Source organism: Arachis stenosperma, chromosome 7 (assembly GCF_014773155.1).
Source record: "Arachis stenosperma cultivar V10309 chromosome 7, arast.V10309.gnm1.PFL2, whole genome shotgun sequence".
Classification (NCBI taxonomy): domain Eukaryota; kingdom Viridiplantae; phylum Streptophyta; class Magnoliopsida; order Fabales; family Fabaceae; genus Arachis; species Arachis stenosperma.
Window position 1 is genome coordinate 8836870 of NC_080383.1, and position 72089 is coordinate 8908958.

The window sequence follows — 72089 nt, forward strand, 5'->3', positions numbered from 1 at the left end:
ATTTCTCGCAAGGAGAGGCCTCTAACCAGTATAGAGGAAAGCGAGGGGAAGAATTTTCATCCAGGAAAAAAGGGTGGTGACCCTCTACAGCTTGCACTTTGAAAAAGAAGTTTTTAAAAGTCATGAAAGGATTCATCAAAAAGGTTAAAGACTCTCCGGCCTTGTATAGCCTAGAAAGAAACCCATTGTTGTTTGTTATTTTGCCCACTAAAGGGCTTAGTCATGTGAAAAAGAAAAAAGAAAATCCTTAAAGAAGTCGGAAAATCTAAGGCATGGCTAATGAATTGATAAATTTTCAAAAAATCCCAAGAGTTGGGGTGGAGCTGTGTAGGAGCAACACGGCAGTGGCCTAAAACATCCATCTCAAAGTCGGAAAAAGGGAGAAAAACGCCCAGGCGGGTAATCATACTCTCATACATATAGAAAAAATGAGGGGCTGCCTCAGAGGCCCTCACAAAGCAAACCCGGTTTTCGGGACCTGGGACAACCAGTTCATATTTTGGCTCGTCCTCATCAGAGGTACAAAGCCTATGATGAGTGCGGAGGTTGGTGATGAAGTCTGTGTCAACAAGGGGTTCTTCTCCCAAAACCATGACATCCACCCATTGAGCAAGAATTTCAACAGAAGACATTTTTATTTTTCTAGAAAAACCTACAAAGAAAAAGAAAAAAAAAAGGGATAAAAAATAGGGTCTCTAAAAGGGCCTGAAGTCAAATCCCTGACAAAACAAAGTCTATAACCGACTCTCCTCTCAAATAAAAAACATGCAACTCTACAAAGAAAGAACAAGAAAAGAAACTGACATTTTTCTTGCGAGAAAATGGAAGCAACGGCACTCGAAAAGGAAGGAGCTTTCTTCTTTCGATCAAAGGGTGCAGATGGAAAAGTTTTCAGAAACGAAACAAGCAAGGAGAAGGAAAAGTATTTATACACACGTTTGGGGCATAAAGGTAAAACGACGCAGGCCATTCAAAAGTTGCACCGTTACCGATGTAACCACCCCCGCGTATAAATGCTCAAACCCTTAAGCGACGCGACGTTTGATTTGACGTGACTGTTGAAAACTTTTGAAACACGTCGGTTCCGAAAAATCACGTCGGATCCTTATCAGGTCGACTATGGACCCGAGTTATAATACTCGACTCCAATCCTTAAAAGGAATTGGGCTCGAATAGGGGCACTGTTCATACCCTGGCCCAACGCTAAGGCGCAAGTCCAAACTACAGATCCAACCACAAGGTTGGGCTCCTCAGAATACCGACCTTCTCTTTAGAAGTCGGTTCTCCCCACGACTTGCTCTAAAGAAGTCGGGAGCAAAGATTAGCTGGCAGATAATAACTGCCCCTAAAATCTCTCAACCCACTTCCAGGAGTCATATCGTAACCTCCCTAAGATAAAGAGACGGTTATCCACCCTAAAAGGTGGAACTACTCCAACGGTGGTTATTGGTTCACCACTATAAATATACTGATACCCCTCAGGTATCTCTAAGTCTCAATACTCTCTAGACCTGCTCACACCCTTGCTAATTTAGGCATCGGAGTATCTTTGTAGGTACCACCCCCCATTCTCTTACACTCACAAGTCGGAAGGAGTCTCTAAAGGCGCAAACTCGCTCAAAGGCTTCCTCCCTCATACGATTGGACCAACCCAACGAGTCCAGTTTAACCTCCAGTTACCCAACATAATAAATACTATATTTGATTTTACAACAAATTAAAACTCAATGAATGGGATAATTTATTTGTACTTTTGGAACAAAAGTACTTTTTTAAAAAATATACTTATTTTATTTTTTAGTTGTTTTTTTTTTCTTAAATGATAGAAGTAAAATAATTTTGTATTTTTGGAGAATCAACTAGAGGCTTATTCCTATTTGAAGTAAAAGGAGTTAAAGAGAAAAAATATATCATTAATTTTAAAAATATTAGTTCAAACCTCAGAACTAAAAAAATAATTTCACTTCTTTTTTAAAATTAAATTGTGTTAGCTTGTGTACAAACAAGTATGCGGGTATAAAAAAAAAACACATACATTTTTTTATATACAAATAACTCTAGATAATGTGAGAAAATAAAATATTAGTCACTATTAAATTTATAGTTTTTATTATATGAGATTTATTATGTTGATTCAAAAATAATTATATATTTACTTACATGCTTTGTTATAATTCTTTATATTCGAAGAATTTATGAGATAATATGTTAATATAAAAACGGTGAACTTTTAGGATTATAAATTTTTTATTTTATTTTATGTGTAATTTATTTTTTATTTATTTATATGAACAATAATGTATTATTGTATTAACATTGTCATCATTATTTTGCATATTTTGTAATTACAAAATTTAAGTAGAAATAAAACAAAGATTTTATCGTACTCTATAATAAATTATTCATATTTTGGTCTGTTTTTTTTCCGCAGCAAACGAAAATTATGGCCCATCAATACAAAAAAGGAAAAAAAATGCAAATACATGTCAATTTGCGGATTATTATTTTTTTATCAATAATAGACTTATTGTTGTAATTATTGTTTTAGTGAGAATACATAAAGAATACATAGTATATAAGGTGTAATAATTGAACATGTTACCTAAATTATTTCTTTATCAACTTTTATGTGGTTGATTAGGAAAATCCAATTTCCTTTCCATCTATCTATACGAGATACAATTTATTTAATCTGTTTCACTACATCTACATTATTTTAATGTTTTTAAAGCATATGCACACTATTTTCATCGATAAAATTAATATTTGAATAAAAAAGTAGCTAGTATATAAATTTTTTGTACAAATAAAATTCTAAGTTAAAGCTAATTGAGATATAAAAAATAACGAGGGTGAAAATGAAATGAAAAAAAAAACACGGCTCCCCATTAGCAGAGTGCATACTGCATAGTACATGAAGCATTCTCACATTTCATTTTCTATAAAACACGGCTGCAGAGTCTCTTCTTCAGTTGCTCATTTTTTCTTCTTCTCGTTCTCTTATTTTTTTACAAAGATACGGTTGCATTGGCTCAACTTTTAGCCTCTTCATTTTCTTCTTCTCCTATTCTTTTATAAAGACACAGCAGAATTTGGCTCAACCTTGAGAAAGATGTTTCATCGGAAGAAAAGAACGAATGGTGCTAGAAAAATAAAGATCCTTTCTAATGTAGAGAATCAAGGGAAAAAAGGTAACTTTAATTATTTATTTTTTTATTAATTATTTCATAATTTTTTTAATTAAAATCTTATTATTCTAATTTATTTTGAAACAGAGACTTGTACTGCCCATGCCTTTAGGTATCCTGCGAGAGCAGAATCAGGAAGAAAGTCTCAAATGATGAAGACAGAGATCTCCTTTAACTTAACATTAAAGATTTAATATCAGGAATGGGGCTAAAACCTATAAGGTTCACTTTGCTGCTAGGTACGTGAAGCGAGAAGGGCGTTAAAGCTAGAAAGTTGACTCAAGATGGACGATGAGTCCTTAGGACACCGTGGTTCAAACGGTTTAAAATCTAAGGTGTCCGTGATTTATCCAGTGTCGCTGATGAAGGAATTGAAGAAGTCAAAGAATACATCCTGAAATGTGGAGCAGTGTTTGGGACCATTTGGATAAATAGGGACTTCTATTCGCGAAGGCTGGAAATATCGTATGTATGTGTTATTTATGTACTCTTTACGTACTCTCACTAAAAAAATAATTATAATAATAAGCCTATTATTGATAGAAAAATAATTTTGGTAACACCCTCCCGCAAGTTAGAATTGTGTAAATCTAAAAATGCTAGCTTAGAAACATTTGCAAGAAAAAGACCCGATGGCAGAATTTTGGTAAGAAAATCAGCAAGTTGATCATTGAAAAAAACTGGGCATAAAATGAATGAGACCAGACAAATGTTTGTTGAATTATTACACCTTCTATATTATGTACTCTCATTATAAAATAATTACAATGATAAGCCTATTATTGATAAAGAAATAATATAGGTAACAAAAAAATTCCCTTGTGACAAAAGAATTCGACCTGATGGTCCTCATGCCATAGCATTAATTGGATATTGTTCGGTTGGTTGGTTACTGGACGATTCGGGTGGAGGTTTGAGATGGTTGGATGCCTTGTTCTGATCGGTTGAGATCGGATCGGGCCAACCGGGCTGCCGAGCTCTTGTTGTGGAGAGGGGGTGTCACGTACCTCGGGGAGGGACTGGACCCCCTCATATATACCGTGTCAGGGATGGCCCCGCAAGGGCAGAGTTCACCTTCCTCGAAGCTTCCTTAGACAGCTGTGTGACGAGGAGCTGTCCTGAACGCGTGTTCGGGTCGGAGGACCCATAGTCGGGTTGGCCCATGCTGTTTTGGATCAGGCCGTAACAGATATGATGCTAATGGGAATTGGATATTTCAGAATAGCTTTCGCACAAGATGGAAGGATGAAGGTTTCTGCACTATTCCTTATAGTGAGATTGTTAATTATATCGTCCCTGTTTTTCTTGAGGAAGAGATCCTGGATCACTATGAAGGCCTTTAATTCTGAAGTGATCCTTCTTCACCTCCGACTACGACATCGTCATCCTCGTCGGTGAGCTCAGATGAATAGGAGAATTCTGACTATTTAGACAGAATTGCGCGTATCATTCTAATAGTTTAGTTATGTTAGTTGTTACTTGAATTTAATTCAACTTTATGTGGTCAATTAGGAGAACCCAATTTCCTTTCCATCTATCTATAAGAGATACTATTTATTTAATTGATTTCACTACATCTACGTTATTTTAATGTTTTTGAAACATATATAGATTATTTTCATCGATAACATGTTGAATTATTACACCTTATATACTATGTATTCTTTATGTACTCTCACTAAAAAAATTATTACAACAGTAAACCTATTATTGATAAAGAAATAATATAGGTAACAAAGCTGGTCAAGTTGTGATGTTGATGGTTTGATGAACTAGAAGGAATTAAGAGAGTGAGAGAAATAAGTTCTTCTCATTGTTAAAGAGAATGAAAAATCCCCTTAGAAAATATTTATTGAATTATTACACTTTAATATACTATGTACTCTTTGTACTCTCACTAAAAAAAATTACAATGGTAAACCTATTATTAATAAAGAAATAACCTAGGTAACAGTACGTGTACGTAAATGCATTCGACCTAATGGTCCTCATGCCATAGCATTAATTGGATATGATGCTAATGGGAATTGGATATTTCAGAATAGTTTTGGCACAAGGTAGGGGATGAAGGTTTCTACACCATTTCCTACAGTGAGATTGTTAATTATATCGTCCTTGTTTTTCTTGAGGAAGAGATCCTGGATCACTATGAAGACCTTCAATTCCCAAGTGATCCTTCTCCACCTCCGACTACAATATCGTCATCGTGATCCTCGTCGGTGAGCTCAGATGATTAGGAGAATTTTAAATATGTATACATAACCGCGCGTACCCTTCTAACAGTTAAATTATTTTAGTTGTTACTTGAAATTAATTCAACTTTTATGTGGTCAATTAGGAGAACGCAATTTCCTTTTCATCTATCTATTTGAGATACGATTTATTTAATTTGTTTCACTACATCTACGTTATTTTAATGTTTTTGAAACACATACACACTATTTTCATCGATAAAATTAATATTTGAATTAAAAAGTTATTAGTATATAAATTTCTTGTACAAATAAAATTTTAAATTAAAGCTAATTGAGATATGAGAAAATAATGAGGATGGAAATGAAATGGAAAAAAAGATGTGGCTTAACCACTTTCCTCCCTCCCCATTAGTAGAGTGCATAGTACATAAAACATTCCCTCCCTCCCCATTAGCAGAGTGCATAATATGAAGCATTCCCACATTTCATTTTCTACAAGACACGGCTGCAGAGTCTCCTCTTCATTTGTACATTTTTTTTCTCCTCATTCTCCTATTCTTCTACAAAGATACGGTTGTATTGGCTCAACCTTTGGAAGGATGTTTCATTGGAAGAAAAGAACGAATGGTGCTAGAGAAGTAAAGATCCTTCCTAACGTAGAGAATCAAGGGAAGAAAGGTAACTTTAATTATTTATTTTTTATTAATTATTTCATAATTTTTTTAATTAAAATCTTATTATTCTAATTTATTTTAAAACAGAGACTTGCACTGTCCATGCCTTTAGGATATCCTGCCAGAGCAAAATTAGGCTGGAAGCCTCAAATGATGAAGACAGAGATCTCCTTGAACTTAACGTTCAAGATTTCATATCAGGAATGGGGTTAAAACCTATAAGGTTCACTTTGTGGCTAGGTACGTGATGCGAGAAGGCGTTAAAGCTAGAAAGTTGACTCAAGATGAACGATGAGTCCATAGGAGACTGTGGTCCAAACGGTTTAAAATCTAAGCTGTCCGTGATTTACCCGGTGTCACTGATGAAGGAATTGAAGAAGTCAAAGAATACATCCGGGAATGTGGAGAAGTGTTTGCGGCTATTTGGATAAACGGAGACTTCTATGCGCGAAGGGTGGAAATACCGTATGTACGTGACAACAGCATTCGACGTGATGGTCCTCATGCCATAACATTAATTGGATATGATGCTAATGGGAATTAGACAGAATAGTTTCGGCACAAGGTGGGGGATGAAAGTTTCTGCACCATTCCCTACCGTGAGATTGTTAATTATATCGTCCCTGTTTTTCTTGAGGAAGAGATCCTGGATCACTATGAAGGCCTTCAATTCCCAAGTGATCCTTCTCCGACATCGTCATTGTCATCCTCGTCGAAGAGCTCAGATGATTAGGAGAATTCTGACTATGTAGACAGAACCGCGCGTACCCTTCTAATTATTTAGTTATTTTAGTTGTTACTTGAATTTAATTCAACTTTTATATGATCAATTAGGAGAATTTTAACTATGAAGACAGAACCAATTTACGCTTTTAATAGTTTTAGTTATTTTAGTTGTTACTTGAATTTAATTCAACGTTTTTAATAGTTTGTTTATTTTATTTGTTACTTGAATTTAATTTAATGTGTAGCTTGAGTTGTTATGATGTGATTTGGTTTATTTTAACTTTATTTATAAAATTATTATCACATTATTTTCATTTGTGACTAAAAATGACTCAGTCTTTTGTGAATTTAATCTACAGTAAAAAATAACAACTAAATCTTGATGTCTCAAAGATATTCAGATTTTAGGCAATTACATAATTAATCATATTACGTGTACACTGAAAATTATTTATCAAATCAACTGCTTATAAAATACATGGTAAAATACAAAATACACATTAAAATTAAATAAATAATATGTATATTTATATCCAAATATATAATAACTTCTTTATTGACTCATGACATATGAAATATATGTATGGAAAACAATGTACATCACGAATATAACCTTCATTGTACATAAAAATTTATGGTGTAAGTACATATGTATCAATGTTTAATTTTCCCCCTTTTCTTTTTCTATCGAGAGTTGCACTGTTGACTATCCTAACAAATGAATGAAAATTGTACAAGCAGATAACAATTCAGATTTCTAAACCGAGCTATTTACATGCATCAACAAACACTATCTCTAGTGAATGAATTTGAAGAGAAGCTTGTTTGAATCGGAAAACGACACGTCGCTGCAAACCGTGATTCTTGAATCTGACAATATTATCTCTGCTTCTTGTAAGGTGAAGCCATGAATGATGGGTAAAGGGAACCCTTTGCTGAGATGTAAATTTGCATATGGCAAGAACACAGTTTCAATGAGAGTCCACACAACTGGCTGCATTGGGAAAAAAAAGTATAACGTAAACTTGAATCAATAAAAATGAGATTTTGAAGTGTTATGCACTTGTAGAAAACAGAATACAAAAGCACCTGAACAAGGTACATCCTCAGATTGCCAATGGTGCTCCATTTCAATGACATTGAAAAGTCATCCAATTTCACGGCACCTATGAGGTTGTTTCCGTTGACTTTTACCAAGCCTGAGGCTCTAATCACCTGTGCAATCGCGATGAGATGGAGCAATAAAGGATCAAAATTACGACCACAAACAAGAAAGGACAATTCATAGCAAGGTGCTAAGCTGTATATACATTACAAGTTAGATTCCGAATTATCTATATTCTGATGACATTGTGTGTTATGTGATGCAAAGCCCAATATTTATCCTATAACAATTAGTGGCACAATAAGTACAAGCCTGACCTAGTGGCTAATGAGACTATTGAACATTATAATGACCTGTTTGGTTTTCGGCTGTATTTCTTGTTTTCACATTCTTTTTTCACAAAAACTTGAAAGCAGAAAACACAAAAAATGAAAATAGGAAATAAAACAAAACCAAACAGGTCCTAAAAGGTGAGAACTCCTTGACCTCTAGGTATAGACCACACTTCATCTATTCTACTCTCCTAATTGGAACTCTCTATATATGATCTGAAACCATATATGGTGAGATTCTACTACCAACTTTTGCAATTAGGTGCAACGCCCAATTTCTCTGTAGTACTAATTCCCAAACCCATAACAACAGATAGACCCAATAAATATAGCAAATTGAACATTGAAGATTATACCAATGAGATGCATGCCACTGGTATTACTTCATGTTCTTCCAAAACATCAATTGTTAGGTCTGCAAACACGTTGGCACCTGCTTTCTGATTTGATATCTCCACAACCGGAGGAGAAGATAAAGATATATTCAAGTTCATGTCATGATTTGGGTATTTCCTGTATAGTTGGGGAACAATAAATCTCCATCCTGCAGTGTTCAATAGAGATTGATCTGGTATCTTGTCCACTATCCAGTGCATAAATTTTGCCTGAACCCGAAAACAATTTCTCAATTGACATTAACCCAAATGCAAAAGTAGTATTTAATAAATCTATGATTAAAGACGAGCTAAAACATCCGTACTTACATCATAATACAATCCTGATGCGGAGTTAAAGACAGCCTCATCCATGTTTATGCCTAGCATTTTTGAAGAATATGCACAGGAAACTGGAAATTCTGATTTCTTATGGCATAACTTAGGAATATGGACAGAATTATTTCTTTCTATGAATAACCCATTAGTTTCAAATCCGATGGATGAATTGCTTAATAAGACATTATTAACAAAAGTTACATTCAAAGATGCATGATCATCAACTGGAACCTCCTTTGGAAGACTTCCCAAATACAAGTCCAGTTGTGAAATCCCTTCTTTAAGTTTCTTCGTAATTGCATTTTCTACTGCTGACCCGATTTCCTCTTCAAAAGCATCAACTATCCTGTTAGTAAAACGGGAAAATTACAATCATAAGGTATGCATAGACAAGACCAACTACACTGAAAAAAGGAAGAAGCTTTATTGGCTTCTAACACAAGTTCTATAAAGCAAAGAAACACAACACCCAGCAACAAGGAAGGAGGAAATATGAACCCTGAGATAATCAAATACGGATAGTTCAATACCCTTGATAAAGCCAGGATGCACCTCCATCCAATTTTATTGAAATATCTTTAACATAAGAACCACAGTCCTCAAGTTTCAGCTTCAAAGATCCTTCTTGATTCTCCAAACCAAGCGTAAGGCCAACTTGCATGCCTTCAACCTTTTCAAGCAATAGAATTGATTAAATTCCCTTTTCTATAGTAGTTGTGACTTGCAAAGAAGAAAACTGAGAGATAAATACACATACTAGTAAGAAATAAAAAATAGGGATCATATGGAGCTTATGATACATGACAATAGTCACTGATATAGGGTGGTTTACTGCAAACATCTAGTCAATTACAATAACCAAGTCTTATCCCACTAATTAAGGTCGGCTACATGAATCAAATGACATCATAGTGCCGTATCATAGATTGTATATGTATGTTAAGCCCATTTATACCTAAATATCTTTTCTTTGAATAATTTACTAATGCAAGGAATCTACTTACCAAAAAATTGTAAAACGACAATACCAGGTATCACAACAGAAAAGGACACAGCATTCTTTACATCACAAAGCAAACTAAAAAAGGAAAGCTACAAAGGCATCCAATTTGCAGCAACAACTCTTCCAATTTCAAAGAAAATAACAAAGTTAACTAAACAATCTAACTCTTGTCCATAAAAGGAAATGCTCCAATTAACAACACAAAAGTGCTTAACAGTGAGCATACAAAAAAAAAAGGTTTTAAACATTCAAATCACCATTATATGAAATACAGAATCAATTTCTATTAACAGCATACATTGCTACTTAACAGTTATCATACAAAAAACAGGTTCTAAGTTCAAAAATCTCAAAACACCATTATATGAACTAAAAACAAAGAATCGCTTCAATACCTGAACTTCTGCTCTACCTCTATCAGAAATCCTCACAGGAACAAGCCAAGTGCTGTAAGAGTAATACCAATTCATGCTCAAATTACAAGTAACCCCAGAAGCCACAATTGAAACCCCTGCTTCCCCTGGCTTCACAATTGATGAAGCAACATCGATTTCGTATATTGTGATGTTGGAAAGTGACATATACACATTACCAACAACTGGAAAATTGGCTCCTTTCTCAATATCCCGCAACCGGAGTGAGATTATTGAAGAAATCGCCTTTTTCACCAGCAATCCCTTCACGAAATCAAGGCCGTTTTGGGTCACCAGAAGGGATATGAAAGCTTCGTTTTTTGGTTCAATTTGAGCATGCCCATGAATCAGAGAGGAGAATAGCAGAAGAAGAATAACGAAAGGTGCCATTTTGGTTTATGGGTAGGTGAGGAAAAAGATTGGAGTTTCTCATAGGGAAAGAAGAAACAGAGTAATGGAGGCAGGGTTGGATGAAACTTTCTGAAGACTCAAAACACTTGTAAATGGAGTGAAATGTCAAAATTGCCCATCCTTGTTGTGCCTGCATGTGATTGTTGGAACTTGGAAGTGGGAGACGGGTGAAAAAATGGGGATCGAAGAGAGAAGAGAGGGAAGAGGGTGAAGTTGAGTTCCCAAATCCCAATCCCCCCCTTCACCGAGATGAGTTGGTGCTTGGTAATTTTCTATTTTTATTGGTAGGGTTTTGGTTACTTTTAACTTTTTGTTATCAATAATTGAGCTATTTAGATTCTACTATATACCTAAAGATGGTAATTTTACTAAGAAATAAAAATAAAATATATGCTTATAAATTTCCCTTTTTATTTTTTTGTGTTGAAGTGCAACTGGTGTTTTTTTAATAAGTCTAATAATACGGAGAAAGTATGGAGCCAATGAAATATTTGTACAATGCGTATAATAGATGTTTACGGAGTATTAGAGATAAAGTTTCGCAGGGAGACAACTATTTGTACAATGTGTATGGGCTATTGAGTTACAAAATAAACATCCCCCATACTATCTAGAATAATAATTCGAGTATTAGGCATAATAAACATCTTCCCAAAAGCTTAAATTGATTTTAGGATTGAGCAAGGATCAAATTCTTGACCTTTTGGATCTAACACTCTAATACTATATCATAATACCACTCATTCCAAAAGTTTCAGCTGATAGGGAAAGGTAACACTAATGGTTATATCTCTAATACTCCCTAAACCTCCATTCATTGGCTCCTCATATTTTCCCTTAGAGATATAACCATTAGTATTACCTTTTTCTATCAGTGTAAACTTCTGGGATGAATAGTATCATAACATAGTATCAGAGCTATAAATTCAAAAGATTAAGAGTTCGATCTTTGGTGAACCCAAAATTAGCTTAAACTTACCATTGGCTCCCTAGCCAAGACTCAATAATATGAATAGTTAGTATATCTTCTAATCCTCACATTTGTAGTTTTTATTTTTTTTTTAAATTTACAAATTTGACATTTAGATTTGTATTTTAATGTTAAAAAATTTTTGAAATATGAGTTTTTTATCTGACTTTTAATTTTCTATTTTCACCCAAATTTAAACCTCTGATTTATAGTTTTTAATTTAAAAAAATATCTCCATATCGATAAAAATACACTAATTATCCATAACTATACAAAACACACTTCTTCAATCCATTACCAAAAAAATTAGTCGATATGAGGAGAAGGACAGGAACCAAAAATGTATTCAACTTTTTCTAAAAATACATATACGTATATATTTTCTCACTAACTTGAGCGTCGAAAGACCTTTACAGGTATCCACCACCTCGATTCTTCATCGCTGGCGTGTTTCTTGTTCTACTTGAAAGTTTATCGACCTTTGTTGGAGAATGAACTATATCTCGGCACCAACAACAGGCAAGAACACCTATAAAATTTGGAAATTTGAATATGGATTTACAATTTCCATATTCTAAATGGACATACACGGTATATTGTGACATGTTTTTATGCGAAATTTTGTCTGATATAAAAGACATTTTATATGTTGCGAAAAATAATTCGTTACACCTTTCGTCGACTTAATCATCTATTTTGATGTATTATATCGATGACAAAATTTTAAGTCACCAAAAATATCGATGAAAAAATTATTTTAAAAAATACAAATTATTTTTGTTGTACATTACTAATATAAAAAAAGGTTTGTTCTTGAAAATTTAATAGTTATCACTTTTAAACTAATCATCGGCATGACAAGTTAAACTATTATTTACATCTTATTCTATTGTAATTAATATTTATCCTAAATTTTGAATTTTAAACTTTAAACTCTAATTTTTTAAAAAAAAATTTGAGAGTTAAAAAAAATAATAATTTTAAGCTCTTATTTGTATATTTCAACTGAGTTAAAGTTAATATACAAAATTACAAATAACATAAAAGACAACCATGCCAGATGTTCTATTTATTTATTCATAGTTTTATGCTTATTGTCATGCTAATTAGTTACTATGCTTCACTTTAAGATTACATTTGATGCCATCAAAATTTTGGGGGCTCGGCAAAACCTTTCCATTCATCCACATACTTCTTATTTGAGTCCTCTGAAATCAAAGGATACTTGATGATAATGCCATAATAACTTTTATAGAGAAAGAAATAATGTTATTTTTTATAAGAAGAGAAAATTTACTAACTGCCATAACCATAATTGAAAGGCAATGCTTCCTCTTCTGGCATCTGATTGAATTCTATTGAACTTCCACTCTGAGGGATACAACTTTTCCTTAATCCTTATATTTTCCGGGCGATAACTGACTTGATCGTCAAGTTTTTTGCAGGTACCAACCCCGTTTTACTGGATCAACCTCTTTTGGATCCAAGTTAGTTACTGCTGAACAATATATATGCACATTCTGCTCAAACTCTTGAGTACTTTGAATTGAAACATAATAATTTACAATGCAGTTACCTGTTTTTCCAATAACAGAAAAATTATTGTTATGATTTATTATATGATATGAAAATAGTCCACCTCATTGGATTTAAATGTTCTGCTTTTGTGTGACATTGTATGCAAAGTAGGATCTTTAATATTTAGCATTCTTCTTTCTTGGTAGCAAACTTATTTGTGTGTAATGTGTCCTACCAAGAAAGGAAAAACTATATTATGCAAGCAATTTTCTTTATATATATTGCTTTTATTGCTTAAGAATGGATATAATATAACTTCCTAAGTCATTGGAAGTTGTAACAAACATCTCTTTCCATGCATTTGAGGCACTATACTGAAGAGAAATTGTACACACAAGACACAAGATGAATCAACAAAATCTACACAGAGAATCCAACCATTTATGCAGAGCTTACACCAAATCTTAAGTACTAGACACATGACTTTATTTAGCAGATTAATGTTAGAAGTTACTCATTGGGATTTTGAAGTTTTTAGGAAGGCCTAGTTTCAGTTTCAGTTTCATCTTCCTTCCTACATGCTTTTGGTTTTTGCTTAACATCCTTGCTTGCATTGTTTGAGCCTTCTTTCTTGCATACCTGCAAAACGATAAAAGTATATTTAGACGATTGAAGAAATCAACGAACAAGCAACATATCGATGCAATTCTGATAAACTATATAAGAAAATCAAGTTGAACATTCAAAAGAAGCCATAGCTTTTAGTGTTAGTGATTGATCTAAGAATTTATAAGTCAACGAGGAAGGAAAATCATGAATCATGGATATACTAAAGATTCCAAAACTTTAAACCTTTGGCTGCTCTTCAAGGAACTGATAGCTTGGCACTGTTTTTCGCCTTGACACAGTTCTCCTAGCTTTGAAGTTGGTCTTTGATCTTGGTGATTTGATGCTACAATTTTCTTCTCTTGAATTTACTGAATAGCTATCGAAATGAGGCAGCACTTCGTTCGAACCACAGCTCTCTTTTTCTTCCCCAGAAGCAGCATCCAAGAATCTAGTCTTGATTGTGAAATTACTATTAAGAGGATCATGCTGCTTCAAAGCATGGCTTTCAACAGATAATGCAGCAGTGTCTGGAACACGTGTAGCCATCCATCGTTCGAGCCAGCTCCAGCTCATATTCGATTCTATGCTGTTGTATTTTGTTGGTCTTCTCTTTGAACAGATTCTTAGCTGCATTAACCAGAACCACTGTTTTGAATTCTGCACTATCCATTCCTTCTATGCAAATAGTTTTAAGATGTTTACCTGTTGAGAGAAAGCATAAGCTAGTGCTCTTTCTCTTCTGGTTGATGCCTCCATTCTGTTCTGCATTCGCATTTTCGATACATAGCTACTCACAGTGCTATCATCCCATTCTTCCTGAAAATCTCATGAACTATGCTAGTTAACAGAATTCGATTGATGGCGAATTATAGCTAAATTGATAAGCTTAGCACCTTCAATCACTCTTTTAACACTTTTTTATTAGTGCAAGAATAAGATGAGTTTTGGTGAATTATTTTAAGCTTAATCTGAATTCAAGTCTTTAAATTTATGACATCATTTCAAGTGAACTAAAGTTAGTTGTTTTTCTTCTAACAAAATCATGAGCTGCTACTTGCTAGTTTCATGAATTTAACATTGTCTTCTGTTATACCTTCTGCTTTGTTATATGACTCCTTGTCCTGCGATGAATATGCTGGTAAATGCTCAATTTTTCGCCTTCAACCGAGAAAATTTCAGCCGAATTTGCAGTTTGAACTTCAATTGATGTCCCCATGGACTTTCTATCCGGACTTTCAGTTACTAAATTGAGCTGAACTTCACCATTATTGGTTCCAATTTCATCGTTTCGACGCCTTAACTGAAATTTACAGCACACTAATCATAAGAAGAAGAAAAAAACACTATGCATCATATAAATAGTGAATTTATTGATGTAACTGATGTGAATATATGCAAATTGATGTAATGGAAGTTTGTTGAGCTAACCAGAAAGCTTCTATATGCTGATTGAATCCGAATTGCTGCTGCTTCTTCACTCAAGAATGTAGAACTACTTGAATTTGGCATTTCTTCTTGTTCTATTACATTCTCCACAGTTTCTTCACTTTTGGCATCTTCTCTATCATTCAAGTTCTCTTGTATTATTGGTTGTGTAACTGTAACTTCAGAACTCTTAAGTGAAGCTGAATCCTCCTCTGCCACAACTGAATTGAATTCATTTCCACACAAGTATGATCTAACAGAACCCCATCTTCGATTTTCTGTAGAATTTCGCCTACCCTGAGAAAAAGTAACAAAATTTGTGATGTGATCAAGAATTCTTGCAGCATATATATATATAAATAGATAGCAATTTTGAGAGACTCACTTTGCTTTCATATGATGCAGCAGAACGGTTTCTGGAGAAGACACTTCTTACCAATTCTCCAGTAAAACCCATATCTTAACTAGCTTTATGAATTTGAGAAGAGATCAGAAGAAATAAGAATGAGATTTATATTAATATGGACAATGCAAAGATATAGCATATAGAGGATGATGCTACTAACTTTAGCATTTCTACATTATTAGATAGTAAAGTGATAAAGGCCAAGCTACATTCTCACTTGTCCTCACAATATTAGACAAAAATAAATAAAGTTGTATTTATAGCTTACAACAATCTGCTATCTCATTTACTCTCTCCTTCATAAATATTTATGATTAAGAATTTCGGTCCTTCACTTTAATAATTATTTTACGATTTACAAAGTAAGTCGCATTATTTAAAATAACGTAATTTTTTCTTTCTAGTAAACACTTAATTCGGTCCCTATCCATTATCACAAAGGAAGAATGGCGTAATCTTAGTCTTAATATTTTCTTAATATGTGCATCAAAACTTGAAAGACACTTATTATTGTTACTAACTTTATCATATAATATGGTGAAATCACATGTTAGCTAGAATTGAATATGATCGTGATCTATATGCAGGGATTTGCAGAGCTGGAATGCTGGCTCTAAATCAAGGAAAAAATAATAGAAGCTGGAAAGTTAAAAAGAAAAAAAAAAAAGAAAGAAGGGTATATGGATTTAAGTGCAATGTTTTTATTGCTTTTTTTTGCATATATACTTTTTGCACATGGCTTGTAGAGGATAGGCTTCTAAAAAAGCTTTGCTTGATGCTGGGGTTATGTACTCTCTTTTATTCCTTCCTGGTAACTAGTACTACTGTTACTCTTTCTTTTTTCTTCTTCTTCTTCTGTCCTTCAAGGATAGCTGCTTTTTTTTTAGGTTACTTTAGGTGATGCCAGTTATTTTGGGGACAGGTTTAGTATATATACAATTTTATTTTATTTTATTTTATTCTCCCCTAAGGATTCTTCTTCAATGTCAAAATTTTCCAATGCTTTTGCATATATATGTTTTTGTGCTTAGATTGTTTCATGATTTTGGAATGAAACTAATTTAGTGGCAAAAGTTCAAATATGTGAAATGCTTATACTTCATATGGCAAGTTTCTTATGTGGTGTGCTTTTTATGAGGAATTTTAGAATTAAAAAAAAAAGTTGGAACCATAAAAAATTACTATAATTTTTTGAGTCGAATTAATCAAATAATAATAATAGAGTAGTCTGAAATTTTTCACATATAGTTCAGGTTTTACAAAGTTGCAAAAAAGTATTAAACATGTGGTGTAATAGTTATTTAAAGCAACATTGATATAACTTGATCTTAAAATGCTATGATTTTTTTTCCTTTTTGGTATTATTAAAATGTTATGATTGATTATTGCTTGTCTTTAGCTAAGCACAGGAACATGGTACGGATCAAATAATCTGCATGCTAATTTGAGGATTAGGGTTGCTTATTACTTAATGCACATACACTCTTGATTAGTAGGTCTCTCTTTCTATGCAACAAAATAAAGGATTTAACTTATCTTCTAAATTAAAGCTTTGGTAAACATTAATAGCCTTTATAATAATAATAATAATAATAATAATAATAATAATAATAATAATAACAGCATCACTATCATGAAACCAAGTTTATTTCTGATTTTTTGCTTTGAAGAAAGTTCTCAAGTGCCAGAATTTTCAGGCTAAGAAATTAAATGATACCTGAGGGATGAAAAGAAAAGAAAAAAAAACAAAGGCATTAATTAATAGGCCTGGAATAAAGGTGTCACATAATCCATCATTGGTGGTCCAAATCAGTTTTAAAGTTAAAATTGATCCCAAAAAAAAAAAAAAAAAAAAACTCTGCATCTCTTGGGATTGTCACACTCACACTCTACCCCCTCAGGAAGAAAAGTCCACATGTCTCTATAGCTATGTTTAACCATACATTTGTACAAGTGTTCATAATTATGTCAATACCCAAAAAAACAAAATGTTAATAATTATGTGAAATTGTGAACCAATAATTTATATTGAAAATGTTAATTTTACATTCAAGAGGCTCTCACTGCAATGGAATATACTTACTAGAGATTTTCATATCCAAATCAGTAATAAATAAATAATCTAAGAGATATAAAAATTACAAATACATATTAAATTTTTTTTAGTGTTTAAAAGAAAATTTATAAAAAAATCAAGATAGATTTATACAAGATGTATACAAAATCTGCGTGAATTTGACATAAATTATGTCTTTTATGGGTTGAAAATTTTGAAATGCCTAAAAAGACGTTTTTGGACAGTTGTTTTTGGTTCCAATTCAGAAGCTGAATTGCAATAATACTATAATAGTATTCATATAAATTTGTACCAGATTATGAGAAATAATTTAAAATTTTCATTAGATATAAATCTTTAAAAAAATCTTACAAATTAAATATAATGATTCCTGTGCAAAATAGGACTAAATCTTTGTTTTGGTTTCTGAAATTTACACGATTATTTATTTTGGTTCTCGAAATTTAAAATTATCTATACCGGTTCTTCATATTTAAGTTTGAGCATCAATGTGGTCCCTCGACTGTTTCCAGCAATAACTAGATAAACAGAATGCTAAGATGGTACCCTCCTTGCCACGCTGGATGATGAGTAAACGACATTATTTATCCTTGGCACCCAAACAAGCCAGAAATGTCGTCGCTTTGTATATGAACTATGAAGGGAGAAGAAACGATGGAAACCCAAAATAAAGTATTCTTCTTCTCTATCTCTACTATTCTTTATTTTTGACTTTTTTGGGCGCCAAGGACAAACGACGTCGTTTACTCATCATTCAACATGACAAAAAAGGTGTCATCTCATATTGGTACCGAACTTAAATTCGAAGGACTAATATAAAACTTTTAAATTTTGAAGACCAAATTGAATAATCACGTGAATCTTAGGACCAAAATAAAAATTTAGTCACAAAATAATATCAATCCTGTCAAAACTTTTGAAAATTTACTAATCTACACAACCTTTACAGGTTTTATATACTAATTAATTATCTCTTATTCTTGATGAACCACGTTATTCAAAATGATTATTTCTGAATATTGCATGTGGAAAACAAGAGATTGGTTATTTATGTTCTGCAATGCCATGCCCTCTTTTAATTAAGCATATGGTGTGGAATTAGCATGAATATCATCGAATTGTGAAAATAATAATAGTTAATATAAAAGTTTAATTAGCATGTGCATCATACTAAAGAAGGTGGATTTTTTTAGCTTAGAGTAGTAGAATAGGGACCGTAGAACTATATATAGCATGATGTACATTATTAACTTTTAAAGTACATCAAAATTATTGGAGAACATGCTATTTTTTTCCTCGTTATTATGTACTTCTTGATATATATATATATATATATATATATATATATATCAATAACCTAAATTATTTTTAGGTGAAAACTCAGGTGCAGTCGACTTCACATAAAGTTGATATCTGAGAGCCGTTAGATGATTTGATTGATTTAACTAAATTTTTATCTAACGACTCTCAAATATCAACTTCATGTAAAGTCGACTTTACCTGAGTTCTCACCTTATTTTTATCATTCAAAATTTAAAAATTTGTCATCTAACGACTCTCAAATATCAACTTCACGTAAGGTCGACTTTACCTGAGTTTTCACCTTATTTTTATCATTCAAAATTTAAAAATTTGTCTTACTTAAATTTATTATTTTTTCTTTTTAACTAATATTGCCTATATATTGTATACACATAGTATGATCAATTGTCAAATTACTCTCTTAAATTATTATTAGTAGTTATTTCTCCTTTAACTTATATATCATAGTTTTATATGCTTGAACTCAATCTATGACTCACAATCAAGAAAATCGGAAGAGAGGTGTAGGTGTTGCTCATGCTGAATCACCATAACAAAAATCTTGTAGATTGGAAGAAGAGGATGAAGAGTAGGAGTTGAGATTGAATACTGAAAGGTATTTGTCGAGTCTTTTTAAAAATCGGATGATGAAATCTTGGATTCGGTGATTCTTTGCTAGACATGTGTATATTAGGAGGGCTTTGAATTTTCCAGACCCGTTCCTTCCATAAAATCTTCAGATAAATAAATTTTTTTGTGACAGAATAAATACCTTGTTTTAGTACGAACACTTCTTTTTGTAATTCAGTTATACGAAGAAGATTAAACTGAAAAAAATTTCTTACAAAAGTCTATTTAGACCAAGAAAGCACTTGTGAGATAAATGACCCTTTGAATGATAGAAAAAAAAAATTATAAGAAGATCAAGTTATTACTTCTCTCTCAAACTGAAAAAAAATGGTCATAAGACCATCTCCAATAAGTAACTCATTTCAGTCCCTATTTATAACTGATGTGTCATAAAAAGTAACTTCATATCAACTTTTACGTCATAAATAGTAAATAAGTGAAAGTTGTAGTAGACTTAGAGAAGGGGGGTTGAATCTATGCCTATTTTTTCAGTTGCTGTTATGACCCTTTTTAAACAAACTCTCAATTCTGCTTTTGTTAGTACTCAGCAGCAGAAATTTATGAGATAATTTATTTTTGTCTCATGAATATCAGAAAACAGAACATAGCAGAAAAGGAAAAAACTAACACCAGCATGTATCCTGGTTCGGTTGCCTTGTACTATGCAACCTACGTCCAGTCTCCTCCACAATAATGAAGAAATTTTCACTATAGTTAAAAGTATTACATACACCAATTCCACAGAATTGACCTAATCCTTTCACACTCAAGTTCTAACCTAACTTGACATTGGCTATGCTAATACCTAACTCTTCACTCTTAATGCTAACCCAACTAAGAAAAGGATACCTTACAGGTACAAGATACAAGACATAGACATACATACCTAAAGAAATCAGAAAATAACTCTAGGTTTTTCTTTCAGGCGTATTACTCAACCTTTTTTCACTCATGGCTTTTACTTGAGCTCTCTCACTATGCTTTTTTTCACAAGAAATTATAGAAAGATAAACATAGAAAAGTACATCACAATCTGTAAAACATGAAGGAGATTGACTTCATCAACAGCCTCTTCGCTTTGTGCAAAACTAGATTTGCAAATCTCAGATACAGTTCTTTAGTATTGGTCGAATGCTTCTTTGAAAGAAAGCATTATCCAAGTAGAGGAACCTCTTTTCAGAACACAACTCGCCAAACTCTGGTTTTCTCTACTTGGCTTCTGAATGAACAGCAAACCTCTTTTATCTCCTTGCATGTTGTTGGGTTCTTCTTCCTATGTCAACTTCTTGAGCAATGTACTTCACCAACCCAGCCGTTCACTTTCTCCCATTTTTACTCAAATTAGGGACTTTGCTTCTGACCATCTTTTTGACCGAAAGCCTTAATACAGTAACCACAACAAGTCTTCCAATGGTAAACCAGATCTCAGCCCTTGAAAACTAACTTGGTCCCCAAGATTCGTTTGAGACCGTAGATACACAGTAAATTAGAGCAGAAATCAACTTTTCCTTGTAATCCATTTTTGGAATGGCAGAGTATTGGAAAGAAGAGAAGAAAATGAGATGCATGTAGAAGGAAATGAAAATCACCTTTAGCTTCTGACCTCTTCTTGATATATATTGATGATGGGTGATTAGACTTCTATCATTTGCTTAATCTTCTCTTTCTTGCTTCTTTGGTGAATAGTTTAGAAAAGAAGCTCTCTCTTTCTTTTTCTGAGTTCTGACCAAGAGGGGACAAGTTAATGTTGCTTTTGGGTGAGAGCAAGATGGAAGAGTTTGAATGAGAGAGGCAACCGGACTTGGATCGGATCTTTTTCATTCTGCCCGTTGCCTTGTATTCTTTGTTTCTTTTGGACTTTGTTTGCATTTTAGCCCACCAACCTTGTTTATATGTTTCTCTCATTCACTTGGACTGCTGCTGCATTATATTTATTTTTGGCATGCAACATATCATCATAAATGATCACCAGCATATAATTATAAATAATTAATATTTAATTATTTATTTTGTCAAATAAAATAATGTTTGTCATCACTAATTAATTTAGTTAATTTCTTAACTCAACAATAAGAACTCAAAACATCTCTCTCTTCTCCATTAGAAGGAATTAACTTTAGTCTCTATTGTGGTCCTACTTAATTAATTAATTAAAGTAATTAAAATTAATATAACACTACAACATTTTTTATCTATTGCAACATATACTGTAAGTAACACTTAAAAAGTGTTGTTTAAAATGATAAAAAACAATACTTAATATTTGTTGCAATGAAATATTGCTATTGCAACACTTTTTTAACTAACATTACATAAGTGTTCCCTTTGATTAGATAGAGACCACATGAAAGGCGTTGCTTCAGCAAAATACACATGCAACACTTATCATGTACATAAATTACACTTTTCTAAAATTGCTTTAAAATTTTTAATAAGCTTCTCATTATAAGTGTTGTCTAAAATATATAAATGTATTTTTTTCTTTTAAATTTCAATTTTTCCTCTAAATATATCAATAGGAAACCAATTGATTCAAACACAGAAACTTTCATTCATTTATCATCTTCACATTCCTAACAAAATGTTGAAACAAAATGCTACCGGTAACCTAACCCCTAAATTGATGAAATTCGTGGTTCCTTTTCTACTCGCGAAGAAGCATTCCCTCTCTCTTTGCGTTCCTCCCTACTCGCCTTGTTATGCTCTCTTCGTGTTACCTCGTGTTCCTCTCTTTCTCTATTCTTTGCACTGTGTCGGTTACTTCTTTCTGCATTTTGCCGAAAAATTGCATAATACAAGATCTGGTTTCATTCTGCGTTTGATCTGCTGCCAAACTTGTTTCTTTTCATTAGGTGCGCACTTCAATTCTTCCCTTTGCTACTCTAATTGCTCAATTGTGTGTGTGTGTGATTTTTTCAAGAAAAAGGAAATTGTGTGTGTCTATTTGCTATTTTTCTAAGCTATTTGCTGTTTCGAGCTTCTCTAGGTTTTGCTTGCCGTTCATCTCTGGTCTCTTCCAATTTGCCGGTGTTCTTCTGCTAGGGTTCATCACCGCTGATCATTGTTCAGGTACTCATGATTTTGCCTCTGTTTTTCTTTTCTATTTTTGTGTTTTGAATCCTAATTTTTTAGATTAGCAATTATTCTGGAAAATTTTAGTTATGAAAAGTTCTTCTCCTTTTAATCTTCTTCGCCAGTTTTTGCTTCATCGGCACCTTCGCTTCACTCTTGCGCCACCTCAGCATCGAGCGTGGTGCACTGCCGCCACACCGGCTACAAACCCGTACCACCTGTGGAAGGAGAAGGAAGAGGAGATTTTGAGGGACATTGAGCCTGTGGTTACACTAACCAAAGATATTCTTCACTCTCGAAGGTAACTAAGTAACTAACTAAGCTTGTTATTCAGCTTTGCGCTCTTTCTGTTTGTTATATTGTCCCAGTCATTGGTTACTCTTTCTTCTATCTTTTGTTTTTCTCCAAGTACAAATAAGTAGTTTTGTTGTGATTAAGTTCCTTTAGAGTGTGTTGCAAGCTGCATTTTAGAGGGTAAAATGCATCATTTGGGTGCTGTGTTATATCACTTTAATATTATAAAATATATAATTAACTTCCTGATAAGTAAAGTAACAAGTCTTCTAAAGGAACTGTACAAATTTGTGTTCTCCCGTTTCAAACACTAATCAGACTTATAAATGGATTAAATAAGCTGAACCTTTCTAAATGACGATATGATACACAACTCAACTCAACTCAACTCAAATGCTTACACTAACTATGAAAAACAGAGACGTCTTCAGCATCGTCGGCTATGTCTCCGTCTTCGTGTCTGTGTCTTACTTCAAGACATTGCTCGTTATTGTTAGTTGGAGAGATGAGAGTGATTAGATAGCTTGCTATTATACTGATAATGTGAAAGAAAGTAAAGGAAGGAGGAACAGATTCAGATGGGTGTGTGTCTGGCCAATTATATTATTAAGTGTGGCTTGTGGGGTATCACATATATAGTTTCTACTTTCTGCACCAACAATTTAAAATAAAAATATCTAGGGATCTAATGTGACTCTATATATTATTCATTTTCACATTACTTTTTTTTAAATCTTCAAATCTGTGTTGAAAGTTTCTACTTTATTGTTAGTTTCATTATAAATGCAATCTAAGAAACATGTACACTATACTCATCTATGAAGCTTTAATTATCCAAAGAAAAAGTAAGATTCAAACTCCCTTTTCCATATTCCTCTTCATTTCTCTTTCTCTTCCCTAGTTAGATTTTTGTTTTATTTGAAAAACTATGAAATTTCTAAAACCTATCTTGTCTAGCAATCTTGCATAATTAACTTCCTTAATAATTTTTTTTCATTCTTTTTTTCTGGACCAGTTCCTTAATAAATTGATGGAGTTGAATGATTGCATTTATGATTTATCAATCAGATTCAATACTATATATATAGAAATTCAAAGATATGCTATTTTGATTAGGTAGTACAGTAGATATATGCTTGTGCCACGCTTGCAAAAGAGTTCATGTTGAAAAATCTTAAAAGGAAAGAGGTTAAATTATTCAATATAATTATTTTGAATGTGAATCGTTGGGGTATAGGAGCATGCCTTTATATAATAGTCTATTTTAAATATTCGAGAGAAATTCAAGCATAAATCTAAATGCTAAGTAGACTAAGAAATTCAGATTTCTACATATTGTTCATTCCAGATCCAAATCTTTTTATATCCCTCTGGTTCATACTGATGAATGGTTTCGGATTCCTTCTTAGGCGTATTTCAAATAATAATATAATTGACTCCATTCCTTCTTCCCTCGGTAACTTGGAACATCTTCTAAAGCTGTGAGTACTGTGGCAAGTTTCTTGTTATTTATTTGTTTTTCGAATCTGGCAGTTTCTCTTTTACTTACGGCTATTATTTGATTTTTGTAGGAACCTGAGCAGAAATCATATAACAGGATTTATTCCAGCAGAATTTACTAATCTTAGAAGTGTTATGGACATGCAAGTCATTTGTATTTTTTTTTCCTTATGAAATCTGTTTGTTAATTGGTTTTTGTCATTCTATGTTGCAGTGATTTGTCAAATAATCAACTCTCTGGCTTGATTCCTCAAGAACTTAGTCAGCTTCAGAATATGGTGTCATTGTAAGTTCAGATGCTGGAAATTAATAACTTGTTATCTGTATTAGAACACAAATTTTCGTTGATGATGTTAGACTCTTGGAGTGTTAAATGGTAAAATTTCAATCTGGAAATCTTCATTCCAGATCCAATTACAAGATATTGTACTGGCTACTAGTAATTTCTATTAAGTTCCTTGTTAATTCTGTTTCTATTTCTACAGAAATTTTCTGCTCTATTAATTCTTCGGCTTGCATATTAGAGTCTTGGTGTGGTTTATGGAGATTTAGGAACTTCCGCTTTGTATGTTTTCTAAAATACGTTTCCTCATGAATTGCCTCCTTATGAATAATAATCAAGCGGTGCTTTGATGCCATTATCATGAATCTTTGATTGATAGATGTATAAGGTTGTAGTGGGGATTATATTGAAGTGAGTAGCTAAAGTCTCCTTAAAAAGAAGTCTCATCTTTGTTAATCCCAAGATGCATAGGCATAAGGCATGTGCCTTTGACATTATTGGACTCATCATCATATAGTCAAGGATTTACAGCGCACCTCCTAAGTTAAAGTGCATTGAATTCATCGTTTAATTAACATACACTAATAATTTTTTATCATCTGGAATTTTCCAATTTCATATGGCTTAGCTGCAGTTTTGTGAAAATATATAGCTGCTGTTTCCAATTTTTTAACCTTTTTATTGAAGTTTTTAATGGAAGTTGAGACATGTTTTATACTTTTAACTAACTGTGATCTTTTTATTATAGTTTTTCTTTCCGAAGAGAATCAAGACTAAGAGACAAGCTTTGTTTGTTGAAATATTTGATCAAATTTATTATGTGGTTTCAATTAAATATTTCCCTTTTCTTTTGTCTCATATAGAGTGTGTGTCAACTTTTCAAGTATGGCCCTCAAAGGGAACAGAATGTTGTAGCGCTTTTCAAGTATGGCCTGGGATTAAATTTGCTTTCATGAGAAGTTTTCATTGCATTACATAGTCATAATAAATAGGCTCTGAAAGTCACAAATAATAGAGAAGGTGATGTGAGTGTGACTTCTTACCAGTGAACTTTGTTTTGCAGAAACACACAACACAGCAGAAGATGGAAGCAAAAGTGAACTTTGTTTTGCAGAAACACACAACACAGCAGAAGATGGAAGCAAAAGTGAACTTGTGAAGTAAAAATTTTATTTTTATTTTTATTTTTGTTTGGGTATCAAAAGATGGCAGCCTGAATAAACAACGAGGGATGGAGAAATATTATATTAAGGTAACAATCGATGTTATAATGACTTGAATAACCTTCGCATAACATTTTCTTTTTCTTTTGATGGCACCTTTGCATCAAAATTGTTATACTTTTTTGCATTGATTGTGTCTCTAAATATATCTCTTTTGTTTCAATGGAATCCTATCGTACTATACCTTAGCCACATTAGAAGGAGTTTTTTAGACCTATTTATTGCTTTTGTATCTATAATATTTAATATCATAAAGAAATTTTTATTATTATAATTTTTCATTTTTAATAATAAGTTGCTTATTTTTTGTTGTATATTATTTGCAGATTTAGCATATGGGACAAGTTAAGCATGGATATAAAATATGCAAGTAGATTGGTATTTTTTTAATAAATATTAATTACTATTTTGTTATGACAATTATTGTTAGACAAGAATTTTATTATTTTGTTGAGAATTATTGATGAAAATGTATTTGAAATACTAATTGAACCTTTTAGTATCTATTTTAATTAGAATTTTATTATTAGTTATTTTGTCTCTTTTATAATTTTTTCTTATTGTGCACAAATTTATTTATTAATTAAAATAATTACACATGTATGAACAAAAAAATTTATTATAAATTTTAATTTTGTTGTATTTTTATTACGAAAGTAATTTTTTTTTAATAAAAAAGGCAACCTTTTTATTAGTTGCATATTTTGAATATTAGACAACACTTGTATGGTTGCATATCCAAAAGAAAAAGCAACACTTGTATAGGTTGCATATCCAAAAGAAAAGGTAACATTTGTATAGGTTGCATATTCAAAAGAAAAGGCAATGCTTTAAAAGGTTGCATATTCAAAACTAATAGGCAACACTTTAAAGTATTGCAAATTCCAACTTATAAGCAACACGTAAAAGAGTTGCATTTTATTGCAAATAGGCAACACTTTTTAGTAGTGGCCAAAGTACGAGAGAAGAGACAACACTGCAAAAGTGTTGTCTCAAACACACCTTTGAAGTGTTGTTGTTTTTCAACCAAAAGCAACACTTACCAAGTGTTGCTCTCAAAAGCGTTGCTTTTGAAACACAAAAGTGTTGCCTTGATCTAAGGCAACGGCTGCATATGCAACGTTGACCAAAATCGTTGCCTTAGGCCCAAAAGTGTTGCCATTGATCAAAAGCAACTTTTTGTCAGCCTTTAGGCAACACTTTTTAAATGTTGCCTTAACCTGAAAATGTTGTAGTGTAATTACTATTTTTTATAATAATATTATTTAAATTTATAAATTCAAAATAATTCAGTATTATAAAATATTAAAATAAATAACTTAAATTTAGTTAGTATTTTAAATTTTACAAATAAAAATAAATAATCCAATTAAAAATTATTTTGTAATAAATAAAAATTAAATTTATTTTTTATGTAAATAAATTTAATTAATTATGATTCAATATAACAATATAAATAATATTTGATATTGATTTAATATAATTATTTATATTAATTATGATTTAATATAACTAATTATTAAATAATAAATATAAATAATTATTAATAAATTAATTATAATTTAATTATTTAATATATATATATATATATATATATATATATATCTAATATATTTTTTATTTTTTTTATTAACTCACCACATGGCATGATCTTATTGGCTGTTACAAGTTCCTCTTTAAAGGGATTCTCAGTCTTGATTCACTTGGGGCCTAAATGTCAGAAGAGAGATTCTATTTTTTAGCATTGGAGTTGGTCTAAGAGAAAAAAGAAAAGATAATAGTGTGCTAGTGAAAAATCCAAATTTATTTTTTAAAATTAATATAAAAAAAATGACTTCAAAAATTATAATTATTTTTTTGAGGATATGAATGACAAAGACAGAAGTAAAACTCTCACTCTAAAGTAATGTTTGTTTTTAGAAATTAGAATTGAGACTAAAACTAAAATTGCAGTTTTGAAATACAAAATTTCAATTTCTTTAATATTTTCAGAAAATAGAGTAGGAGAGAATTAAAATTTTTTAGATTGGTGACTGAAACTTTAATAACATCTCTTTCTAAAAATATTCTCATTTAACTTTTTAAAATTTAAAACTACCTTTTAATATTTATATTTATCTTAAACCATATAATTCAGTCTAATATATTTTATATCAAATACAATATAAAGACTTAATTTAGTCTCAATCTTTTAGATAGCATTTATTTTGAGGTACTGAGATAGAGATTGAGAGACTGAAATTCAGTATCATGTTTGTTGGTTCAGAGACTAGTACTAAATTTTCTGTCTGTGTCTCCAAAATTTTAATATTTTAGTACCTCCAAAAAGTAGAAACACAGGGGACTAAAATTTTTAGAGATGGAGACTGAAACTTTAATAACATTTTATACCTAAAATATCTTCATTTCAATTAATTAATTCCAATTTTACTTTTTGTACAAATTAAATTAAAATTTCATTCTTGTTTCAATTTTTGTCTCCCACTTTACACCAAATAGAATACTGAGATTTATTTCAATATTTGTCTCTCAGTCTCAATATTTTCGTCTCGGTCTTTCTACTAAACACTATCTTAATATCAGTCATTTAATCTCTATCTCTCGATCTCATTCTTCATATTAATATATGTAAAAAAAATTAGGAAATTAATTATAATCTAAGCCAACTTAAATCAATTTTTTATATTTTTAGTTTTGAAATTTAAAAAATTAGGATAGTGGAAACTTATTTTTTCGCTTTTATAACATGCATTTTATTTTTTAATTAATTGACTCTAATTAACTATATCCTCTTAGTTGGTTCTCTAGTAAAACTGACGTAAAGACTGACAGACTCTTGAAAAATATTATGGTTGGGTTGATTCTTCTATTGTAGGTGAGACAGAAAAAAACAGAAGAAGATTGGTTATTTGAATGGAAGGTTTTGATTATGGTATCAGCAGAATTCTATGAACTCTGATACTATAACAGATTTATAGACAATAGCGAATAAATTATATTATATGTATTTTTTTTCTAATATTCGATGATTGGGTTTACATTATATATACATGAAGAATTTTATACAGTTATCATATCTCTACTAAATCTATCAAATCTATATACAAGATTATTCTTAATATTAACAGAACGATGATATTTGTTGATGAGTCATTGTTTCTACAACATGTAGCAATACGAAAAAGAAGAAGATTGTTTGTTCAATTTGGGTATGTTCGTTCATTATTTTGATCTTTTTGGTCTTGGCCAAATGAAAGTGGCTGATCCAATAGCAACCACATCATAAATTAAAAAAAAAAAAATTGAAAAGATGAAACACGGAATTAAAAAAAAGTGCATCCTTTAATTTGTATTAACACTTACTGATTCAGTTGATAGAGAATAAAAATATTAAATAATGTGAATAATGGATATATGAAATGTTTAATTTAATTTACTATTTAAAATTTTTTTTCACGGTATCTCCTAACTCGGCAGGTTAAGGAGCAATCCGTTGTGGTACTAAATTCTATTTAAAGGTTTGTCGCACAAGACGGAATTCGAACTCCCGACACTTACTTAATAAATGGACTAGTGAGCTAATCACTAGACCAACCCAACTTAGTTGTTTTTCCTTTAATTTATTAAACCAATTTTAGAGTTTATTATTCACCTTATTTATAAAAACTATTGTCTACCTAACAAAATTCGCTAAGTCACATGTAGATATATATTTAACACAAATTAATAAAGTACATCTATTTCATTACATTTCTCACACTAGCTATAACTATAGCTAGATGGTAAAAGGATTACAAAGAAAAGGGAGAATATTACACCACAAACACCATGTATAACACATGATATTATTGTACTATATATGAAAATTGTTTATACATACACACAAGTTATATATGTGTGTATAGTATAGTATAGTATAGATGCATGGATTCACCCCCTTTGATGTATAGAAATGAAGTCTTTGACAGTTGAGAATGACAATAATAATAAGCTAATTGATCATTATTAATTAGAAGAAGGAACTGTTGGGGTATGAATCATAGACGTAGCATGAGGGATAATATGGTGGTGGACGATAGTAATCATAATGATGATGATAAGTAGTAAAAGATGGTTCTTCAGTTTGTGGTTCTTCATTTTGTGGTGGTTGTTCTCTTTTCACATCTTCAACACTTATCATGGAAGCACCCGGGAACTTCTTCCTAATCTGATTAGTCAAACAAACTGAGTCAACTCCATCTCCAGTTACCACTAATTGGTCTTTGCTTTCGCCTTCTACTGCCACTGATTCTACACCTGTAACAATTTATTATTAGAAATTTTATCATTGTTTATTATTTTATGAATGTAAATTGGCTACATTTACATATAATTATATCAAATTTGTCATACATAGTCATTCATCTGTATCTACTTAATTATCGGTATAAATTTTTAGCATGACTAAAAAATTAAGAGTTTATTGATCTTTCTTAATCATAACAAAAAATCAATATAAAAAAAAAAAGAATGACATAGAAAAAAATACAAAAAACTATTGTAATTTCACCGCATTCCTTTTATTCTTAAGGAGGATGTCATGTTGATGTTAGAAATAAGAGACTAAATTGGAGAAAAGATTTGTGTATTATTGAGTGTATTTAAGTTGTTTATTCAAGTTGTCTATTCACGTTGTATATTCAAGTTGTCTAGAATGATACAATATAGAAGGGTATTTATAAGTACTAAAAGAATCGTAATAATAAAAACGTAATCTCCTATAATAAATATTCAGATATACTAAATAATACTAATTGATCCTAATTGATCTTAATTATATTCTAACAAATCCATTATTTTCATTAGATACATAGACACACACACGTACCTTGGCACACTGCAGCAATTTTCATGGCTTTACTTCTGGATTTGTCACTTCCCATATTGTGCACCTGGATAACTATTTTCTGCATATATGTAGCATAGGATATATAGAAACTATTATTGTTAGAAACAAAATTGCATGCACATATATATAGCCAGCTAGCATATGTAATTTAATTTAGTAATTAATCATTGCAAAGTGATCTTACCTTCGTCATGCTGATGATTATCGATATATATAATTTGAAGCACAAGAAACTTTAGCTACTACTTAGCTATGGATGTGTTTGTGGAATTGTGTGTTGATTATGTATGTAGGGAGATTTGTGCGCTGTATATATATGAATCAACAATGAGTCAAGTGAATTTTAGTATTATTTTTTTGTTGACTATATATATTATTGGTAATTTCATGGGGAATTTCGTTAGGCGTGGAAACTATAGTTTATTTCTTGATTTTTCAGATTTTAATTACTTTATTCTCCGTTTTACACTTGTGGTGGGAGATTAGGTGTGGTGTGCCGTTGAAATTAAAGGTGTTTGTTAGGAAATATATATTGGTATAGCTAATCAACACTCGTAAAAGTAGCACCAACAAAAACTATTATTATATTATTACTAAAAGGTCGAGGAAGCTAAGAAAATGGTTAGAATAAAAGGCATGTAATAGTCTATGTGGACTCTTTCAAAAGATCTGTTAGGAATTACTTTGATTTTATTTAATTTATTATTTTAAGTTTACTTCATTCTCATTGGATGTGAATAGGATTTTATGAAAAGGCCAAAGTCCTTTTAGTTAGATCATTATTAGTTAGATATATTTTTTTATTTGTGTTATGATATTTTTTTGTCACTATATTACATGTATATTAAAAATTAATTATTAAATTAGTCATTTAATTTAAATATAATATAATATATATTAAAATATAAAATATAATTAAAAATAGTTTAAATAATACATATATTTATATATAAACAAATGATAATTGATCTTTTATGTGCATTAATATTTATATTTTTTAATAATTATCAAATTCTAAATTTTTTAATCATAAAAATTTTAATATTATATTATAAAATTATTTATTTTAAAAGTTTAAATTAATAAAAAATATGTGAATAAATATATTTTCAATTATCTAATTAGTTATATAATAATAATGAGTCCAAACTTTAATATTTTTATGGTAAATAGTTAATATTTTCATTTTGACCCTCTTATTTTTTTTCACTTTGGCCCCTTCTTAATTATTTTTCGCATATTTGCTAGTCCCATTTTTCTTTTTTACAAGTTTCTTTGTGTTGCCGCCTCTCTTCCCCTTTTGTTTTTAGTTAATATATATTTGAATGATCTCACATGTATAAGGTTTAGGTAAAGCTTTTATTTTTTAAAATTAGTTTATAAAAATTAATTTTTAAAAGATGACTTTTAAAAATTATAATATTTATGTTTAATAAATTAAATTAAAAATAGTTTTTAATAGGAAAAAGTATGATTTTGGTCCCAGCGTAGGGGCTGAAAATTTATTTCGTCCCTTGCCTTTTTTTCGTTTTAAAATGGTCTCCAAGATTTCAATTTGTTTTAAAATCGTCCTTCGAACGAAAATATCCCTCCCTCCCTCCCTTCTTCTTCCTCAATACCCATCTTCTTCCTCAACATTAACCAACAGCACTAGAAGCAGATCCACAAATACAGAAACAAAAACATGCAACAATGGATAACAACAAGCTCAACCAGAAGCGGAAGAACAACAACAACAACAACTAGATGCAGAAGAACAACAACAACAACCATGAATCTTGTATACAATTAACCATTAACAGAATCTAAGCTAATTCTATCAAATCTAAGCTAATTCAACAACAACAATAACAATTCAGCATCAACTTTCAGCAATTTAATAACCTAAAATCAACTAACAGAAATTTAAAATCAATAAAATGATAACCTAAATTATGAAAATAGAAAACAGAAAAGAGGAGATAGGGGAGGCAGTGGTGGAGCGCTGACGGTCTGGGCATGACAGGAAGGGCTGGAGGGAGGGGAACAGGCGGCGGTGAGCTCTGATTCCTTCTATGACAGGGATTGGGGGAGGGAAAGTAGGGATGCTCGCTGGCGGTGGTGAAGCAGGGGAGGCTGCAGCGGGTGGTAGTGCGGCGGGTATGGCAGAAGAAGAAGGCTGCGGCAGGCGGTGGTGCGGCGGGTATGACAAGAAGAAGAAGAAGAAGAAGAAGAAGAAGAAGAGTCGGCGGCGGACGGTGGTGCGGTGGGTATGGCGGAAGAAGAAGAAGAAGAAGAGGCGGCGGCGGCGGGTGGACAGTGGCGGTGCGGCGGTGAGCTCGTCCCTCTTCTCTCCCCCCTCCACCCTCCCTCCCACCTTTCTCGACCCCCCTTTCTTTCTTTCTCGCCCCCCTCTCCCATCCCGCTTCTGTATCCCCCTTTCTTTCTTTTTTTTCTTTTTTTTTTATTATTTTATATTTATTTTATTTTATAATTTTTTAATAAAGGGTAATTTGGTAATAAAAAGAATATAATTGGTAAAAAGAACGATTTTAAAACAAACTGAAACTTTGGAACTATTTTGGAGCGAAAAAAAGGTAAGGGACGAAATAAATTTTCAGCCCCTATGTTGGAGACCAAAATCATACTTATCCCTTTTTAATAAATACAAGTAATAACAATTGTGTTTGATAAAATAATTTTTAAAATTTAAAAATATTATAATATATATAAATGTAAGTATTAAATTTAAAAATACTTAACATATAAAGTTATAATAAACTTTTAAATTTTGAAAAGCACAAACCAACTTTAAAAAGTTCTATCTTAAGTATTTTCAAAAGTACTCAATCTTTTAAAAACCGTAAATATAAATACATAGTCTTTTTGATTTATCAAATACAAAATAAAGAACTTGAGTTTTTAAAAAATACAAACACCCCTTTAAAAATTTTTACCAAACTAAGCCTAAATATTTTTGTAATTAAATTTAATCAAGCTAGTGTAAACCCAGTAAAAAAATATAGACATACGTCGGACATATGCACTATTTAATTTCTCCTCTTCTGTGTTTTCTATAACACATAACTTACAAAAATTTATTAATATAATATACACATTTTTAAAATATAGTACACAATTTTTTTATTTTTCTACAACTTTAATATTTCTTTTTACATTGAATGTCCGATGCGTCCTCACTAACTGTGGTAAATTATACGTATACGTATTACTTTATAGATATATATTTAGGTGAAAACTCAACTACAGTTAACTTTACGTAAAGTTGATAACTGAGAGTCGTTAGATAAAAATTTAGTCAAATTATTCAAATTATTTAACGACTCTCAACTATCAATTTCACGTGAAGTTAACTACACCTGATTTTTTACCATATATTTAAGAGACTAATATTTAAAAATAGATATCTAAATATTTTAATTTGACCCCTTTCAATAAGGCCTAACTCCGCCCCGATTGTACAACTAATATTCTTCCATTATTTGTATTTTTCCCAAACTCCAGAATTTGATTCAAACAGAGAAGAGTTTTCAACATGCATGCTCTTTCTTTTGCCATACGCCATAAACTACAATGTATAAATAGTTAAATTTACTATTACTATTACTAGCAGTATATTATTCAACTCTCATCTCTTCGATAATAATTAACCAAAAAGACAATAAATCCCTTTAATAATAAGGATCTAACTAAAAAAAGAATTAGTATTATGTAATTTTTTTAACACGGAAAGTAAAAAAAATAAAATGGAACCATTGTTTTTTCTAATCAGAAATAATAGGAAAAGTATAGAATAGACCATAAATTATTATTATTATCATTATTATTGGGGGGTGTTCAATCACGAATTTTTTATTTTTAATATTGGAGTGGTAGTGGTGTTTTTTTAAAATGTGAATTGTTGGGGTGTTATACTCAAATGTGGAATCGTTTAATAAGAAAAGCAGAAATTGGACGGTCCGATTTATTAGAAGTACAGAATTCAGACCGTCCAATTTCTAGAGGTACAGAAATTGGACTATCCGATTTGTAGAGGTACAGAAATCGGACCGTCCGATTTGTGACAGGTACACAAATTGGAAAAAAAATTGAGGTACAGAAATCGGACCCTCCGATTTGTGTACTTCCACAGTTTTAAAAAACACCAAAAATTACAATGTTAAAGTATATCACCATTTCTATTTTCATAACAAAAAAAATTAGCCGTTCAATCACAATAGATTATTTCGCTGGTATTTTCTCCGTCAGGTCAACGCGAAGTCAAAATGGGCCTTTCAGTGTATATAGTCTTCGTCAACAAAAGTGTAAATAAAGTTTGTGCTCCATGTCCCATATGGCCATATCTATTGACTCGTCAACAGACAACAAGTATATTTTGTTAAAAAATCTACAAGTTATTAAAAGACCTGTATGTCTTGTGGAAAAAAAAAAACTTGTATGTAATTTTCAATTGAAGAATTTATCTCCAATTGAATTTGTTGATAATGAAAAAAATTAACTTTCCGCATAAACATACTAATTAAATTGATACATAATACCAAAAATTCAATAGGGGACCTAACATATCGGTAGCAAGTAGTAACTATGATGGGTTTAATTTTAACAAACACACATTATTACCCTTATCAAAAGCTTAGCGTATTCAAGATGACAAAATCTGATAAAATAATTGTTGAAATTCAATTAAACGGTGACCACCTTTGTGTATTAATGTTTTAATTGTAGGATAACTTAGGCCTTATACTTTGAGCCTCATTGCTTTAGCTTTTTTCTAGGTCAGAAAACCGTATATATGATACCGGGCCTTTGGAGAATTATCAATCTTTATTTTTTGCTTTTTGAGCCATTAGTCCGTAGACCCACCAAACAAAATAAGAACTAATCAAATAAAAGACGATTTTTCTTATTAAATCTGCCACAGATTAGTTCTTAACCTATCGGGTTTAAAAATACTATAGAAAACCAAAAAAAAAAAAGATAAGTCGATTTTTGGTGACTTAAATAAACTAAATAAAGAAAAAGCAAAATATAAAACAAAAGAACTGCTTAAATAGAAGGACAGTTTGATTTAAGACTATTCTTAAACTCCTCCCAAAATGAAAAAAGCTCCACGTAAAAAAGTTTAACTCTATCAACATCTTTACCATAGTGTCTGCTACCGCATTTGTATTTAAGCTAAGTTAGATTGGTTTAATAATTAAATTATTAATCCATTTAAGCTAAGTGTTAGAAGTTTAAATTCATCTTGTACATACCTCAAACTAAAAATACCATAAAAAAACCAAAAATAAAAAAATATAAGACGATTTAACCATAAATAAATTCAAATAAATATAATTATGTATGTATGTTTGTAACATTATAGGAGTAGTCACGTGCACTATTAGAAGCACGAAAATTGAACAAGAATAATAATGAAATCACAGTTCACAAAAACACCTAATAGAAGAACAAGACACTAAGCTAAATTAATAATGAAGAATAACAATAAAAACAAGTGTTTTAATTAATTAAACTAAGCAGCATTAGCAAGAAGATTATTATTAGCAGAAGCAGCAGCACAGGAATATTCACGTTTGACAGCCTTCAAGAGAAGACTATCATGTTCAAGTGCCATCTGAACCGGCAATGATCCAAGCCCATTCGCCATGGCCAGAAGCATCTTCTTTGTTTCCTTCTTGAACTCATTCTTATCTACCTTCCCATTCATGTCGTGGTCAAACTGCACGAACAGCGACTCGTACACATGCGCCACCTCCTCGGGATCGCGCTTCACGTCCACGCCGAAGTGCGTCTCCATCACCCTCAGCCTCTGGAGCTCCTTCATCATCTCCGTGTAAGACAGGAGGCCGTCTTTGTCTGCGTCCAGTTCAGCGAAGAGGTCGCTCACTGATGCGGAGAAAGCCTCTTCGTCTTCCACGAAGCTGGTGATGGTGGTGCCGTCTATGATTTCTACGCTCATGGCTGGTCGTTGATATTCAAAATTCAAAATCAGCTTAATTAGGGTTTTTGTAACTAAGAATAATTAGAAGAGAGACTAGTGAGCCTTTTTGGTTTTGTTTGATGAAAGGTGGGTCTAATCTTATTTATAGGAATAAGGAGAAGGCGGTTATACGGTAAGCAAACGCAATATCTTTAATCTTTAATAATAGAATTCAATTAAAGAATGTATCTTTTTCTTTTTAGTCAATATCTATTAATCTTTTTAAATTTTGATCCAAATCACAATGCTCTCAGTCAAATTAAATTCAAAATAAATTCAAAAATTAATACAATATACATTGCAATCTTTTGAAATAAAATTAGATTAGATTAAAAAATAAATATTAAATTGATATCACAAAAATCATAACAAACTATATAAATTTTATCTTTTAAATTGATATAAATCATACTACAGATATAATCTTATCTTGTTAACAGTAACAATAAATTAAAATATATGTATTAATATCTAGTTATTATTACTAAGATAAATAATAAAAAAGAAAATATAAATATTTAAATATACATAGTTCGGTAAATAATTAATTTATTTTATTCAGTTATAAAAACAACGTTCCCTTTTTGCGACCGTTGTTCTACTTTAAGTCTTGGGTTTTGAGATACTCTAGAAAGTTCGCCGACCAGGATATGCGCGTTTTTCTAGCAAGCTAATGCAACATTAAGCCTTAACAATTATTTAATGGTTATATTTTTAATACATACACCATACAAGCATCTATAGTGGGCATTCTCAAAAACAATTGGCCAAAGCCATATAGTAACAGTAGTTTTGTTAAGAATTGGATGTGTGTGTTTTCATCACAAATATGCTTGTTTGAAATAGTATTTTATAAATTAATAAAACAAGTGATAAATAAAATATTACTTCTTAATTGATGAACTTAATTAGATGTTAATTAAAATTTGTTTTATTGCTAATCAAATTATATGACTTTAGCATGAAATAATAGAAAAAGTATAGAAAACAACGTTTATATTTTTAAGGTAAAAAACAGATTAAAAAATGGTTGATTAATTTTAAAAATCAGATTTTAGAAAAGAAATGTTTAATTAATTTTAAACAACAAATTTTTAATAATCATAATTAAAATTTAACCTAATTCTATTTTTACTCTCATTCACCCCACAAATCCACTCCATACTCAAAGAGAATGAGAGAACGAGAGAGGCGGGATGAGCGGTTGAAGGTGAAGAGATAAGAGAAAGAGCGTGGGAGGGTATGTATCCGGTGTTAAGTGTTAAGGAGGGTTCTTCTTGAGAGGGTTTAGAAAAGTCATTTAAGGTCTCTTTTAGAGATAAAGTCATTGGTGTAGAAAAGTCTTACACCTTTGCATTAGTAGGGCCTTTATCTGGAGATGGTATAGCGACAATGACAGGTAAGCAGGGTGATTATCGAACACCAAGCGTTAGTTTTACTAAGGATGCAAAGAGCTGTCTAGTTGAACCTTATAAGGAAGCCATCGTGATCAAGGTGTTGGATAAGCATTATGGCTACACGGCTTATGCATAAGCTTCAGATAGTACGGCGCATCAAAGGAGGGTTTCATTTGTTGGATGTGGGGTTTGGGTATTTTTTGGTTAAATTTGATATGGCTGCGGATCGTGAGAAAGTCATTCTTGGTGGTCCGTGTTTAATAGACGGTCACTATGTTGCAGTAAAGTCATGGAACGTGGATTTTAAGCCATGCGAAAAATTCTTCGGATCAACGCTAGTATGGATTCGAGTCTTGGGACTTCCAATCTGGTATTACCAGGAACAAGCAATGTTGCGAATTGCTTCTGCAATAGAGGTTCCGGTGAAAGTGGACTTGGCCACTAAGAGGAAAATATATGCCCGAACTTGTGTTCAAATTAATCTTGGGTTACCTGTAATCAAACATATTATAGTGGATGGTATGACTCATGAAGTGGAATACGAGAGTTTACATCTGATTTGTTCTACTTGTGCACGGTATGGGCATGATAAATCATTGTGCAGGGAGAAGGAGTCCTTGGAAGGAAACAGTGATTCTTTTGGTGATGATGGAAAAAATAATGAAGTCCCGACACTAGTGTCACACAACATTCATGAGATTCAAAAAGAGGCTGAATTGGAAGCTCGCGATTTGGGTGAGAATTCTCGTAATTTGGGTGAGAAATTAGGAGTTATTAAAGGAAAGGATGCGGTTATGAAATCATTGGCTCCTCACGTACCTGATGGTCATGTTAATTAGGCATGCATGAATGATGAAGAGGGTTGGAAACAAGTGCTGCGTAAGAAAAAATTCACAATGGGTCAGCTATCAGATTTGAAGGACCAAGATGGAAAGCTACACAAGTATAGTTCGAGAAGGGTTCCAAGACCCAATTTGCATGGTAATGGAGGCAAATCAATTGGCATTAGGATGAGAAAGCGAGAAAAAACATGAAATTGCGCCATCTCCATCGCGTAGAACTCCTGCACGTCGTGGAATTTCTCTACGGAAGCATCCGCGGCCTTCCTCCCTGCAGAACTTGCCAGTTGATAAAAATGGTGGCGCAACGGAGGAAACCTTAGTAGATGGAAGCATGGCAGGTGCAGCATTAAGGGGTTCGAAGGTTGCAATTATATTATTGAGGATCAAAGTGTGCCAGTACCGCAGGATAAACCACCTATTGAGGTTGGTGATTCTATTTAGAGTTTATGTTCTTATTTATTCTGTCCCTATTATTTATGGATAGTTTAAATATGATTGTTTGGAATATTAGAGGTGCTTCTAATAAGTTAGCCCGGGTGCATTGTAAGGAACTTGTTAGGAAATTTAGACATATTTTCTTTATTGTGGTTGAAACTCACTCCCCTTTTCATTATTTAAAATTATTTTGGGAAAGGTTGGGGTATCACTCTGTTGGTATAATAGAAGCAGAGGGGCATAAGGGGGGTATTTAGTTTCTATCCTCTATGAAGGGTGTTTATTGTAAGTTCATTGATGCTTTTGATCAGGGTGTTACTGTTGAGGTTCAGTCTGATAATTTAGTTTGGAGGTGTAGTGATATTTATGGTAGTCCTCAATTTAATAAAAGGGTTCTTCTTTAGGATTATCTTATTGCACAATTCATGGTATTTCAAGGACCTTGGATTGTTCTTAGTGATTTTAATGAAGTCAAATTTTCTCATGAATCTAAAGGCTGTCAATTTTCTCATCAAAGAGCAGACATGTTTGCTACTTCATTAGGAGATAGTGGTTTGTTTGATCTGAAGACTATTGGGAGGCGATTTTCTTGGTATAGGAGGGTGAAAAATTATGTTGATGTGGAAAAAAAAGCTTGACCGAGTCTGTATAAATAGTAGTTGGTTATCTATCTTTCCAGAGGCTTATACAGAAGTTTTAAATAGGCTTAAGTCTTATCATTGTCCTATTCTGGTGCGTTGTAAAGGTCGTCCTCAGCCTAAAGGAAATCGACCTCTCCGTTTTGTTGCTGCTTGGGCTACTCATCCGGGGTATAGGGATATTGTGAATCAGTCATGGTGGTCTGGTAATAGAGGGATTCATGGCAAGCTTTTAGAAGTACAGAAGAATTCACTAGAGTTTAACTCGAAGGTATTTGGTAACATTTTTGTTAAGAAATGTGAATTAGAGCAGCAGATTAATTATTTACAAAAGCATTTGAAAGTGGTGGATAGCATTTATTTGCGTCAGAAAGAGCAACAGTTGCTTGATGATTATAATAATACTCTAGTGCAAGAAGAGCTCCTATGGTTCCAAAAGTCCAGAGAGTAGTGGGTAAGGTTCGGGGATAGGAATACAAGATTCTTTCATATTCAAACTCTTGTGCGAAGGAAGCATAACGAAATTCATGGCCTTTTTCTCATGGATGGAGTGTGGAAAACTGATCCAGAGGTTCTGAGTCAAGAAGCAGAGTCTTTCTATAAAAGCTTATTCTGTCATTTGGATGATGTTGATTTGGGTTGCCTTGGTGATGTGCCTCTTCCTTCTCTGAATGAGGAAGCTTGCAATAATCTTACGGCACCATTTATTATGGAGGAAGTTAGAACATCTGTTTTTCACATGAACTCCTTTAAAGCTTCGGGTCCTGATGGCGAGCAACGAATAATGATATCTTTAATCCTCATGAAACTTGGCCTTTGGAAAAAGTGATTTGTCTTACATTAACTTCAGAAAAAAAGTTTAGGAATATTTTTGAATTACAACATATGTCCCTTCTCTCTACTCTAAATGGTTTTTGGAATCCCCCATCCATTGGTACTTTCAAGATTAATTGTGATGCTAGTTATCTTGGTTTGGGTGATAGTGTTGGTTTTGCTTGTGTTATTAGAGATTGTAATGGGAATTGGCAAATGGGGTGTTTGGGAATGATTGAGAGTAATAGTATTTTTCAAGAGAAATTGTTTGCTATTTGGAAAGGATATCTCTTAGCTTGTGATGTGGGTCAACGAAATGTTATTTGTGAGACGGATTGTGTGGAAGCATTTAATCTTGTTACTAATCACCAAGATGGTTTTGGGTTTATTGATCCATTGGTGCTCAAAATAAGAGATATCATGCATTGAAATTGGCGTGTTGACTTTCGTTTGATTATAAGAGATGCAAACACGGTGGCAGATACTATGGCAAAGATGGCGATAAAGTTACAACTTTCTCATGTAGAGCTTCCGTCACCTTGGGAGGAGTTTAAGAGTAGTCTTAAAAAGGACCGTCCCTCTATTTAAGCAGATTCTTTGTTTTGTTTTTTTTTTGTTTAGTTTATTTCAGTCACAAAAAAAAATTCACCCTACAAATCCTAATCTATCTCAACACTGTTCGTTATGCCTCCACTCTAATCTTCTTCTTCCTTCTTCATCGCCGGCGTCACGTCTTCCTCCATTGTAGGGGTGACAACATGTACCCTACCCGCGGGTATCCAATCCGACCGTAGCGGGTAGGGTAGGGTGCGGATAGGGTTCTCGTGGGGATCGAGTAGGGTGCGGGTTGAGCCTCAACCCTATCCGACCAACCCGCACCCTATATATGTATATGTTATATACTTATATAAAAATATGTTTTAAGTGGATGTTGAACTAAAGACCTCTTATTAAATACAAAAGATCCTTAATCATTAAAAGAATATCATTAATTGATAATTTAATACTTTTTTTACATAAAATTTAGTTCTATTTTAATTTATTATCAAGTTATATAATAATGTTGTATCTTTTTTGTAACCCGTGGGTAGAAAAGAAGAAGGCGCGTAGCGACAACATCACTTTTAGGGAGAACAGGGAGGATGCGACGCATTGGAGAAGAAGGTGCAGCGGCGACATTGAGAGCAGGGGGCATGACGTAGGAAAGAAAAAGGTGCAGCAGCGATGGCGGTTGCAGGGAGCGCAGGGGCGGAACGACGTATGGGAGAAGAAGGTGCAACAATGACGCGGCACGTTGCTTCTTCTGACGGTAACGGCAGTGGTGAGGTGCGTTGGCCACAGGGAAGGGAGAGTGAAGTGAATGTGGTAAAAAGAGACAAAAAAAAGTAGAAGGTGAAAGACTATGGTTGTGATGGAATATTTTTTTGTTTTAGTGGGATTGGAGTGCAACCTATTGTTCACGTTGTTCGCATTCTTTGTTGTCTATCTAGCAGAACTCAAACAATATTGCTCTATTTCATTTGAGATTCTATCCCTTAGAAATTTTTTACTGCACTTTTGGGAATAAAAAAATGAGGTAACATACATTTATTTTTTGTAGAACGAATTACTAATGTTCCGTCAAGGATATTCTTTCTGAGGCATAGCTTGTTGCTGTTGTTTGATGATGGCTTCCTCGTCTCCTTAGCAATAATGGTGAGAATTTCTTAGAATTTTGGCTTGAACATGAAACCTGCAGAAAGAATTACGATACTCAAGTCAAATAAAATTTTTTTCAAGAGTGAAACGAATAAAACTAAGAATGTTGGAATTATAGTTTTTTTCTAATCTGTCTCACTTTGCTTATGCTTGTATTTATCGTTGTTTAGTGTAACCCACCTCTCGTCACCTTCTCTGAGATTTTGTGCGAGTTCTAGAGAGATGGAGGCAATTTCGTTTGGTCGAATTTCATTTAAATTACTTTAAATAATTTTTCGAGGTATAATCATTATCTTCAGATTGACGAAGGTTAAAGAATAACTAATATATACAATTATTTTTTTTTGAAAATAATTGTTATTAATTAGTTTAATATATTTATAAATTAAGATGTTGCAATTAAAAATTTATATAAATAAATAGTATAATCTTCTCGTACTTACTTACCGTGATAAATTTGAGTTTCTCTATTTTTCGTTAAAAAAAAAAATTCTTAAGATATATAAAGGAAAGAACACAATTTAATTTGTTAAAGCGGAGGCAACGAAAGTGATGGAAGTCAAAATCTGCATGACCCACTGAATATAGTTTTACACTTTTACTTACTCTTATAACTATAAATATAAATCTATTACATTGACTGCAATAGTGTTTGTTCTTTTCCCAACACTTTCGGTGCACAAGGGCTGAAAATGCTCAAGAAAGGAATATGCTGCAGTGATTCCTTTTTGAGTTTTTGTTACTTAATTGATACTAGTACTACTTAGGAAAGCACAACAGGTGTTTCAATTTCATCATGTGGTTTTCAATTATTAGTTCCGCTATATTTTATCAGTGGGTAGTAATAACTAGTTAGTTGAATTCTATTGGCTGAATCTGCACATGTGCATGTTTGCCAAAATATTAGTACTATCTTAATATTAGGTACACCGGTAGACCTTAATTTAAAAAAATAAAAGCATTTTTATTAATTAAAGAAAATCCGTTTATTAACCCAAATACTACATGAACAATTAATTTGTATATAATTACTATTAATCACAGAATCCAGCTAACTTGGTTATATAAATAATAGTTTTATAAATAATTAACGGTTCATGTAAGTTTTTTTTTAATAATAATACACATTCAAATTTGATTGGCAATCAAGGGAGTAAATTAAATTAAGTTTGCACACATTCTTCAGAATGACAATGCGATCCCTCACCAATCACCAAATAATCTACTTTGGTCCCTGTCCTCTACTTTTGTGACCCAATAATGTGGTCTCTGTAAGCGTTTTTTCGTCAACCAAAAAATGCTGACGTGTCAGGTTCAAAAATGGATAGGAACATAATTGCCACTAAATTCAAATTGGTTAAGGATTTATTTGTTTTGATTTTTTGAATAATATTTTTTTAATTTTTTATTCATTATATTAATATTTTTTTAATAAATTATTGAATATATAGAATAATAATTACAAACTAATTAATAAATTATTCAAATTTAAAAATATCATTTATTATAAATAATTCTCAAATATAATTTTAAATATATATAAATAATAAATATTAAAATTCGGTTAATACGTTAATAATAATAATCCTATAATATACTATTAGTATTATCATCTAGATAATTTTCATAATAAAATAAAAACTAATGAACACATTATTTGATATATAGTAAATTTTTTTTGAGTAATAACAAATTTAATTTTTTATTTCTTTAAACTAAATTAATAATTCTATTTGATATTTGTTCATACCGTGGCCTAATGATAAGGCCCAGGACCCAACGAAAGGCCCAATCCAAAGGATTGAGCCTCACCCTACACCGACCTTCAATCTACGAAGTCGGTGCTTACCACGACTTGCTCTAAAGAAGTCGGGAGCGAGGGATTAGCTGGTAGATAAACCCTCACTCAAGAGGATAACTGCCCCTAAAATCTCTCTAACCACTTCCAGGAGCAATATCTTAACTTCCCTAAGATAAAGGGACGGTTATTCCCCTTAAAAGGCGGAACTACTCCAACGGTGGTTATGGGTTCACCACTATAAATACACTGACATCCCTCAGGTATCTTTAGGCCCAATACTTTCTAGACCTGCTTACACCCTTGCTGACTTAGGCATCGGAGTGTCTTTGCAGGTACCACCTCCCATTCTTTCACATACACAACTCGGAGGCAGCTCCCAGACGTAAACCAAGTCGGAGACCACCTTCCTCTAGCACTTGGGCCTCACAAACAAGCCCAACCACCGTCCGGTTCTAGGTAAGTCCTGGAACATTGGCACCGTTGCCGGGGACCCGAGAGATCAACCAGTAATGGCGGACAAGTCACCAGAAGATGGACATACAGCGTCTGATTCCGAGCAAGAAAATTCAGATACCGGAAACAATGACGCAGACCTGACCTTTCATCAAGGAACCAGCGACCAGCATAAAGAAGGCACCTCTGGGCTCAAAAACCCAAAGGCAAATTCCTCGGAAGGACGAGAGTCCGGAAAAGAAGGGCCATCCCATGCAACCGAGCTAATGGGGCTGGTCCACGGCCACTAAGGTCGTTTGGAGCAACTAGAACAGGAACTAGAACGACAACGAGAGGCAGAGCGAAACCTCAGGGAGGAAATAGAACGACGAAAAGAGTTGGAAGAAAAACTCACAAAGCTTGAATCTTCCCTTAAAGCCCGAGACTCCCGCGACAACTGAGAATAGTCGCCCTTGGGAGGAGAGGACCCGTTCAGCGAGGACATAATGAGGACAAAGGTTCCAAGAAACTTCAAAAGCCCTGAGATGAACCTCTATGACGGAACCACAGACCCAAAGCATCATTTAAACAACTTCAAAAGTCGGATGTATCTGGCTGATGCTTCTGATGCAACACGTTGCAAGGCTTTTCCGACCACCCTGTCAAAAGCAGCGATGAAGTAGTTCGATAGCCTCCCTCCAAGGTCGGTTACCAGCTTTGAGGACCTCTCAAGAAAATTCCTGATGCGATTCTCCATCCAGAAGGATAAAGTAAAACACGCACCGAGCCTCCTGGGAGTTAAACAGGAGGTCAGGGAACCTCTGCGTGATTACATGGAAAGGTTCAACAAAGCGTGTTTAGAAATTCAAAATCTGTCCACAGAGGCAGTTATCATGGGATTAGTAAATGGACTTAGGGAAGGACCCTTCTCACAGTCCATATCAAAAAGGCACCCGACCTCTTTGAGTGATGTACAGGAGAGAGTGGAAAAGTACATCAACATGGAGGAAAATACCAGACTGAGAGAGTCGAGTTGGCGATCTGGGCACCCTCCCTCGATAAAAGAAAGGGAGAGGGAGCCCAAGAAGAAAGAAGACCTTGGTCTCGACAGACCCAGGAAATATCACTCTTATACTCCTCTAAAAGTTTCTATAGTGGACGTATACAGAGAAATTTGCAATACTGAAAGGCTGCCGCCTCCTAGGCCCATTAAAAATAAAAAAGGGGGGAGTCGCAGCGATTACTGCGAGTACCATAAAATATATGGTCACTCAACAAACAACTGTTACGACCTCAAAAAATGTGATAGAAAAGCTAGCCAGAGAAGGCCGACTTGATAGATATCTCATGGGAAGAGAAAGCGAGATGACGCAGATAGAAGAGACCCACCACCGCAGACTCCGGAGAGACATATACATATGATCTCAGGTGGATTCGCGGGAGGGGGACTCACCAAGTCCTCTCGCAAGAGACACCTCAAGCGAGTCTACCAGGTCGGGAGCGAATCTCCCGACCTTCCTACCATCTCATTTACAAAGGAGGATGGGCAAGGAGTAATCCCTGAACACGACGATCCAGTGGTGATAACCATGATCCTGGCAAATGTCCATCTCCACAGAACTCTAGTAGATCAAGGAAACTCGGCGGACATCCTTTTCAAACCCGTGTTTGACAAGATAGGGTTGGACGAGAGGGAGCTAAGAGCCTACTCCGACACCTTATACGGGCTAGGCGACATGCCAATAAAGCCACTGGGATTTTTACCCCTTCATACTACCTTTGGAAAGGAGGAAAATCCAAAACTCTGAGTATAGACTTCATAGTCATTGACGTAGGGTCAGCATATAATGCCCTAATCGGAAGAGCTACCCTAAATCGACTCGGAGCGGTGGTATCCACCCCCCATCTCTGCATGAAATTCCCGACAACAGCGGGGGTAGCAACAGTGCAGGGAGACCAGAAATTGGCAAGAAAGTACTACAATGAAAGCTTGAACCTGAGGGAAAAAAGCAAAGAGGTTCACACCATAGAGCTCGGCGGTGCATGGGCTAAAGAAGGGTTGCGACCACAACCAGGAGGAAAAATCGAGGAAATACAGGTCGGCAAAGAAGAAGGAAAAAATACCAACATAGGAGCCAACCTAGGGGAAACCCTGAAGCAAGGGTTGACTAAGCTCCTAAGAGACAATTCTGACCTCTTTGCCTGGAAAGCCTCCGACATGCCTGGGATAGATCTCGAGCTTATGTCCCACAAACTCTCGGTGTATCTAGGATCCCGACCTGTACAACAGCGAAGGCACAAGCTCAGCCTGGAACGAGCCCTAGTGGTGGAGGAGCAAATACAGACACTCCTAGAAACCGGCTTCATCAGAGAAGTTAAATATCCAACATGGCTAGCAAATGTAGTGCTAGTCAAGAAGCAAAACGGCCAATGGAGGATGTGTGTCGACTACACCGACTTAAATAAGGCGTGTCCCAAGGACCCTTATCCACTCCCAATTATTGATACTCTAGTAGACTCTAGCTCGGGGTATCAATACTTGTCGTTCATGGATGCCTACTCGGGATATAATCAAATCCCTATGTATGAGCCAGACCAAGAGAAAACATCGTTCATCATGGCCCGAGCAAATTTCTGCTATGTGGTCATGCCATTTGGACTAAAAAATGCAGGGGCCACATACCAAAGACTGATGAACAAGGTGTTCGCCCCCCACCTCGGGAGCTTAATGGAAGTCTACGTATACGACATGCTAGTGAAAACTAAGGAAGAAGCTGATCTCTTGACAGACCTCTCACAAGTCTTCGACACCATAAGGTTGCACGGGATGAGGCTAAATCCCGCAAAGTGTACCTTTGCAGTGGAGGCCGGAAAATTCCTAGGGTTTATGCTGACGCAGAGAGGGATTGAAGCCAATCCCGATAAGTGTCAAGCTATACTGGAAATGAAAAACCCGACTTGCTTAAGGGAGGTTCAACAACTAAATGGCCGACTTGCAGCCCTCTCCAGGTTCTTGGCAGGATCAGCATTAAAATCCCTTCCACTGTTCTCTTTATTAAGAAAGGGAAGCCAGTTTGAGTGGACTCTAGAATGCGAGAGAGCGTTCCAGGAGTTCAAAAGATTCTTGAGCCAACCTCCAATCCTGACCCGACCTTTAGTTGGGGAAGATCTCGTCCTATATCTGTCCGTAGTAGACAAAGCTGTCGCATCAACCCTGATAAGGGAGGACGAGGTCGGATAACATCCAGTGTACTTCATCAGCAAAGTTCTACAAGGCCCCGAACTAAGGTACCACAAATTAGAGAAATTTGCTTACTCCTTAGTAATAGCCTCACGGAGGCTACGGTCTTACTTTCAAGCTCATACGATAAGAGTTCGAACGAACCAACCCATGAAGCAAATCCTGCAAAAGACGGATATTGCAGGGAGAATGGTTCAATGGGCAATAGAGCTCTCCGAGTTTGACTTAAAGTATGAAACTCGGACAGCGATCAAAGTCCAATGCCTCACCGACTTCATAGCAGAATACGCGGGAGATCAAGAGAAGCCAACTGCATGGGAACTTTACGTAGATGGATCCTCAAACAAGACAGGAAGCGGTGCAGGCATAATACTGGCCGATGAAAGGGGAACCCAAATAGAGGTATCCCTCAAATTTGAATTCTCAGCTTCAAATAATCAGGCAGAATATGAAGCCCTGATTGCAGGATTGAAGCTGGCAGAAGAAGTCGGTGCAACAAAAGTGATGATATACAGTGACTCTCAAGTGGTCACCTCCCAGATAAATGGAGAGTATCAGGCTAAAGACCCGAACATGAAAAGATACTTGGAAAGAACTCTGGAGTACCTCGGGCTCTTTGCGGAAACCGAGGTTAAGCACATAACCCGGGATCTCAATAGCAGAGCAGACGCCCTATCCAAGTTAGCAAGTACCAAGCCAGGAGGGAATAATAGAAGCTTGATCCAGGAAACTCTCCAAGAACCCTCTGTGGTAAAAGTAGAGGACAAACGAGATGTCCTAGAGGTAACTGGGCTAAACCTCGGATGGATGAATCCCTTGGTCGAATACCTAAAATTCGACATCCTCCCCAAAGAGGAAAAAGAGGTTAAGAAAATCCGGAGGGAAGCACAACATTACACTCTGGTGAAAAATATCCTTTATAAAAGAGGAATATTAACACCATTGTTGAAGTGCGTACCGACCTCAAAGACCACTGAAGTACTAGAGAAGGTTCATAATGGGATCTGCGAAAACCATCTCGGAGCCAGGTCGCTAGCCAGAAAAGTAATCCGAGCTGGATTCCACTGGCCGACCTTACAAAAAGATGCCACAGAATTTGTGAAAAAGTGCCAAACATTCCAAATGCACGCAAATTTCCACGTGGCTCCCCCCGAGGAGCTAATCAGTATAACTTCTCCAGGGCCCTTTGCAAAATGGGGGATGGATCTGTTAGGTCCTTTTTCCCAGGCCCCAGGACAAGTCAAATACTTGATTTTGGGAATAGACTACTTCACAAAGTGGATAGAAGCAGAACCATTAGCCACCATCACAGCCCAGAGAAGTCGGAGGTTCCTCTACAAAAATATCATCACAAGGTATAGGATACCATATTCCATTACCACAGATAATGGAACCCAGTTCACCGACTCTACCTTCAGAAGCTTGGTGGCCAGTATGAAGATCAAACACCAGTTCACCTCGGTGGAACATCCACAAGCAAATGGACAAGCCGAGGCAGCCAACAAAGTCATACTGGCAGGACTAAAGAAAAGACTACAAGATCCAAAAGGAGCCTGGGCTGAGTAGCTCCTACAAGTGTTATGGGCTTACCGGACGACGCCACAATCTGCCACTGGAGAAACGCCCTTCCGACTCGTCTACGGCGTAGAAGCCATGATACCAGTAGAAATCAGCGAACAAAGTCCAAGGGTGATTCTCCACGATGAGATCGGAAACATACAGGGGCACAAAGAGGAGCTTGAACTGCTCCCCGAAGTCCGAGAACAAGCCCAGATAAGAGAAGCAGTGTTGAAACAAAGGATGACTACCAGGTACAACAAAAAAGTCATTCGAAGAAGCTTCACCCCAAACGACTTGGTCTTGATCAGAAACGACATTGGAGTCAACAAATCGGGGGAAGAAAAACTCGCTGGTAATTGGAAGGGACCATACAAAATTAGTGAGGTCTTAGGAAAAGGTTATTATAAGGTGACCGACCTAAACGGCACCGAGTTACCAAAGTCGTGGCATGCTTGTAACTTGAAAAGGTACTATAGTTAAAAGTGAACTCTACTCCCTGATGTACTCTTTTCCCAACTTCACGATTTTTTCCCAAAAATCAAAGGGTTTTTTCTGAAGAAGGGTTTTTAACGAGGCATCACAGTAGAGGCTAAGGGAAAATAGACTATTAAAAGCCCTTAGTAGCACTAAAGTACCTTCCCAAATAAATAATGATCTTTTACAATATCTCTTATAAATTCCTTCTCATTTTTTTTCTCTTTCTTTCTACAAAACGCGCCGACTTAAGCTCGACAAAGCGTGAAAATCCCATGAACCGACCTAGATGGTCGTCAGGATAAAACGACAAGGTACAAGTCGGTGTAAAGAGGTTATAAAGGATGATCGCGAAGAACTCGGAAACATTCTGACTCATAAGTCGGAATGAAGAACCGAGCAGCAAAGAAAACGCATCACAAAAGTAACCTAAGTCATAGGAACTCAATAAATTCTGAAATTGAGTATAAGGAATACCAAAAAGAGATCGAAAAACCTATCAAAAATGTCAAAGCTAAAGACTGTCTTAAGTCCTTAGAGAAAAAGAAAAAAGGACAGACGGCCCCAAAAAAGGCTTTCAAAAAGATCAAAAGGGTTTCTCAAAAAGCTAAAAAGCATGCACGCAAAAGGTAACTTAACCCTTATCCAAAAAAGGGTATTCTTTCGTTAACTTAAAACCGTTATTCAAAAAGGGTATTTATAAATATTTTGTTTACGGCCTTAAAAGGCCAAGAGAAATGTTAGGGAACAACCACCACAACATGAAAAAGAGTTTAAAAAAGGGGAGACCCACAGGCCGGGCCCCCATATAGCCAATAAATTTTTTTAGAGAACATCACCACCAGAGCCGAAGGGAGTAGTCGGATCACCACCAGAGTCGGAAAGAGCAGACGGAGCGCCATCAGGTCCAGGGAGAGAAGTATCCATAGGAGACGGAGAGAAGGTTCTGTGAGACCTTGAGGAACTCGGAGCATCCTTTGGACGAGGAGGGGACTCAATGATTCTCTGCCCCCGAGTCTTCAAATCTGACTCAGAGACAACCTCAGGAGCAGGAGGAAAAACTATGGCACCATCAATGACGACCTTGTCAGGATCTAAAGGAGAGAGATCCAGGTCGGGAGCAAGGACCCCGACCTGCTCCTTAAAAATCCTCCAGGCCTCCTCGGCTCCTTCAGCAATAGAGTCTTCCAACTCGGCGTAAGCATTCCGAGAATTCAACAAGTCCTTCCTCACACTCACGAGGTCCTTGAACAAGCTCGAATAACTCTCCTGCGCCTTCTTCCTCAAGCCCTCCTCCATATTGCATTGGGCTTGTAACTTGCTCTCCTTCTCCCGAAGACCATCCCTTTCCTCCTTCAACTTAGCGACCTCCTCCTTCAACTCCTTGTCATTTTTCTGATATATGAGAAGCCTTTCCTCCAACTCTTCAACCCTCGAGGTTGAACCCAGAGAACTAAGAGGAGTCTTCTCAAAAATATCAAGAAACTTGGTGCACACCGCCGCCGCCCTGACACTCTCCTGAGCCAGAATAGTGAGGTGGTTCCGGATAGAAACATCATCCATACCTATATGGGTATGAGGATAGATGTATTTTCGGATAAACGCAGGAGCATCCACTTTAGCCTCACCTTCAAAAGAAGAGCTATACTCTAAAGTCTTACGCTTCTTCTTCTCTGGCTCAGGAGAAGGTCGGGGGGGAGGGGGCGGCTGAGAAGAAGCCGAGGAGGAAATAACGATAGGTCGAGAAGGGGTCCCCAAATTTTGAGAAGAAGGAGGAGGAGGAAGAGAGGAGCTAGTAACCCTAGCACCGCCGGTCCTGGCGCGAGATCTCGCCTTGGCCTCCTGGACTCTCTGGTAAGACTCACTGGAATTCTTCTTCGCCATCTCTCTAAGAAAACAATTAGTAGCCAAAAAGTCAGCGAAACAAGTCGGTAAAAACAAGTCGGAAATAAAGTAGATCAATAAAAAAGGCTACCTAGTTGTGTCTGGACAAAGGTCGGCGACCCCTAGAGAAATTTTTTGGTATTCAAATATGGGGCCCTCCCCCACACTTCTCGGAGAAATCCCACAACGGCCGCCTCCACCTCATCCAGGTCGTCCAAACCGTATTTCTCACAGGGAGAGGCCTCTAACCAGTACAGAGGAAAGCGAGGAGAAGAATTCTCATCCAAGAAAAAGGGGTGGTGACCCTCTACGGCTTGAACTTTGAAAAAGTAATTTTTAAAGTCATGGAAGGATTCATCAAAAAGGGTGAAGACCCTCCGACCTTGTATAGCTCGGAAGGACACCCACTGCTGCTTGTTATTTTGCCCACTGAAGGGCTTGGTCATGTGGAAAAGAAAAAAGAAAATCCTCAAAGAAGTCGAAAAGTCTAAGGCATGGCTGACAAACTGATAAATTTTCAGAAAACTTCAGGAATTGGGATGAAATTAGGTAGGTGCAACACGACAGTGACGTAAAACAGCAATCTCAAAATTAGAGAAAGGAAGAAAAACGCCCAGGCGGGTGATCATGCTCTCATACATATAAAAGAAATAAGGGACTGCCTCCGAAGCCCTACCGAAGCAAACCCGGTCTTCTGGACCCGGGACAAGCAGTTCATACTTTGGCTCATCCTCATCAGAGGTGCAGAGCCGGTGACGAGTGTGAAGATCAGTAATAAAATCAGTGTCAACCCAAGGTTCCTCCCCTAAGACTGTGACATCGACCCACTGAGCAATAATTTCTACGGAAGACATTTCTTTTCCTAAAAAGGGTTAGTGATTCCTACAAAGGAAAAAGAAAAGAAAATAAAAAACATGGTCTCTAAAGGGGGGTACAGAATCAAACAGAAGCCTACAAATCATCTTCTCTCTCTCTAAAAAATAAAAGCATGCAAACAGAAAGCACGTTGTAAAAAGAGAAGAGAAGAAAAGACTAACCTTTATCTGGAAATAAGGTAGAAGAAGATGAAAGCCTTCAAACAAGGAATGCCCCACGAACAGATGAGAAGAAGAAAATTCAAAAATCGCAGAAACGAAACAACGAAAGAGAGGGAAAATATTTATAAACACGTTAGGGGAATAATGGTAAAAACAGAAGCGGTCATTAATGAGTGCATTGTTACCAAGGTAATCAGTCCCTACGCGAACCTCTAACGGATGCGACGTTTGATTAGACGTAAATGTGAAAATCAAAAGCCACGAAAAGTCACGTCGGCTCCCAACGATCACGTCGGTTCCCTCCTAGGTCGGCTACGACCCCGAGTAGAATACTCGAACCCAAATCTTAAAAGAAATTGGGCTCGAGTAGGGGCACTGTTCATACCTTGGCCCAATGATAAAGCCCAGGACCCAACGAAAGGCCAGTCCAAAGGATTGAGCCTCACCCTACACCGACCTTCAATCTACGAAGTCGGTGCTTACCACGACTTGCTCTAAAGAAGTCGGGAGCGATGGATTAGCTGGCAGATAAACCCTCACTCAAGAGGATAACTGCCCCTAAAATCTCTCTAACCACTTCTAAGAGCAATATCTCAACTTCCCTAAGATAAAGGGACGATTATTCCCCTTAAAAGGCGGAACTACTCCAACGGTGGTTATGGGTTCACCACTATAAATACACTGACATCCCTCAGGTATCTTTAGGCCCAATACACTCTAGACCTGCTTACACCCTTGCTGACTTAGGCATCGGAGTGTCTTTGCAGGTACCACCCCCCATTCTTTCACATACGCAATTCGGAGGCGACTTCCAGACGTAAACCAAGTCGGAGACCACCTTCCTCTAGCACTTGGGCCTCACAAACAAGCCCAATCACCGTTCGGTTCTAGGTAAGCCCTGGAACAATATTTTTACACTAAAATGTATTATGAATAGGCTACTAATAGTCTAATACTAAATGAAATAAAACATAATATATATATATATATATATATATATATATATATATATATATATATATATATATATATGTATATTATGGAGACCATTTATAAATTCAACAAACTCAAAATATCAATAATATTATTAATCTATGAATAATATTTTGAGTAAAATATATGTAAATTTAATTGAATTTTAATATACATAAAATTTTAGTTAATCCACATTATTCTTATATTGATAAATCTTTATGGATATGTACCTTATAAGAGTACGTATTATCAATATATTAATAATATTATTGATGCTTTGAGTTTGTTGAGTTTATAAATGGTCTTTGTAATATATATATTATGTTTTATTTTATTTAGTATTAATAGCCTACTCATTGTGTATTTTAATGCAAAGATATCAAATAGAATTATTAATTTAGTTTAAAGAGAGAAAAATTAAATTTGTTATTACTCAAAAAAATATTTACTACATATCAAATAATGTGTTATTATTTTTTATTTTATTGTGAAAATTATCTAGATTATAATACTAATATTATATCATAGGATTATTATTATTAATGTATTAATCGTATTTTAATATTTATTATTTATATATTTAAAAATAATTTAATTTATTTAGTTTCATAATAAATAATATTTTAAAATTTAAATAATTTATCAATTTATTTGTACTTATTATACCATATATTTAATAATTTATTAAAAAATATTAATATAATGACTAAAAAAATTTAAAAAATATTATTTAAATAATATGAACAAATAAATTCCTAACTAATTTGAATTTAGAGACAATTAGGTCCCTGCCCATTTTTAAATATGACATGTCGGCATTTTTCATCCAGAATTAATGGAAAAACACTCACAAAAACTGTGTTTGGATCACAAAAATTGAGGACAGAGACTAAAATAAATCGTTTTTATAATAAGGAATTATATTATCATTTTAAAAAATAAATACGGATCGAATTGGTAGTTCACTCTATTTTACTCCGAGGACTATTGAGAAAGGTCTTTTGACTTTTGACACGTTGACATCCAACTAAAGGATCGGGGTATTATACTATAGTACTATACACGGTATTTTTTAAGAAAAAATTTAGGGTCAGTAACTTTGTTAAATTCTGGTCAGCATATAATTAACAAAAAAAAATGAATTATTGGATGAAATCTCACACCAATCTCAAATAATTAAAATTATCATTGATGACTATTTGATGGTTACAAATCATAAAAATTACTGGCTCTAACATTGCTTTTTTTTTTTAATAGATGCAATCGAGCCCACTGAACTCGGCATTCAGCAAGGTACGAACACGTTTTACTTAAGCCTACCCAATTTTGATTTCTACCAAAAGTTCCCAATTTATTTGACTAAAGAAGACTTTTTTGATAAATATTTGACTAAATTAGGGGATCTGAATTAGCTTGTCTCCCAATACTCAAACAAAGAAATTAACTGTTCAATTTTCGGTTAGCCTAAAATGCAGATGAATCGAATAATTTACAACGAAATGTTCTTCGCGATAATAAGATCGTCAAAGAATATATATGATATCCTAGAACGGAAAATAGAATCCCTTCCCGAAACAAATAAATTAAATGTGTGCACACTGACGAAATAAAAATGATTCCCATCAATTAAAAAATAAAGTCCTAATGCTACTCCTGTATTAAAAGAACAAAGGAATAATATAAAGTTGAGCTTGAATTAAATTTGGTCCTAAAGCTACGCTTTCTCTAGATTAAATTAACTCAAATTCAGTCACCAAAAAAATTAACTCAAATTCAAAATCTATAACTAAAACAAAACAACGGTCACACCATGCGAATTGAGAACAATAATACATTAATAAAGAAATCAAAAGCGTTTCTTCAACGCGAGATGAGAACATTCTCAAACACGTGTACACACCGTATTCGTAATTTTTCATTCCCCTATATGCCTCGTAACCGCCATCCCAAACCATATTCAACAAATTAATTAATTTTTCAATGTAATGTAATTTTATTTCAAAAGATTGCGATCTATATTGTATTAATTTTTTATTTTATTTTGATTTGGATCAGAATTTAAATTTAAAATTTAAAAGATTAATAGATATTAACTAAAAAGAGAAATTCTTTATTAAAGATACTTTTTCTTTTTTTAAATTCAATTTCAGAATAAGATATTGCGTTTGCTTATTCCTATAAATACCCTTCAAATTAGACCCACCTTTCATCAAACAAAACATAAAAGTCTCACTAGTCTCTCTTCTAAGTTCTAATTATTGTTACAATTACAAAAACCCTAATTAAGCTGATTTTGATTTTTGAAAATCAACTACCAGCCATGAGCGTAGAAATCATAGACGGCACCACCATCACCAACTTCGTGGAAGACGAGGAGGCCTTCTCTGCGTCAGTGAGCGACCTCTTCGCTCAACTGGACGCGGACAAAGACGGCTTTCTGTCTTACACGGAGATGGTGAAGGAACTGCAGAGGCTGAGGGTGATGGAGACGCACTTCGGCGTGGACGTGAAGCGCGAACCGGAGGAGGTGGCGCGTGTGTACGAGTCGCTGTTCGTGCAATTTGACCACGACATGAATGGGAGGATAGATAAGAATGAGTTCAAGAAGGAAACAAAGAAAATGCTTCTGGCCATGGCGAACGGGCTTGGATCATTGCCGGTTCAGATGGCACTTGAACATGATAGTCTTCTCTTGAAGGCTGTCAAACGTGAATATTCATATGCTGCTTCTGCTAATAATAATCTTCTTGCAAATGCTGCTTAAATAAATAAATCTTTGTTTTATATTATTCTTCATTTTTGTATCGAAGGAGTGAACGTGCAATACATGATATATTGAATGTTGTTCCCAATACTTTTTCATATCAAAAATGCTAGTTATCTTTTGATTTTTAGTCTTTAGTGAGTTTTTAAAATTTATTATTATTTAATTAATTTAGATATCTACTTTTATTTATTAATTGTTTAAAAATTAGAAAAATTATTTATTTTTTATTTTTTTATCTTCTAAAAGCTGAATAAAAAATAACATTTAAAAGGATACTTAATTTTTTTAAACTAAAAATAAAGAGACTCGAATCTGTAACTTCTAAATAAAAATAAGAAGGCTATGCTATTTGAGTTATAGCTCTTTAACTAAAAGAATACTTAATTACACTATATATATAATGAAATTTATTATTAAAAAATTTTGATTGTTAAATAAAAATTTTATATATACGTTTAATTAACAATATGATTATCTTGCCAATCTTATTACTCGTATTCTCTAAGATCACCTGTTTTTAAGTCCTATCTACATTGTCTAAAATTAAACTCTAAAGTCTAGTGCGAAACGATTCTTATTTTTTGGCTTAGTTTTCGAAATAACTAAGTTTACCTTTTTTTATATATATTTTATTATTTTAAGCGATGGAAATAGGTCAGACGATCACTTGTTAATTAGAGGTCTGCCTGGTCTATTAAAATATAATTAAATATATAAATTATTTTATTATTATTATTATAATTATTAGATATTTTAAATTTATTATATTTTATTATAAATATTTTTGTATATTTTAAATACTTTAAAAGTTTAAAAATTTTTGTTAATATTAAATATGATATATTATTTATAAATATTTTTATTAAAAATAATATTTTTATTTTTGTAAAAAAAAAAATTATTAGGCCTTTTAACAGGCTACAGGTCAGACTAGACTGAATAACAGAGTAGATTTAATACTTAAAAAAAAATATATAACAAACTGCAGATTAGACCTAAACTAATTAACTATATAACAGATCAGACCTATTAAGAATAAAGCCTAACTTAAACTGACCTATTTCCACTCCTAATTACTTTCCACACAGTTGTGAGAAAAAGTCAAATGACAAACTTCACAAGTAATATAAGATATCATATTATATTAAAAAAATATAAAAGATTAGTTACTTAGAAATTAAACAGGTTAATCCAGCCTATTTTGTTTTGGTCTACCTAAATTTATGGGCTAAATACGTTTAAATTTGTTTTATTTATGGCTATAACTTTTTAGTCCAGATTATTTATACCCTAATAAATTAAACGTATTAGATTGATTTATTTTATTTTTGTTTTAATTTTAAAAAATATTTTAATAAAAATATTATTTTAATTAAAAATTTTAAATAAATAGTATCTTTTTTAGTTAATGAATTAAATTTTTGAGTCAAATAAAAAGAAATATTAACCTAAAGTGCTATTTTTTTTAAATGTAATAAAACATTGAACGAGTGATCTTTTTAATATGTAAATTAGTCTATTTAACCTGAAATTTAAATTAACTTAATTTTAAAGTAAAATTCATTCATTTAAATAGGTTGGCCAATATTTTAACCAATTTTAAGGATCGTATAAAAATATAGAATAATTCTATATTTATATTTATAGTTAAATAAAACACAAATAAATATGTATACATATAGTGTAACACCCTACCACACTAAACTTTACGCTTAAGCCGTAAAACAGAGGTGGTGTGGTATTACGACCTCTAAAATAAAATGAGTACATATAATAGCAGAAAAATTATAATATGCTAGGAGTCTTGAAGAAAAAAGGAAACAAAATCGTAAAATAAAAGTGCAACGCTCAAGGAACGGGTTAACCTGCGTGCTAAGGAAACCATAAATATTAAACATATGATAACAGAAGTAGGAATAGAGTGCCAAAGATACAATATAACAAGCTCCTAACTCAGCCTGTGAAGTCAAGACTGGCCGGAGAATATTTACATATATATACATACATATCCAAAACCCAAAAATACATATACACAATCCTGCCTCTCCATAAACCTCTAAGAGGATCAAAAGAGCAAGTTATGCGGAGAGAAAACCAAGTACATATATACACATCATATCATAACAAAATAACCATGTAACCACTCCGCTTCAAGGGTCCAGACGCCTAACGAGATGCATCTCGACCTGCATCTGAAAAACAATAACATAGTATGAAATGAGACACTCAGATTATAGATCTTAAAGTATTAAACAGAAGCCATAAAAGGTGGTTTACTAAAGATATTTAAACCTAACTTAACTTAACCTTAAATCTAAATCCCATTCTGCCATTCCTCCTTACCTCCAACTCCATCATGCATTTACACAGACAACTAAACAGACAAATACAAGTACAAGAAGGTTACAAGTACTGCAGATAACAAATATACATTTAACATGGCAAGTACATTTAGGCACACCCAGTTAATACACAAGCAAGTAATTCAAGTAATATGCATATGATGCATGCTTGTCCTATGGCTGATGAGGCTCATCTGTCGGTTATCCAGCCATACCCGACAAGTCTGAATTGTCCTTAGACTGTCCCCCGACGTGCATCCCCAAGAGTCTATGCATAGCTTTTTCTCAAATAATCAATATTGCTCAATGGGGGTAACATTCCCGAAAATTTATATAGTGCCTGGTCACACTTACGTCGTAGGGTCAACAGAGTATCGAGTTTTCAACCTGGTACACGTGGTGGCAAGCCACGACATTTGATCCAGGGAATCTCGTATCTCAGATTATTCAAATTCATAAGCCATATAAATAATTTAATTATAATTCATCAACATCCACATCATTCTCAATCGCATTTCATTCATCATTATACGTCAATCATATTCAATCCTTATCCTTCATTATCACGCCTCCCATTCCGTCCATCAATAGTTCCAATTCAAAACATAATTTATTCTTTTCTAAATAAATCAAACTTAAAACATGCTCATTTCTTAATAACTCTAAATCAAATATAACCCTTGAATCTAAATCTTTTTAAATAATCATATAAACAAAATCTCTAATTTTTATAAATTTCGACAGCATCTCCTCTAAAACTCGGACTTTGCCACCCTTTTCAGGTCCAAACCTGCTTTCTTTCAATTCAACCCCTTCCTCATCATCATAACAGTCACCACAATAAATCTACCTCAGATCAACAATTATACTCATACCATATTCAAATCCAACAACCAAAATTCAACTAAGGATCATAGTTCACTAATCCTAGGCTTCTAACACAAAATACCTCAAATCAATAATTCACCAAATTATTAGTTAATCAACAAGTACCTAACCAACTATGTTCATCAACAATAACATTCAACAATGATTCTCTCCAAATTAACATAACAACATTCACCATCCAAAATTAATAACTAATTATCCAATAAACTTCAACCAAATATATTCATCGATAAATTACTAAACATTAAACATACACCTGCATTCCAACTTATCCTATAGTCATCTAGCCTAAGTTTTCACAGAACATTATATATTAAATGCAAGAAACTTAAACCATACCTTGGCCGATTTCCACGTAACGACCAAAGTAGATTATTTAAAACCAAGGCAGCCCCTTCAAAATTCAACTAATCAGCTTCCTCCAAGTTTCAATATTCACAATTTCAAGTTCCAATTATTTATTCACAACCTAATACAATTTCATAACATATATATATATATATATATATATATATATATATATATATATATATATATATATATCCAATTTAATACTCAAAGCTCAAATTCAAAGAAAATAAAATAGAATTATCGTATCCTCACCTTACCCAAACTTCACATAAGCAAGAGTGAACATTTTCCTCAAGCTAATTGGATCCTAAAACATCAAAAATCAAAGAAATTCAACCTTCCCATTAAAAATTCGAAAATTGGGGGAAAAGAGGTCTGAGAGTGATTAAACAAGTTACCAGTAAAATTGTTCCGGTAGAAATGTAGAGCTCGACGCGGTGGACGCGTGACCGTAAACGGTACGGCAATCGGAGCTCGAACGGAGAAGTTACGGGGACCAGAACTACCGTAAGGGTTTTCGGCGAAGTTCTCGTCCTTCCCTTCCCTGGAAGCTGAAAGCTTCATTTCTGTTAAAGTGAAGGGAAGAAAGGCTTTGGGTTCACTTAAAAGGGCTGGTCCAGTTGAACCGATAGCTCGGTTCGGCCCGTTTGGTCCAATCTTGGACCGTTTTCTTCGAAATTTGTGTCAAAATTTTCGTTTCGACGAGCTCTATCTTAATTTAATATAATATTCACATTTCTAATCCTCCTTATTAAAAATTAATTTATTGACTAATTATTTACTAATTTAACCGGGGTTTACATCCTACCCACCTAATAAAGAATTTTGCCCTCAAAATTCAAATCTAGTTACCTGAAATGAGATGTGGATAGTCCTTTTGCATATCTGATTCGAGCTCCCAGGTATGTTCCTCGATACCAGCTCGATTCCAAGCTACTTTTACCAATGATACTTCCTTTCTGCGTAATCGTTTAATATTAGTATCATCAATTCTCACTGGAATTACTGGAAGTGTTAGATCTTCTCTTACTTAGATTGGTTCTGGTTTCAGAACATGACTTACATCAGGAATATACTTCCGAAGCTGTGACACATGGAACACATTGTGCAAATTCGAAAGATACGGTGGTAAGGCAATTCTATAAGCCACTGGCCTAATTCTCTTCAGGATCTCAAACGGTCCAATATAACAGGGATTCAGTTTCTTAGTTTTAAAAGCTCTTCGTACCCCAGTGGTTGGTGTAACTTTCAGAAAGACATGTTCTCCTTCTTTGAATTCCAAAGGCTTTCGCCTTTGATCAGCATAGCTCTTTTGGCGGCTTTGGGCTATAAGCATTCGACTACGAATCTTCTTTATCTGCTCAGTCGTTTTAGTTATCATCGCAAGCCCTAATAAAATCCTTTCTCCAGTTTCATACCAACACAATGGAGATTGACATTTTCTGCCATACAGAGCCTCGTATGGAGCCATTCTGATGCTCGCATGATAGCTATTATTATAAGCAAATTCTATTAATGGCATATACCGATCCCAGCTCGCCGGTGTAACACCCTACCAAACAGAGTCTTATGCTTAAGTCATAATTCAGAGATGGCAAGGCATTACGACCCCTAAAATAAAAATTTAGTACGTATAGTAGTATGAATGATTGATTATAACTAGGAGCCTTTGTAGAAAAAGGGGTAAATAAAAATCGCAACTCAAAAGTGCAACACTCCGATCGATAACGTAACGAACAAGGGTAAACCAATGCGAGATTATATATATACAAAGGAGTGTCAAAAACATGAATATCAAGACTCAAGATCCGGCTGCGAAGATAACCGGTCCGAGCATAACAATATATACATATGATAAAATAAGGAAAACCCCAAAGGAAACCCAAAGGGACACAAATACATAAAACCTATTCTCCAAAAATCTCCCATAAGAGGAGTCATCACAGTTTGTATTATTTAATGGAGATAAAAGTATCTAAGCAAAACATATAAACCAAAACTTAGTCCCGAGAACAAGGATCTTCGCAAATCTAGAAGTCTCCAGCATGCCTCATCGGGAAACCTCACGTCCTGCATATGAAAACCACAAAATCCGCATGGGTGAGAACCAGAGATCCCCAGCATGGTAACAGCTTCCATATATATAATACATAATAATAGAGGAAAGCCAAAGGCAATCCTAGAACTTCCTCCAGATAATATCAAGCTTATAGACAAGCTAAACCGTATAAGGGCATCTGACTAAAGATTCTTCAGTCTAACTAATACTTCTCTTTCTAATTCCTTCAAATCTCCCAACCACCAGCAGGAGTATATTATAGCAAACACAGTTATATCAGTCAAAGAATATTCAAATAGGAGCAGTTAAGACATTTAGACAATTAGCAAGTAATATGCAGTCAAATAGGCAATCTCAAACAATTCACATAGTATGCATATGATGAATGCCTGTCCCTAGTGGCCGATGATATCATCTTGTCGGTTATAGAGCCAACCCGACAAGTCCTGGTCGCTAACCATTGGACTGTCCCTCTGTCGCGCATCCCCAACTCGAGTTATACTCGTTATAAACTTGATCATAAACATGATCCATATCCATCACCCTCACTGGTGAATATTTCGGGGGCGAGCTCATCCGGGTCTTTCACAGTGCCCGGCCACACTTACGACATAGGGTCACCAGAGTATCAAGTCTCAACCTGGAGCACGTGGTGGCTAGCCACTGCTACTACCCAGGGAAACTCGTATCTCTGATAGTGGAAGTGCAATTCACAAGTATCAATAATTCAGCATCAACATGCATGAATTCTCATCCATGGATCAACATCCATATCAGCCATCCGGCTCACGGTTCAGTCCAGAACCAGCCAATATTCATAGCATTCACAGCTATTCCGGCTCACGGTTCAGTCCAGAACCAGCCAATATTCATAGCATTCACAGCTATTCCGGCTCACGGTTAAATCCATAACCAGCCAATATTCATAGCATACACAGCTATTCCGGCTCACGGTTAAAACCATAACCAGCCATTTCATCAACAATTATAGCCTTTCGGCCCATGGTATAACAAGCACTTCCACCACCATCCTCCGCATCTCACATAATCATCTTGATCCTCATTGATCATTCATTTTCCCCTTGCTTCACTCGCAAGTTACCTCATTCACTAGCCCCTTTCTAATAGCTAGGCATGTCATAATGATTTAAGACATAAACGGTGAGATCGGAGGCTTAGAAGTATGAGATTTGGCTTTTAAAACTCAAAAATCAACTTTGGGATGAAAACAGGGCCACGCGTACGCGCACTCCACGCGCACGCGTGGATGGCCTCAAAAACTCATCGACGCGCAAGCGTCATGCACGCTAACGCGTGTATTACAAATTTGCCAATCGACGCGCACGCGTCAACCACGCGTACACGCGGGTGTTCTCGTGCCCCAGGCACAACACTGGCACAGTGCTGGCATAACTCTCTGAAAAATGGTTGGGCATTGGGTGCAGCATAATCGGCGCGCCCGCGCACATCACGCGCACGCGTGGATGGCGCTTTCTGGAAGATCGGCGCGTACGCGCCAGGTGCGCCCACGCGCAAGGGGTCATTCTGCTAAAAATTTTCTAAGTTAAAAGCTGCAGAATTCACAGATTTACACCCCAATCTTCCAACGGACATAACTTCCTCATTTTAAATCGTTTTTCACCCGTTCTTCGAACGGCATGGACATCCCGGATCCAATTTCATTTCTAAACAGATTTGGTACAAAACAGAGATTCGTAGTCCAAGTTATGTCCAGCCAAAGTGTGCCCAAAAACCATATTTTCATACAAAACCACAATATGCCATTTTCAACTCTTTTCAAAATCAATCAAAACATGCCATTTTCATCCCTTTTCTTTGAAATCAATCAAAATGTATCAAATTCAACATCAAGCCTCCTCAACTCACACATTGACACATTCCCACAATTTACCAAAATCACTATCTCATCATTTTAGCCCACTTCACCCAAGTGGCTCAAACTCAAACATATTGACATATCAAATACTATTCCTCATGCCAATTCTCAACAACATCAATTCCAATAAACCATCATTGTACATAATCAATATCATACTCACCATCAACATGGTTCAACCCACAATTCAACCATAACCAATCATCAAGCATATATCACAACATGCATATTTCTCATACATCATACCACCAAGGCATCAATAATCATCATCACATATATGACCACATCATATATCTCAATCATTCAACAACATCAACAATTCAATGCCTATCTTAGGGCCTCTAGCCTAAGTATTTCCTACCACATTACATATTAGATACGGGAAACCGAAACCATACCTTAGCCGATTTTCCCAGGCTCCACCGGAGCACTTCCAAACCACTTATCCACAAGCTCTCAAGGCCTCAACACCTCCAAGAACAGATTTTTCACCACCAAACCCTTTCCAAGCTTTTCAAAGTCACCAATCAAGCTTCAATATCCACACATACACAACCTAAGCCACAACCATCATACCCATACACAACATCTCAATACCCAAATATCATAAAACCACAAATCACACTAGGGTTGAGAATCTTACCACACCCAAGGTCCAAGGAGACAAGATTAACCTTTTCCTTCAAGAGAGTTGGGTCCTATAACATCAAAGAACCCAAAATCTCAACATTTTACCCATGAAACTCGAAAATAAGGGCTGGAATTTCGAAGAGCAAAACGTGGCTTACCTCAAGATTAATTGTATGGGTTTTGTAGAGCTCTCCGCGGTGAACGCGTGGTCGCAAATGGAGCGGCAATCGGAGCTCTAGATCAAAAGTTATGGTGGTTTGAAGATCAAGTGAGAGAAAGAACTTGAGAGAGTGTTCTTCCTCCCCTCTCTTCAATTTCAGCGTGAGTTTGAGTGTTGTGAGGAGAGAGAGTGCTGAAAACTAGGGTTTTGGTTAAGTTTAGTTGGGCCAAGGGCCCACTTTGGGTCCGGTTGGCCCGGTTTGGCCCGTTCGGTCCAATCTTGGTCCGAATTCTATAAAATTGGTACCGAAATTCTCGTCTCAGTCTCCTCTATCACATTTATCCATAAAAATCACATTTTAGGCTTTCTAGAATAAATTCTCATTTATGGGTTAATTAGCCGTTAATTAACCGGGTTTTACATTCTACCCACCTAATTGGGAATTTTGCCCACAAAATTCAAATGCAATTACCTGAGAATAAATGCGGATAATCCGTTCGCATCTCCGACTCAAGTTCCCAAGTGTGTTCCTCAACACCGCCTCGACTCCATGCCACTTTGACTAATGAAACATCTTTTCCACGCAACCGTTTAATACTAGTATCATCAATTCTGACTGGAGCCACTGGAAGCGTCAAATCTTCCCTTAACTGAACCGATTCAGGTTCTAACACATGGCTAGCATCAGGAGTGTACTTCCGAAGCTGTGACACGTGAAACACGTCGTGCAGGTTCGAAAGATGAGGTGGTAGAGCCATCCGATACGCCACCGGTCCAATCCTCTCTAGGATCTGAAATGGACCAATGTATCGAGGATTCAACTTCTTTGCCTTAATCGCCCTACCTACTCCTGTAGTCGGAGTGACCTTAAGGAAAACATGGTCTCCTTCCTCAAATTCTAAGGGCTTTCGCCTCTGATCGGCGTAACTCTTTTGACGACTCTGCGCCGTAAGCATCCTATCACAGATTTTCTTGACTTGTTCAGTAGTCTCAGCTATCATTTCTGGCCCCAACAAGCTTTTCTCTCCAGCTTCATACCAACATAGCGGAGATTGACATTTCCTCCCATACAAGGCCTCATACGGAGCCATTCCAATGCTCGCATGATAACTATTATTGTATGCAAACTCCACTAACGGCATATACCGATCCCAACTCGCCGGTTGGTCCAAAACACAAGCTCTCAACATATCCTCTAGTGTTTGGATCGTCCTCTCAGATTGACCATCTGTTTGAGGATGGTAAGCCGTGCTCAAGCTTAATCGGGTTCCAAAAGCCTTCTGAAATGCACCCCAAAACCTTGAAGTGAAACGAGGATCTCTATCAGAGATTATAGTAGCAGGTACACCATGGAGTCTCACAATCTCCTTTATGTATAACCGTGCTAGCTCCTCAAGGGTGTAAGCCATATGAATGGGCAAAAAGTGAGCTGACTTCGTCAGTCGGTCCACAATCACCCAAATAGCATCAAAACCAGCCCTAGTCCTTGGCAACCCTGACACAAAGTCCATTGCAATACCTTCCCACTTCCATTGTGGAATCTCTAAAGGTTGCAACATACCTGCAGGCTTTTGATGTTCAATCTTTACCTTTTGACAAGTTAAGCACTTTGATACATATTCTGCCACATCATTCTTCATACCCGGCCACCAAAACATCGTCTTTAAATCATGGTACATCTTAGTACTTCCCGGGTGAATGGAGAATCCACTTTTGTGTGCCTCCTTTAAAATATCTTGCCTCAAAGTGCCAACATCCGGCACAATGATCCTACCCTTAAATCTCCATAACCCATCTTTCTCTTCCGACACTCTCCACTGTTTTCCTTGCTCAATGGCCGGTAACACTTTCCATAACGCTTCATCATTTTGATGAGCCTTTAGGAGTTCGGACCTAAAGTCACTTGAGATTTCTAGTCGGCTCAAACACAAAGTTCCGGATACTTCTCGAGCACCAATTTTAAGACTCTCGAATCCTTTGAGCAACTTCTCCTCTTGAAGCATCATCCAAGCCGCATATAATGACTTCCGACTCAACGCATCCGCCACTACGTTTGCCTTTCCCGGATGGTAATGCAACTCGAAGTCGTAGTCCTTCAACAATTCCATCCACCTTCTCTGCCTCATATTAAGCTCTTTCTGATCAAAGAGATACTTCAAGCTCTTATGATCAGAGAAAACTTGGAACTTAACCCCATAGAGATAATGCCTCCACACCTTCAAGGCAAACACAACCGCAGCGAGTTCCAAATCGTGCGTAGGGTAACTAACTTCATGAGATCTCAACTGTCGTGAGGCATACGCCACCACATTATGGTGCTGCATCAGCACGCACCCTAGACCTTACAATGAGGCATCACAATACACCTCAAATGGCTCATTCGGCTCGGGTAACACTAACACAGGCGCAGTAGTCAACTTTTTCTTCAATGTCTGAAAGCTCTCCTCGCGTTCAGGAGTCCAAACAAACAGAGTATCTTTGCGGGTTAACTTTGTCATTGGCAAAGCTATCTGTGAAAAACCCTTGATAAACCTTTGGTAATAGCCAGCTAAACCCAGAAAACTCCTTATCTCTGTTACGGTGGTTGGTTGTTTCCAATCCATCACAGCCTCCACCTTAGTTGGATCTACGGCTATTCCCTTCTTACTCACCACATGCCCCAAAAACTTCACCTCATTCTTCCAAAACTCACACTTAGACAGTTTTGCATAAAGTTTCTTCTCCTTTAGAATCTGCAACACGGTTCTCAAGTGTTCCGCATGTTCTTCTTCAGTCTTGGAATAAATTAGTATGTCATCAATGAAGACAACAACGAATTTATCCAGAAACGGACGGAAAACTCTATTCATGTAATCCATGAATACCGCAGGAGCGTTCGTCAACCCAAAGGACATCACAGTGTACTCGTAATGACCATAACGAGTCCTGAAAGCAGTCTTAGGGATATCCTCACCCCTCACCCTTATCTGGTGATAACCGGATCGCAAATCGATCTTGGAGAAAACTCCAGCTCCTTGTAACTGATCCATGAGATCATCAATTCTCGGCAATGGGTACTTATTCTTTATTGTAACCTTGTTCAACTGCCTGTAATCCACACAGAGCCGCATACTCCCATCCTTCTTCTTCACCAGTAACACTGGAGCACCCCACGGAGAAACACTTGGTCGTATAAAATTCTTTCCCAACAAATCCTCTAACTGAGACTTTAGCTCGTTCATCTCTAACGGTGACATCCTATAAGGAGCACTTGAGATTGGTCCCGCCCCGGGCACCAACTCAATAGCAAACTCAACCTCTCGGTTAGGTGGAAACTCATCAATATCATCGGGAAACACTTCCGAAAACTCACACACAACCGGAATCTGTTCCAACCTTTGATCATCACCCGAAACGCCCGCGGTTAACAACATGATACCCTGACATTCGATTCCAGAACAGTTCACCATCATCGAATTCAAGTAATAATTATTCACCACGACCGGCCCTTCTGTATCTTCCGGCATAAAGTACACCGACTTTGTAGAACAATCAAGCAGAACATGGTTCTTAGATAACCAATCCAATCCCAAGATAAGGTCAAGACCGATCATCGGTAAGCAGATTAAATTATGAACAAAATCACGCTGCTTGAACCTAAAGGAAACTTCCGGGCATCCTAGCCTAGTTACCGTGGCTTCATGGGTAGCATTGTACACTCTTAGATCATAATCTAAGGTTACGATCTTCAATCCTAACTCATGGGCTTTCTCAAATGCAATAAATGAATGCGATGCTCCCAAATCAAATAAAGCATTTAAAGTCTGACTAGCTATTTCACAGTTACCTCGAATGAGTGTCTCAGATCCCTCAGCACCTATAGCTGAAGTGGTGAACACCCGACCAGTCTGTTGTGCTTTTCCAGCACCTTGTTTTTTTTCTTCTCCGGGCAGTTTGGGACCTTATGTCCCGCCTTACCACAGAAGTAGCACAAACCCCATCCGGCCATGCGCGGGACTCCCGGATGGTGACTTCCACACCTAGCGCAAGCTTGCTCATTTTGTGGCTGCTTTCCAAACCTTTTTCCTTGGGAGTTGTTGTTGTTGGGCCTCCTAAAAGAGCCTCCCCGCTTGAAAGGCGGACCTCTAGGTGCAAAGCTCTTCCCTCGGTTCCGTGGGAATGATCCCTTGTGACTCCCTCTCTCAGCAGCTGCCTTCTTCACATACTCTTCAGCAACCCCACACTTGTTCACCAACACAACGGAAGTTTTGATCTCTATTGGTCCCTGAGCTCCATTTCCGTCGTTGCCATGGTTGCTCATCTGTTGTCCAAGAGCCTCTGCAGTGGCCCACATAGCCGCAGCCATGTTCCCCAATGCCGCCATAAGGTCTACCGGGTTATTCAAGTTATTCTCCGGCGCACGAGCATTCGTACGACCTCTCACACTACCTCTACCGCGTCCACGAGGCGCCATCTGGTTCCTATACACACCCAACAATCGATATTAAGTTGATCAGTCTCAATATCGGAAGTCCAGTGCTTCAAAGTCCCAAATGCATGCTCATGAACGTTTATGCCAATTATATCAAGCAGATATACTAATAGCACATAACACACACACAGAGAATGCACAGAAGCATAATCAGTCCATCCCTCAGGCTCTACAGGAACGAACTGCTCTGATACCATAATGTAACACCCTACCATACAGAGTCTTATGCTTAAGTCATAATTCAGAGATGGCAAGGCATTACGACCCCTAAAATAAAAATTTAGTACGTATAGTAGTATGAATGATTGATTATAACTAGGAGCCTTTGCAGAAAAAGGGGTAAATAAAAATCGCAACTCAAAAGTGCAACACTCCGATCGATAACGTAACGAACAAGGGTAAACCAACGCGAGATTATATATATACAAAGGAGTGTCAAAAACATGAATATCAAGACTCAAGATCCGGCTGCGAAGATAACCGGTCCGAGCATAACAATATATACATATGATAAAATAAGGAAAACCCCAAAGGAAACCCAAAGGGACACAAATACATAAAACCTATTCTCCAAAAATCTCCCATAAGAGGAGTCATCACAGTTTGTATTATTTAATGGAGATAAAAGTATCTAAGCAAAACATATAAACCAAAACTTAGTCCCGAGAACAAGGATCTTCGTAAATCTAGAAGTCTCCAGCATGCCTCAGCGGGAAACCTCACGTCCTGCATCTGAAAACCACAAAATACGCATGGGTGAGAACCAGAGGTCCCCAGCATGATAACAGCTTCCACATATATAATACATAATAATAGAGGAAAGCCAAAGGCAATCCTAGAACTTCCTCCAGATAATATCAAGCTTATAGACAAGCTAAACCGTATAAGGGCATCTGACTAAAGATTCTTCAGTCTAACTAATACTTCCCTTTCCAATTCCTTCAAACCTCCCAACCACCAGCAGGAGTATATTATAGCAAACACAGTTATATCAGTCAAAGAATATTCAAATAGGAGCAGTTAAGACATTTAGACAATTAGCAAGTAATATGCAGTCAAATAGGCAATCTCAAACAATTCACATAGTATGCATATGATGAATGCCTGTCCCTAGTGGCCGATGATATCATCTTGTCGGTTATAGAGCCAACCCGACAAGTCCTGGTCGCTAACCATTGGACTGTCCCTCTGTCGCGCATCCCCAACTCGAGTTATACTCGTTATAAACTTGATCATAAACATGATCCATATCCATCACCCTCACTGGTGAATATTTCGGGGGCGAGCTCATCCGGGTCTTTCACAGTGCCCGGCCACACTTACGACATAGGGTCACCAGAGTATCAAGTCTCAACCTGGAGCACGTGGTGGCTAGCCACTGCTACTACCCAGGGAAACTCGTATCTCTGATAGTAGAAGTGCAATTCACAATTATCAATAATTCAGCATCAACATGCATGAATTCTCATCCATGGATCAACATCCATATCAGCCATCCGGCTCACGGTTCAGTCCAGAACCAGCCAATATTCATAGCATTCACAGCTATTCCGACTCACGGTTAAATCTATAACCAGCCAATATTCATAGCATACACAGCTATTCCGGCTCACGGTTAAATCCATAACCAGCAATTTCATCAACAATTATAGCCTTTCGGCCCATGGTATAACAAGCACTTCCACCACCATCCTCCGCATCTCACATAATCATCTTGATCCTCATTGATCATTCATTTTCCCCTTGCTTCACTCGCAAGTTACCTCATTCACTAGCCCCTTTCTAATAGCTAGGCATGTCATAATGATTTAAGACATAAACGGTGAGATCGGAGGCTTAGAAGTATGAGATTTGGCTTTTAAAACTCAAAAATCAACTTTGGGATGAAAACAGGGCCACGCGTACGCGCACTCCACGCGCACGCGTGGATGGCCTCAAAAACTCATCGACGCGCAAGCGTCATGCACGCTAACGCGTGTATTACAAATTTGCCAATCGACGCGCACGCGTCAACCACGCGTACACGCGGGTGTTCTCGTGCCCCAGGCACAACACTGGCACAGTGCTGGCATAACTCTCTGAAAAATGGTTGGGCATTGGGTGCAGCACAATCGGCGCGCCCGCACACATCACGCGCACGCGTGGATGGCGCTTTCTGGAAGATCGGCGCGTACGCGCCAGGTGCGCCCACGCGCAAGGGGTCATTCTGCTAAAAATTTTCTAAGTTAAAAGCTGCAGAATTCACAGATTTACACCCCAATCTTCCAACGGACATAACTTCCTCATTTTAAATCGTTTTTCACCCGTTCTTTGAACGGCATGGACATCCCGGATCCAATTTCATTTCTAAACAGATT

General features: G+C 35.2%; 6 protein-coding genes across 7 annotated transcripts; 1 reads left to right on the forward strand and 5 right to left on the reverse strand.

The window, feature by feature from the left end:
• Positions 1-7337: 7337 nt before the first annotated feature.
• On the reverse strand, positions 7338-10994 carry LOC130942226 (putative BPI/LBP family protein At1g04970). Its single transcript, XM_057870934.1, has 6 exons — positions 10332-10994; positions 9464-9603; positions 8925-9279; positions 8577-8825; positions 7873-7998; positions 7338-7777 (listed from the first exon to the last, which is right to left on the reverse strand). Exons 1-6 carry the CDS (start codon positions 10737-10739, stop codon positions 7580-7582), a joined length of 1476 nt encoding a protein of 491 aa, XP_057726917.1. The 5' UTR covers positions 10740-10994; the 3' UTR covers positions 7338-7579.
• Positions 10995-13594: 2600 nt separating this feature from the next.
• On the reverse strand, positions 13595-15904 carry LOC130941983 (protein IQ-DOMAIN 33). 2 transcript variants are annotated; one of them, XM_057870644.1, is made up of 6 exons: positions 15668-15904; positions 15286-15579; positions 14951-15157; positions 14560-14673; positions 14101-14484; positions 13595-13887 (listed from the first exon to the last, which is right to left on the reverse strand). In XM_057870644.1, the coding sequence occupies exons 1-6, from the start codon at positions 15737-15739 to the stop codon at positions 13783-13785; spliced, it is 1176 nt and encodes a 391-aa protein (XP_057726627.1). In that variant the 5' UTR covers positions 15740-15904; the 3' UTR covers positions 13595-13782. The 2 variants fall into 2 exon arrangements, with proteins under 2 accessions (XP_057726627.1, XP_057726628.1); XM_057870645.1 differs by having other exon boundaries at positions 15286-15574; positions 15668-15889.
• Positions 15905-29786: 13882 nt separating this feature from the next.
• Positions 29787-31251, reverse strand: LOC130941980 (heavy metal-associated isoprenylated plant protein 47-like). Its single transcript, XM_057870640.1, has 3 exons — positions 31142-31251; positions 30937-31015; positions 29787-30365 (listed from the first exon to the last, which is right to left on the reverse strand). Exons 1-3 carry the CDS (start codon positions 31148-31150, stop codon positions 30079-30081), a joined length of 375 nt encoding a protein of 124 aa, XP_057726623.1. The 5' UTR covers positions 31151-31251; the 3' UTR covers positions 29787-30078.
• A 5188-nt stretch (positions 31252-36439) lies between these two features.
• LOC130942094 (uncharacterized) lies at positions 36440-37002 on the reverse strand. The gene has a single exon (XM_057870782.1). It carries the CDS (start codon positions 36917-36919, stop codon positions 36473-36475), a length of 447 nt encoding a protein of 148 aa, XP_057726765.1. The 5' UTR covers positions 36920-37002; the 3' UTR covers positions 36440-36472.
• A 19392-nt stretch (positions 37003-56394) lies between these two features.
• LOC130942185 (uncharacterized) lies at positions 56395-57029 on the forward strand. Its single transcript, XM_057870880.1, has one exon. It carries the CDS (start codon positions 56488-56490, stop codon positions 56929-56931), a length of 444 nt encoding a protein of 147 aa, XP_057726863.1. The 5' UTR covers positions 56395-56487; the 3' UTR covers positions 56932-57029.
• An 8690-nt stretch (positions 57030-65719) lies between these two features.
• Positions 65720-66148, reverse strand: LOC130940835 (uncharacterized; the record flags this gene model as incomplete). Its single annotated transcript, XM_057869095.1, has 1 exon — positions 65720-66148. A coding segment is annotated over one exon (429 nt), but the record flags the coding sequence as incomplete, so codon positions are not given.
• Positions 66149-72089: the final 5941 nt, after the last annotated feature.

What these genes read in the sequence shown, in the direction of transcription:
- LOC130942226 (XM_057870934.1), bottom strand. Translation starts at nt 10,739, where the DNA reads ATGGCACCTTTCGTTATTCTTCTTCTGCTATTCTCCTCTCTGATTCAT. An exon ending in GAGGTAGAGCAGAAGTTCAG is followed by an intron (nt 9,604 to 10,331) that starts GTATTGAAGCGA and finishes TTGCTTGAAAAG; the next exon opens with GTTGAAGGCATGCAAGTTGG. An exon ending in GCATCCTGGCTTTATCAAGG is followed by an intron (nt 9,280 to 9,463) that starts GTATTGAACTAT and finishes TTTTACTAACAG; the next exon opens with GATAGTTGATGCTTTTGAAG.
- LOC130941983 (XM_057870644.1), bottom strand. Translation starts at nt 15,739, where the DNA reads ATGGGTTTTACTGGAGAATTGGTAAGAAGTGTCTTCTCCAGAAACCGT. An exon ending in CTTATGCTTTCTCTCAACAG is followed by an intron (nt 14,485 to 14,559) that starts GTAAACATCTTA and finishes TGGTTAATGCAG; the next exon opens with CTAAGAATCTGTTCAAAGAG. An exon ending in TCCTTGAAGAGCAGCCAAAG is followed by an intron (nt 13,888 to 14,100) that starts GTTTAAAGTTTT and finishes ATCGTTTTGCAG; the next exon opens with GTATGCAAGAAAGAAGGCTC.
- LOC130941980 (XM_057870640.1), bottom strand. An exon ending in AATTGCTGCAGTGTGCCAAG is followed by an intron (nt 30,366 to 30,936) that starts GTACGTGTGTGT and finishes AAATTGTTACAG; the next exon opens with GTGTAGAATCAGTGGCAGTA.
- LOC130942094 (XM_057870782.1), bottom strand. Translation starts at nt 36,919, where the DNA reads ATGAGCGTAGAAATCATAGACGGCACCACCATCACCAGCTTCGTGGAA.
- LOC130942185 (XM_057870880.1), top strand. Translation starts at nt 56,488, where the DNA reads ATGAGCGTAGAAATCATAGACGGCACCACCATCACCAACTTCGTGGAA.